Raw genomic sequence first — 72,089 nt, forward strand, 5'->3', positions numbered from 1 at the left:
GGACGAGATGGAGTCTCAGCTGAATTTTACCTGAGTCTTTAAAGAAGAACTAATGTCAATCTTCTTCAAATTATCCCATGAATCAGAAAGGGAAGGAACACTCCCAGATTCATCCTATGAAGCCAGTTTCACTCTGACACCAAAGCCAGACAAAGAAAAATGACAAAAGGAAACTACAGACCAATATTCCTGATGAACATAGATGCAAAAGTAATTTGGATGTTTAGCGTTCCATTCTGAATTTTCCAGGAAAGTTTAAGAAGGAACTCTGAGCACCAGTTGGGATAGTTTCACTGGAGCCGGCTCAGGTTGGTGGAACCACCTTATTGTGGAAGGAGATGGAATTCACCAGGCAAGAAGCTGTGTCTTTCCCCAGACGTCTTGCATAAAGATTTTTCTTGCATGCTTTGGAGCATCGAAGGCCTGGGTCATCCAGCCTCCACTTCTCAGCTCTTGTATTGGACCTGCCTTCTCACCTCCTTGAAGTGCTACTCCCTTTTCTAATTATAGAGAAAACAATACCATATAGCCAGGTTTGAAAGGCATACCCAACTTACAGAGCTTGGGACTGTGGGGGCAAGTCACATCACAGCCAAGCAGAGGGTGTGGATACTCTGCCTGCCCATCTGCCAGGACTCTGCAGGTCCCAGGTCCTAAGGCAGCTTCCACTGCTCCAGGGCAATGGCCTGAGGGAGGGGAAGGGGAGTCAAGGCCAGGACCTGCTTCCTCCCCACCTTGGCTCTCTCTTTCCTGGGCAGAGTCCTGCAGTGCTGAGCCCCAGGCCACAGTCTGCACACCTGAGGGGCCAGCTCTGTGGGGACTTAGGGTGGGTCTCATCCCTCCCTGCACCATTGAGAAATGTGTGCTCAGGGTTCCCTGTGGCACCTGCCCATTCTTCTGGCCCAGAGAGTAAGGAGCTGCTGTCCAGTGGGGTGGGGCAGCCCAGGCATCTGCTCTTCACATGCAGGTCCAGGACAAGGATTTAGGGGTGCCCAGAAGGTGTGTACAGTCTGAACTGCCATCTGCCAAGGACAGGCCACCTTCAGTAAACCGATGCTTAGTTATGGCTTAGCAGCTTCCAATTTTTCGTAAGAATCACCAGAAAAGGGTTAGACATATGCCTCAGTGATGGAGCATGTTCTTATCTTGTGCAAGGCCCAGGGTTCAATCCCTAGCACCAAAAAGTAAGTAAATAAATCACACAACTACTGAATCAGCCTGGTACACAAATCCAAGTACTTCCATGTTTCCACTAATATTCCTGAAACATAGATATCGCCTTCTGCAATCTCTGGGGCTTCTCACTCATGCTCCCTAGCAGCCTGATGCTTTCAGCCTCATCCCATTTTGCAGAAGTTGAAGCTGAGGCTCAGAAGGAGCCTTGAGGGACAGTTACTCAGGCCTTACTTGCTCACTTACCTGAACCTTCACTTTGCCCCTGGCTGATGGGCCCCCTTCCCTCTCTGCAGGCCAATGGAATGAGGAATTCCAGGCCAAGCACTTGTTGGAGGACCCCTTCCAAGTGCATGAGGAGACCCTTGAGGTCCCCATGATCTCTCGCCTGGGTGGACACATGCACTGGGACAGCAGCTTTCCAGCTGGGTGCTGGGGGAGCACTATGTGAATGACATCATCGCCTTCTTCATCCTGCTGACCCAGAGAAGAGGCAGCAGCTGGAGGAACAAGTGACCCACAAACACCCCAACAGCATCTAGAAGAGCACTGATGTAAGGAGATTCCTAGACCAGGACCCCCCCAGCAGCTGCCCAGATCTCTGAGCCAAATTAGGACCAAGGCCCCACCAAGACTGGCCAATGTCTGGTGAGGGTGGACCCTATCCCTTGGGCCAGAGCTTCTGGGCATGACCTTGCATTTCCACAGAGTGCTCACTGCTCAGTTCCTCTGGTATTGTCCAGGTCCTATGAGGTCCAGTGCTCAGCCCAGCGAGGCAGAGACCACTCCCTTGGAGACTTCCCTCTTCAGCACATTCTCTTCCATAGATAAGTGTCCAGGCAGGGACAGCCACACCAGCACTTCCTACTGCATGGCCAAGAATGAGGGCGTGGACTTTCAGGCAAAAAGTTTCATGAGAGTTCAAGAACCGGTTGTCCATGGATGAAGCCACCTCAAATAACAACCTGAGATTCTCCAAAGAAGAGTGGTAACTTGGGAATAGCACAACACTGCAGCCACAGGTGCTCGACATGTTCATCTATGGGCTTCTTCAAGGAGGTTGAGGAAAGGGCAAGTTTTCAAGGGTCAGAGCCTCGACTGACATAAGCTTCTTGGACACAGAAAATGGGGGAGGCCTGAGGCAGGTGTTGGCGGTGGATGCGTCCTTGCTGGGACAGTGTTCTGTGGAGAGCACCTTGTCTTGATTGTTATAGTCTTAGGAATGCTAAAGACCTTTGTTTCCACATGTGTGCATCCACGGGAGGCCCGCAGGCACCATGGAGAGAGGAGGAACATCCTGTGGTCTTTCTGAAGCAGGCAGGAGCCCTCCCTCTCCATCCCTTGCCAGTCCCAATTTTCTCTGGGTCTGAGAAGAATGATTTCATCTTGGTCTCATTAACTTGAACAGCGGAGCTGAGGGAGCTCTGGTGGAAAGGCCCAGAATAGGAATGGGCCAGCACTGGAAGTTCAGGGCACATTCCCGCAGGCTCCTTTTCTCTGTCACATCTCAGGCTGGTTCCCTGGGACCCAGGAGCCACACAGCTGGGACGTGTGACACAGAGCAGGGCATGCGTGCACTGTAATGAGCCCAGCCCTGGGCGCTGGTGAAGGAGGCACACTGCAGACACATGTGACACTCACTTGCAGGTTAAACTGCACCTGTGTCACCACCCCTGGCCCACCCAGCCCTCACGAGATCCCTGCACCCGGGCTGGGAACAGAGCACAAGGCAGCCTGGGACTGGTCCCCAAGCATGGGTGCAAGTATGGCCTCAGCAGAGGCCCATGGGCCTCACCCCATCCCTGGGGACATGGAGCTGAGCCTGCAGCACAGCAGGAGTCCAGGAAGCTAAAGTACAACAAGCCAAGGGACTTCCTGAACGCCATGGATGGGGACAAGGCACTAAGTGGGAGAACCAATCAGGAGAGGAAATGAAAAACCAGCCTCTATCTCAGAGCAAAGCCTGTCCAAGGAAGGGACATAACCTTAGTCCTTGGAAAGACCCACAGAACACTCCTAGGCATATTCCCACCCTGCTAAGTTGTTTATCTACAAATAACAGGAGAGATCTGCTGCGCCAGGTGTCCCTGACTTAGTCCGGCTAGGTGGGGATCCATAGCAGCCCCCTAGCAGCCACCAATCAGCATGAGACAGGGAAATACCTGGGATGCCAGTGGTTTATGGTGGTTGATAACAAGTTGGGAAACCATGTAGTTCAGCACGTACACCCCTCTTGGCTCAAACCAATCAGTTCAAACGAATACCCCTTTTGTACTGACCAATCACCCCTACCCATCTTGTTCCTGCCAGTGAATGTGCTAATCATGTTTTAGAGTTGTTATTTGATTTTCCTGCAGTGTGTGATGATTTGCTAAGGGATGCTATGATGTATGTGAAGTCCCTGCCTTCTCCAAAGAATGTATAAAACTGCTGCAAACCCTGGGCTCGGGGCCTCTCAGCATCACCAGTTGCTGTGTGTGCACGGAGGACCGAGCTAGCTCGCAATAAACACCTCTTTGCTTCTTGCATCGATCTTGGGTCTCTGGTGGTCTTTGGGGGTCCCGAATTCAAGCATAACAGAAACACTTTCACAGCACGATGGGGCCCAGCAGAAACCCTGTGAAGCGCCCTCATGTTCTACCTTCATACCAGGCCAGCCAATTTACACTTCCCCAAACTGTCCATCTCTGCAACCTTTGATCTGAAGCCTGTCCTGAGAAGTCTGGGCATCACCAAGGTCTTCAGCAATGTGGCCGACCTGTCGGGGGTCATGAAGAAGGCTCCCCTGAGACTCTCCAAGGTGACAGCACCTGAGAATGGCTTGGTCCAGGGGTCTGCAGGCCAGAGTGGTCAGGGCCTGCACAGACCTGAGGCTGAGGGAGGGGCCAAGGACACAGCAAGGGCCAGATGAGTCCTTCTGAGGATGCAGAGCTTCACTAGCAGTGACAGGGGAGGAGGACAGAGCCAGGGAGGTGGCCTCCTGTGCTAGTGACATTGGTGCCACCAGCATCAAAGCCAGGGAAACTACCTGGTTCCAGCTGGCTGGATCTGATTGCCCACCTGTATATAAAATGAAGGAAGAGTGTAAAGAGGAAAAATGAATTTAATGTAGTTTGGCCAAGATGGGAGAAATAGCTAGCCTCTCTCCACCTGTCCTGTAGAAGCTGTGACAAGGTACAGAAACAAAGGTGGAAATATGCCTATGAAGATTTAGGAAATATGCATATGTAGATTTAGCTGCAGGGTTGCTAGTAGAAGTTTCAGTTCCCTTAGGCCAAGTCCGGGGATAACCTCTCTTTCAGATCTCAGATGAGGAAACTCAGGAGCCAAATTTATAGCTTTTAATTTCAAGGGAGTTCTTAAAGTCGTTCCCTGGAGGGAATGGTGGACTGTCAGGCACTCACAGTTGACACAGAGCGGGTCCAGATCCCCTCTGTGCACTCCCAAGCATATGGAGCCCAACACGGGTGTCTGAAGGAGGTCAAGCCTGGCTGTTGACTGTGGTGGGGTTGACCAGTGACTCCAAAGTCCCCGATCTTCTATCACTGACCAATTTCCTCTAAAGATATTGCCTGCCCACAAAATGGGAGTTTCGCCCTATTCTTTGATCTGACTGTTTCCGTGTTGGAGCGAAAGTGACAGTTCATGAGTCAGTGTCAAAACACCCTGTTGCAGCCAAATTTAAGCAGCAAGAGGTTTAGAAAGAGTAGCCCTTAGGGGGAAAAAAAAATGTGGATTACCTTAGCTTTTAAAAAAAAAAAAGAGTAGCCCTTAGGCTGAGCTTAACTAGAAATTCACTGTTAAAAATCCTGACATCAATAGAGGCGAAGTATATCTAGATTACGTAGTAAATTTGAACTAATAATCACAATTTCTTTAGTGGTATCATTTTTATCTAATGTAGAAAATCAATCTACCTATAAAAGTGGCTGCGTCAGAAACTCATCAAAGATTGTCCAAAGTTAACCAAGGTTAATCATCACATTTTACAACATTTTTAGGATATTTTACGTATATTCCATAGAACTATAAAAGTGGTGAATACAACAATAAGAATCAATGCTTATTTACCAATTAAGAACATATATATACACATTATTAGATATGTGCTTCACCAACTAAGTCATAATGTAAACAGTATAACTGAGAAAACTTTTAAAAATGGTCTTATCTCTTATATTAAATCTTCACATTCACCTTGAGATGGAAAATAAACAGAGTCTGTCTCTTTCTAACTCTGGAAGTGTGGCTCAAATTATCAACCATGACTACAAAAAATATAAGGTGTTGGTACTGTATAGAGAGTTCAGAAACTCAGGTAAACAATCTATTTGCCTTTAATAAGTTAAGATAACAGTTATGATTTATAGCATGATATCAGCATTATCTGATTTTCAAGGCTTTATTAAATATTAGAATACCTGTATCAATCAAACATACCATATGGTTATTAAAATAGTTGTTCTTATAGCTAGAGTTGGACACCCAAAAGACACTTTAAAACAAAGAGAGATTGGAATCAACCCTAACTTTTGTAGGACTTGGTTTCTCTTTTAAATAATCAAAAACCCAACAAATAAGCAGAAAACAGGAAATTACAAATTTGTTGTAATCAAATTATCTTGATTACAACATAAAACATTGTTCTTTAAGTGAGTTCTTTATAAACTTTGCTAAAAGCATTTGAGTATTTTAAGACATTCTTTTTAAATATAAAGAACTAGATTCTAGTTTCATTACAGTTTAGTTTTAGAAAGCCTTATAAATAATATTTTATTTATGGTAACTTACTTATAAATCTCATCTAGAATTCTTTTCATCTAAAATATTTTTCCTTAAGTCGACTGGCCCTAACCAGAACATACTTAAATGTTTTCCATCAAAGACACACATATGAATGTCATGCTGTTTTACTAGTTCAGGATTCATCTTGCAGCAATATCAATTTCCTGCAATTATCCTAACCATAGATATAGACAAACTGCTGGATCCTACCTAGAAATGCATTTTAAACATTACTTTCTCTGAAATTTAAACATCAATCAAACAAATCAGAAAAGTGAACAATATTTTCTATATCTCAATTCATATATATTCTTTATTCTCTCAATTTTTCTGTCAGAAATTTCCAAATCAAAGATGTTCATTTGCAACCAAGTAGGCACATTCTGACCTCAGGGGCTTCCCAATGGCATACAGCAGCTCTTGTCTACTTTACCTTGCTTTGAAAAAAAAAAAAAAAGACAGAAATCACTTAAACCCAATACTAGGTCCTTGCTACAGCCTGGGAGGGGGGCGGGCAGCAGGACCTCAGAGTCCCTCTACTTCTCTCCCCTCCAGGCCCTGCGTAAGGCTGTGCTGACCTTTGCTGAGAAAGGGACAGAATCCAGTGACATCACCGATGTACACAACAGCTGGACTGCGGACCTGACTCCTGTGTGCAGCGGGTCTTTCTCAGTCGCCAGCAGAGGAGGGTGGTACATCCCACAAAAGGACAACTTCCCCTCCCCTCCTGTCCTGCCCAGGCCCCCAAACCCCAGTGACATTAGACAGGCTGATCTGCCAGTGCCTGAGTGTGACCTGCCAATCCCTCACCCTGCAGCCTCTGTGTCCTGGGGTCATGAGAGGACTCTAGGTCACAGCACCTCTCAGTGACACTGTGTCAGGTGTATGCTGGTCAATGGTGACTGGCTGAGGCCCGTCCTGTGGGCCCTGGGCACGTCCATCCTGAGATCTCCAGTCCTGTCTGGGAATCCTGAGGGGGTCTGTGGCCCAACAGCAGCCCAAGGCCCAGGGTCCACCAAGCAGCCCACTTCTGGGGAATTGTCCCCTCGGTGCCAACTGTCCCATGCTGGAGTCCCTTCTGTCCTGCAGGGCTGGCCACACCCACTCTTATCTGACCTTACCAAGTCTCAAGACCTGGCCCTCACCTCTCAGAGGGGACATCCTGAAAACAGCCTAGGGAGACGGTCCATGGGCCTCTTTCCCTGTGGGCTGCAGGAGGACACTGAGCTCCTTGTCATTCCATTGCGGCCATAAGAGACTCACACCTCTCTTAGAAGAAGCCCCCTACTCCCCATTTAGCAGGAGGGTCTGTCTCGGTCTCTGTCTCCTCCTCAAACCCACCAGAATGGGTTTTCTCCAGAAAATCTTGACCAGGATTCCCCTGCTCTGGGAGAAGGAGGACATCTCCTATGGAACCCACCCTTGGCTAAATTCTTGCTGGGGCCTCATATACCTGGCTTTTCCTCCCAGTTTCATCCCTTGGTCTTCCAGAGATAGCCCCAGGTCTGGTGTTCTTGATCTCTCCTGTGACTTGGATTCATGCTCAGGCTCTGCCATGCACCAGCTGTGTGACCTGAGTGAAGCTGTCCAACCTCTCTGAGCCTCAATATCCTCATTGTGCACAACAAAAGCTGTGGCTTTGCACCATAGTAGAGCATGTACCAACATAAGAAACAATGCTCGTTCTGGTTCTGAGCTTCTGTGAGCCAGGCATGGCGGGCAGTGGTGTGCAGACATTTCCTCACTGAGTACCAAGAGTGGCACTTTATGCACCTGGTATACAGCTAGACAGCCATCAATGCACATGAGGGGACTGAGACTCTGGTTGGGGGGTGTTTTTCTCATGGCCGCATAGCTAGCTGGCAGCTGAGCTGGTTTCATGGGCCCTACTCATTTCTCCAAAGCTCACCACCTTACCCTTCCCTTCCTCCCAAAGGGCCACTCAGAGTCAGGCAGAATACAATTCCTCCCTGAGCCATGAAGAAACTTGGTGGTCCATGATGATGTTCAGGATGTTTCCACAAGAAAAATACCCCCACCACTCGGCGGAGATGGAGGAGGTGGATCCGCCAGGCCTCCTCCTGCTCCGTATTTAAACAGGCTACACCCAGGGCACAACCACGTTTCCCAGCTTGTCATTCCGTGGGAGGAGGGGAGAGAAGCTGAGGCTGGGAACAATCCAGGGAGTCAGGGAATGGAAATGGACCCAAGGAGCGGAGGGCACCACTGTGGTTTGAAGGCCCTGCTCAAACTCCTGTTGTGAGGAATTTACAGGTGGGACGAGGTAACGAAGTGATGAGGTCATAATTCATTCACGAGGGTCTGCCTTCATGAATGAATCAATCCACTCCTGGATTAAAGTGATATCGGCCATCTCTGAGGCATCTGTCATAGGAGCCAGTGGGTTCCATCCCTTGTGTGGGCCCCTCTTGCCCTGTGATGACTTGAGTCTCTGCAGAGAGTCCCCACGAGGAAGAAGGCTCTCAACAGAAGTAGCCCCTTGACCCTGGACCTTGCAGCCTCCAGAACTATAAGCTGGACAAACCTCTATAAATTGCTAAAATCTCTAAATTAAGTTACAGAAATAGAAAGATAACAGACATATGCTTCAGAAATTGGAATTTTTCTTATAAGGTTAATGTGTAATAAAATCCGTCAGGAGTCTGGTTGGGACACACCCAATCTAAACTACCTGTAAATCCCTAGGGTAGGAGGAGGGGAAAAATGACAGATGAGAGGAAACCACCACATCGTAGCTGCTGCACAAAACAGGATCTGAAATCGGCTTCTGGAATAGAAGGAGAATTAATATAGGAATAGACCAGCATTCGGGGGGGGGGGGGGGCGTGAGATACTAAGCACAGCAGGAGACGCTCCCTCCAGCAAGCAGAAGAAAGGCTCCCAGAGGGATTAGAAAAAAAGGTGCTGCTGTCCAGCAAAGGTCGACCTGAGCAGAACACACTCAGGTACTGTGAAGTGAGCCTGCAGGGGAGACAGCTGCGGGACTGGCCAGAGGGGCTAGTGACAGAGGGGAAGCAGGAACAGTTTAGAGACTGGGCTTCCCAAGGGGAGACTAGAAATTCCTGCCATTTGCCTTTGGTCTTCATTTTTTTGCTTCAATTTTTTAAATTTTCTTGCTACACTTCCTTGTGAGCACCCCAAGACCTAGTCCCTGCTTAGGCTTTACTTCTTATTGGATCCGTGGTTTCCCAAGTCACAAGCCCATCTGCGTGCCTGAATGAAACTGGAACTTGAGACACCGTAACTTAATGAGATTTGGGGAAGCTCTGGGCAGCAGTGGGAGCCATGGCTTCTGGTCTAAAATCTGCAGAGCAGAGCAGAGAGAAGGCGGCTTTCCTGGGAAACTGGCTGTCTGAACTCACTGATAAGGATGGTGGCTGACGGAGGTGGAACTGGGACGGATTAGGGTCAGGTGGAAAGTGGGGTGACCTTTAAAAATCCTATAATAGGACTGGTGCCACTTGCCCCATGCCTAGAAGGGCTTGGAGGATAGGCTGCTGCATCCCGCACACCAAGGATCTCAGGAAGAGGGTGCAGGGCAACCCGATGGTCCATGGCTGTGGGGGTGAGAGGGCTGGTCAGCAGCCCCACCAGAGCCACGCTTCTATCCTAGTCACAATCACAAAACCATTTTTGAGGGTGATTTCTACTTTTCTTTTTTTTTCTTTTTTTTTATTGGTTGTTCACAACATTACAAAGCTCTTGACATATCATATTTCATACATTAGATTGAAGTGGGTTATGAACTCCCAATTTTTACCCCAAATGCAGATTGCAGAATCACGTCGGTTACACATCCACATTTTTACATAATGCCCTATTAGTGACTGTTGTATTCTGCTACCTTTCCTATCCTCTACTATCCCCCCTCCCCTCCCCTCCCCTCTTCTCTCTCTACCCCATCGACTGTAACTCATTGATTTCTACTTTTAAATGGATGACATTTCTCAAATAATTGCTGCCAGGAAATAAGGGGAGCTGCAGAGCTCAGGGTGTGGACTCCCTATCACATTAAGCTGGTTTGGACCAGAGCTGAGAACAAACAAACAGCATGATATTTGTATCCTGTGAACATCTTCCTAGCTGCCAGATTTTAAAATTGAAACCCCAGAAAGAAATATATTCATCTTTAAAACCTCAGAAAGAAGAACATCCAATCTTTTTATGACTGCTGTTGCATTAGCTGCTTAGTGTGAACTGACTTGTGATGTCTTCCTACGTTCTGTGTTTTCTCAGAGGGCCAGTTTTGCATATTTTACCAAGCCCTTGGTTTCTCTCCACACTTCTTCTCTTCCTTCTCATCCCATCCCTTTCCCTTTCTTTCATCCTACTTTCTCTCCTGGTGGCTCCTCTTCCGCTGTCACTGGTGGTTATTCTCTCTTCTCAAAGTGGTACTGGTTGTTAAACTTAGAACTTTGATGACACTGATCAGATGTATTTGAGCTAAGATAGACCCCAGCCCAAAGCTGCTCGCTGAAAGACCCTCACATAAAAAGGAAGAGGAATCCATCACAACAGAGGTGAAAATATAGGACCTCAAGAATCACGAGGAGAGAGGCCAACAAGATGCCACCAAAAGTTCATAACTCCCCAACAACTAAATCCACAGACACTGAAGTCGATAAAATCCCACCCAAAGAATTCAAAGAGTTGATTGTTAAAATGATAGATACATATAAACAAATACATAATCAGTGTAGCAATGAACTACAGGAGAAAATACAAGATGTAAAAGATCGTTTTAATAAAGAGATGGAGATTCTGGAAAAGAACTAAACAGAAATCTTGGAAATGAAAGATTCACTAAATCAAATAAAAAATTTTGTCAAATGTCTCTTAATAGATTAGATCGAGTAGAACACAGAATCTGGGAGGTAGAAAACAAGAATAATAATAATATTCCTTGAATAATCAGGAAGTGTTTTTTACCCAAAGAAGAAATTACGATCAGAATATACTAGAACATTTGGACAACATTAAGAGACCAAACATGAGACTTGTTGGCATCAAAGAAGGAGCAGAGACACAAGCATTTGGTGTTGATATATTCAGAGAAATAATAGCAGGAAAATTTCCCAACCTTGGGAATGAGATGGATATTCACATTCAGAAGGCATCTGTAACTTCAAATAGACAAGACTAAAAAAGAACCCATTCATGACATATTATAATTAAAATGCCAAGTCTAAAGAATAAGGATAGAATTTATTTATTTATTTATTTTAAATTTTTTTCAAGAGAGAGAGAGAATTTTAATATTTATTTTTTAGTTATTGGTGGACACAACATCTTTGTTTGTATGTGGTGCTGAGGATCGAACCTGGGCCGCACGCATGCCAGGCGAGCGCACTACAGCTTGAGCCACAACCCCAGCCCCAAGGATAGAATTTAAAAGAATCAAGATAGAAACACTAGGTCACACTTGAACGTAAATCAATCAGAATGACATCTGCTCTCTCAGAAGAAACCCTAAAATCCAGGAGGGCTTCAACAGATGTCTTTCAAACCCTGGAAGAAAATATCTTTCAACCAAGATTGCTATACCCACCAAAGCTATCCTTCAGAATAGAAGAAATGAAAATCTTCCAAGATGAGCATAACCCAGAAGGATTCATGACTACTAAGCAGAACACATTTTTTAAAAATCCTACACACAGAAGATAAAAATTAGACAACAGAGTTTAGAAAAGAATAAATCTCATTAGAAGAGTAGTTAATCAAAGGAAAGTTAAGATCAAAATAAGCATTAGAAATAAATCAAAATGTAGGAAATTATATATGCCTCTCTATAGTAACACTGAAGGTAAACGGTCTCAACTCTCTAATTAAAACATAGACTGACAGATTCCATTTAAAAACAAGACTGGACTACATGCTGCCTTAAAGAGATACACCTCACAGGCAAAGATATCCACGGGCTGAGAGAGAAATAATGGAAAACGATGTTCCATGCAAACGGATCCTAAAAGCAAGTAGGAGTTGCTACTCTCATATCCAACAAAGCAGACTCCAAGCCAAAATTAATCACAAGAAAAAAAAAAAAAAGATCACTACATACTGGTAAAGGGAATAATCCAACAGAGAAGATATAGTAATTTTAAGTATTTACACCCCCAACATTAGTGTACCTAAGTACATAAAACTAACACAACCTGACATAAAGATGGATACTAATATAATAATATTAACTAATTTCAACATACCTTACTCACTAATAGATAGGCTAACCAGATATAAAATAAGCAAATACACTTCAGACCTAAAAAGATACTATTACTCAAAGGGACTTAATAGACATTAAAATACCTTATCCAATGGCAGCTGAATATACTTTTTCTTAAGATTCTCATGGAACTTTCTCTCAAATAGATCATATTTGAGCCACAAAGCAAATCAGAGCAATTTAGATCAGATGTGTTTTAAGTTCAATGTAATCCCTTGCATCTTATTAGATCATAATGGAATGAAATTAGAAGTCAACAAGAAGAAATACTACAGAAATGAAATAAAGGCATGGAGGTTAGCAAATACTTTGAATTTTAACGGGTCATAAAAGACATTAGGGGAGAAATTTAAAAATTCTTAGAATCAAATAAGAACAGAGATACCATATAGTATAATCTCTGGGAACACTACAAAGACAGTCCTAAGAGGAAATTTTTTAGCTATGAGTCCCTAGTACAATGATATTGACTGATTTCAACACATCTTACCACTAGATAGGCTAACCAGACATAAAATAAGCAAATAAACTACACACATTAAAAATACTATTAATCAAAATTTCTAATTAAATAATTAGATCCCAAATACCAAGCTAATGATATATCTCAAACCCTAGAAAAACAAGAATAAATTTCAAAACCAATGGAAGTAAGGAAATAATTAAGATCAGAGCCAAAATTCATGAGCGATCAAAAGGATCAATATAACAAAAAGTTTGTTCTTTGAAAGATAAACATGACTGATAAACTCTTAGCCAATCTAACTCAAATTACTACTATTGGAGTTGAGAAAGGAGATATCACCACAGACATCTCTGAAATCCAGAGGATCATCAGGGGCTATTTTGAAAACCTATATTATCCAATAAATTGGAAAATGTAGTCAAAAGAAATAAAATTTCTAGACACATATAACCTACTAGAATTGAACTAAAAGGACAGAAATCCTAAAGAGATCAATCACAAGCAATGAGATTGAAGCAATAATAAAAAGCCTTCCAACAAAGAAAGATTCAGGACCATATTGATTCCCAGCTGAATTCTATCTGATCTTTGAAGAAGTAATGCCGATGCTTCTTGTGGGGAGCCACTCCAAATGCACACACCTTTAAGTCCTGATGCACCGTGGGGATCTGTAAGATCACTGTAGTCTGGCAAGGAAGTGCTGGACTCCTGACTCAGTCTTTTCCATTGCTCCATAACAAGGCTAACAAGCTGTGGCCCTAGATGTAGGCAGCACCCAGAGGAGTTGAGCTACCTGTTCCCTTGTATCCTACCCCTTGTCTCATTGGAATGGCTTCTTCCCAATAAAAGGGTTCAGCACGTGCTCCTCACCCTCTCTCTTTCCACAGACCTCTAAGGTCAGAGGAGCCATCACAGTTATTTTTCTGTCTCTCTGTGGTTATTTTGAGCAGCCCAGTTCACCTGGAGTGACCTTGAGTGTTTAGTCGTGGAACGCCAAATTTGCTGTTGGTATGGGGACTCCAGCGTGAATTTTAGATATTAAGTGGGTTTAGAATTTCTCTTCAGAAGTTAAGCATGCTTAAGATTTCAGAGTATTGTAGAACGTGAATTAGAAGAAAAATCTGTGACATTAAACTTTTTTAATATCTGAGACTATTTCATCTTTAGATAGATAAAAAATTCATTTTTGCAATTCTAGAGACCCTAAATAAATGTAAAGAATTATTAAGATGATTAATAGGATATACTGTTCAGTTCAGTCCTCTCCCATGGGACGTTTTTTGGATTGTTTTTGTGAACCTTTATATCTTGAAACACTAGGTAAAGGTTTTGGGGGGGGGTTATGTACTAGAAGTCTGCGCTTGGAGAGTGAGGAAAGGAAAGGATTTTGTGATGAGGCTTGATACAAGGATTCTTTACCTGTAGAGAGGTGGATTTTAATTTTCTATTGTTTTTGTGAATACTCAGATCACACTGAACCTCTTTGCTACATTCTTGTCCTACAGGTCAGAATGGCTGTAACTCAGCCGCTGCAGACAAGACTTGTTCCCTGTGGGGTCTGTAACTAGACCCACTGCCAGCAGTGCCTTTAACCCTTAAGCAACCTGGCCTGGATGCCAAGCGCAGACCTCCTTAAGATCTGATAGTAACATTGGCATGGGCCATTAAAACTCACTTTTAAAGTGCCACCTGCTGCAAGGGAAAATACAAAGGACAGTGCTAACACCCAGGCAGTTCTCAGAGACAAGGCAAGCCCAGGTGGGAGAATGAAGACCAATCAAGTGGAAGCAACCAAGCCTTTGCCCTGGACAATGGGCAGCCAGCTCCAGGCTGTCTCCATCACCATGGTAACCACCCAAAGCCTAGCCTACCAAGCAGGCTTCCTGGTCCCGCCTTCCGCAGTTTCATGGGCTTCCCATGGGTCCTTCCGTTGTCACTCAGACAGGACTTCTGATCCTGCCTTCCAGCCACTAACCTGCACTTCCTGTTTCAGACCTGCTACCGGGAGCCGCACAGAGCCTGCATTTTTAAGAATGCCCACCTGTAAATGCTAAAGAAAGATGTTTTCAGGCAAAATCTAATTCCACAGGTTCCTATGTTGCAGCCCTGAGCTGAGTTTGTTTTCAAAGCTAAATAACCTAATGTTTTCTTTAGAGCTGTATAATTAAGAAAAATTGCATAAGTAATGTAACAGTTATAAGAAATACATATTCTTCTTTATATTTTGCTTTTAAGTTTGAAGGTTATGAGGACACATTTGCTTGTTGCAGGAACAAAAGCCAGCAATGTTCCTGTGATAATCAAAAAATCCTTATTCTCATTCCTGACTATATAATTACAAGAAAAAAAAAGTATACACAAGGATCTTATTACATGGCATCACAAATATAAAAACAATGAAAATTGAAATGGATCTAAATATCTTAAGAACCACATGGTTACATAAAGTTTATACAACTATAAGTTATGCCCTTATTCTTAATACATATTTTTTCTAGGTATTTAGATAACCTATAATTGTTAAACCATAAAATAATTAGCATATGTCTAATTGTTTAGTTAATATATATTTATCTAATTGTTCTTCTTTAACAGAAAACACATAATTTATATATTATACATAGATTTATCTAATGTTCTGCCTTTTAGTTATAGGTATTTGAGATAAATGTATTTTACTATAAATTTACTTTCAAGAGATAATCAAGTAATCTCTAACTCTATTGTACAAACTTTATAAGATGATAAACAGATATAATTCTGTCTACAGAAATATCCAAAGACTTTAACTATATTTTCATTGAGACACTTCTTCTTATCAAGGTATAATAATTTATTTAGATTCTAAGGTTTTCAGAAATTGTTCCAAAGTATAACCAGGAAGAATTCTAAAGGAAAAGAATATACTTCCACAGAGACAACACACATTGGAGGTCCTAAGAAGAAGAAAGAAATCACCTTTGGGAAAACAAGGTCTTTATATTCTAGATTTTAATGATAAAAGTATTTTCCTAAATAGGGGGATCTTTATATCATTATCTAGACAGATGATATAGAAAGTTAAAACAATTGGAAAAGAGATTTATATGTACTGGACTGACTAAAAATTTTAACTGATTAACTCAAGGATATTTCAGGCTATTTCCCTGATTTTACTATGCTGATGTGAGCTAAGATTTTGTCCATATTTTGACATAATAAAGACCTATTAAAATGTTAAGCATTTTTCCTTTAAGAAAGGTTTTTTATTGCCTGATGATTCTTACTGTTTAAGACAAGGATTAATTTTGATGAATAATTTCACATCCTTAATTAAACATTAAATATATTAAACTGCTGACTTAGATTCCAATTTTGATATTTCCTTAGAAACTAAATTTGATTAATTCAAAGACACTGATGATTCTTACATATTACTTTTGTGTGTTGGATAATTGTGAGATTTAGGAGACATTTTATTAGGATTGATGCTCTCCGAATTAAAGTCGTACAATGGTTTTGAACAATAAAGGTTGCAAACCTTGTTGGAAATTCATTGGCATTATATAAGTTCTTCGACTGTACCTATTACCCATAAAAACATGGTAAGATTTATATACTAATACCTACACTGGGAAATAACCTTAATCATATTTTTTTTTAAAAAAGACAATTAAGAGACACCTATCCAAAGGATAATACCCTGAGATATAGAGATGTTTTGAGACCTTCTCTCAGTAAGAGATGGAGGGTTCTATTAAATTGTCCACTTACACATAATATCAAATGAATCAACTAATCTATGTACTAAGAAAATCACAATGAGTAATACGTCTCATTTTCATGTCTAGCCTCAATGACTACTACTAATAGAAGGCCTTAGAAAATTGCCTGCTAGAAACTAAGATCAAAAGGGAACTTTTCAAACTTAATATAGACCAGAAAAAATTCAGGGAGATTTTCAAGAGATACAAATTCATGTATTGTATTTTTCAAATTTTGTGCCAGATGTCTAACCTTATCTAGAGAGATATTATGCTACTGCTTAGCTAAACTTTAAAATAGAGGGCCATCTTAAAAACAGTTTTAAAGGAAATCTGTCTTGGCCACATCCCCATAACACAAATGGGAATGGGCCTAATGGTTTGTCAGGGACACAAACAATCCCCTAGGGACACATAGAATCCTACAGGTAAACAGAATGCCTAAAAACTAATTTTAGTAAGCCTTTAGAAAGATCCTACTATTTTCATAGAGAGATTCAAAAAGGCTATATAGCACCCTAAATTTATAGGGAACTACACATTTTGAAAAGATGAGTTTATCATCCAGTTAACTCTAGTCATTCCAAGAGATTTACACAGGTTAATATACTTCTAGCCAAGTTTAGATGTTACACCATAGTTAAATGGAGCCCAAAGAAAAAGGAAGTCAAGCATACAGACAGAGAAAAATTAATGCTAATCTTACCCCAAGAAAAGTAAACTACCTAGTTAAAAAATTTTACTCCTCTTCTAAGTTATAAACAGATTTTAGAGACCTCTAACATTAAAACAGGGCTTCACTTTGAGCCCCTGTCAACAGTTTATCACTAAAAAAATGATTCTAGAAATAATTATCCCCAGAATATTAGACAGCCACAAATAACCAGCTCAACAGCCGATAGCTAATTTTAATAAGAAATTTAAGATGGTAGACCTTTCCTCAACTTTAATATATGAGGTAAAGCCCTACATACAAGATGATATTTTTGAAATTAATAAAATCATAAATTATACATAGTGATTATAGCTAATTTTACTACATTAAATAAAGTATTAAGGATGCTCATATAACTATTTCATTATACATAAAGATTGTTTTGACTATAATTCCTCAAGGAATCATTACTAGTTCAGTGTCATACAAATTCTAAATTAGATCATTGTCTTAAACAATACTATTAACTTGTTTTTACCCATTAATATTTAAAAATACTAACTCCCCCTACTTGGGTCAACACTAAGTTTGATAACAATAATGACAGTTTTTCATAGATTCATAGATAAAAGACTATTCATTTCTCTATTTCATTTTTATAAATGGTAAAAAGCAAAATATCTTCTCTAGGCTTATTTAGCATATGTGCTTCCTATTTTAGATAGATGTCTATCTATTTCTCATGCCCCTAGTAAAGGACACCATTTCCACTGTCTTTTGCTTCATTCCAAATTAAAATAATTGTTTAAGTTAAGCTAATTTCAAAATATAAATTTTATATACAACTTATTGTATTCTTCATTCTTGGTAATTCTATTAAGGTCAAAATCAACTCATACATTTAGTAAAGGCTAAATTTTTATTTACCATGATCCCTTTAAATGACTTTTGTCAAGTCTCATGACCAGTTAGAGATAATAAATCTTTTATTATTATTTAAATGCTTGTACTATTATCTAAAACTTAAACTGATGATACTATGGCTGACGCCAGGCCTTTCCTCTATTTTATTAAATAAAGAAAAGTGGGGGAAACAGAACCCCATAGGCACACACTAGATCTTATAAATATTTCAAAAATTTTCTTAACTATGATACTGAGAGTCTTACTGCTACTGAACGATTCAGTAAATTAAATCAGATTTCAAAGGAGAGTTTAAACCTGTCATCATGATAATGACTGAAAAACCTGTCACAGGAAGGTAAATCTCCCAACATATAGCCATGCAGCTTCACGGGCTTGTCAGTAAGTAAAAATCACGAACATGGGCTGGAGATGTGGCTCAGCGGTAGCGCGCTCGCCTGGCATGCGTGCGGCTGGGTTCGATCCTCAGCACCACATACCAACAAAGATGTTGTGTCCGCCGAGAACTAAAAAATAAATATTAAAAAAATTCTCTCTCTCTCTCTCTCTCTCTCTCTCTCTCTCTCTCTCTCTCTCTCTCCTCTCTCACTCTCTCTTAAAAAAAATCATGAACAAAGTTCTATGGACCCATTTCTCAGGTCCATCTTTAATATGCCTTCAGTGTGGACTGGAAAGTCCACCAATGAAACTAGATTAATTGTACTGACTGTATCTTGATCCTATGGTAAATAGGCTGTCTGGGAGTATCTTTTGAGAAAAAGAGAGCATTTGAGAAACCTAAACCAGCCAATCATGCTGGTCCTTAGAGATTAAGACTATATTTACCTATCTGAACAACTGTCAGAAAGATAATTAAAATAGATTTTTCCTATATGGGCCAGTTATTTATTAAAATATCCACCAACGTATTATTGCCCTAATCATTCTACAATAGAAATGTATTATTGTCCTAAGTGGATAGATTGTGCAAATGTCTTACCAGTGCAACATAAGGTGTTTGGAAATAATGGGTATATTTTAGACTGGTCTCCCAGAATTGACAAAGATAATTACTCAAGGATACCATGACACCTGGAGGTTTATTGGTAATACCTTAACTCTTAGTGATATGGCACCCAAACGGATGTTTTGATGTTTGACTTCTACCTTCAGAATATTTACATTCCTGACAGACCTAATAGACTCCTTAAAAGTGAGAATTAAGAGACAGGATGATGAATACCTATAGCCTGTAAGAATACAAATTATCTTATTGTATCACTAGTTATTGCCAGCTAATATTTCAGAGCTATGATATGCTGAAGTTAATGTTCAGGCTTTGAAACAGGTGCATGCCAGTTAACCAGACCCAGGCAAGCTCCTGGTCTCATGATCCTTGAAGTGACTACCTTAAATATATTTCTTGCTTCTACAATTACAGCCTTTATGGCTATGTTTTAAACTTAATATTTGACTTGAATTACTTCCAAGATCCTTCATAGTCAGACAAGTGCTGATGGAAGGATTGGAAGTAAGTTAAAATGCTTTAGAAGACAACGCAATAAATAATGTGAATGATCCCTCTGCTCTATGATTTGTAGAAAGGCTTAAATGTCATGCTAAATGCATCAGCACTTAAAGGCACGTTCATACAGGGCAGCTCCCGACAAAAGACCTCCCAAGTTCATGGATAGGCAGAATTAAAGCATTCAAATGGTCATATTACCAAAAGCAATCCAAAGTTAATTCAATCCTCATTAAAATACTAATGACATTCTTCAGAGAGCTGGAAAAAAAGTCCTAAAATTTATATGGAAGAATAAAAGACTCAGAATAGCCAGAGTGATGCTAAGCCAAAAGAGCAATCCTGTTGGCACCACAGTAATCAATTCCAAATTACACCACAAAGCCATAGTAACAAAACAGTATGGTATTGTCATATATGAATACCAATGGGATAGAGAGGGCCCAGAGACAAACCCACACATCTACAGTCATCTGATCCTTCAGGTGCTCAAAACCCACAGGAGAAAGGACAACCTTTTTAATACTAGGAAAACTTACTCCATGTGTAGAAGAATGAAACCAGATCCCTATCTATCACCTGCAAAAGTCAACTGAAAATGGATCAAAAAAAATATGAGAATTAGGCAAGAAATACTGTAACTGCTAGAAGAAAATATAGGGGAAATACTCCAACATATAGGCAAGGCAACTACTTTCTGAATAGGACTCCTGAAGCTCAGGAAATAATGCCAAGAATCAATAAATGGGATGGCATCAAATTAAAAAGTTTCTGCACAGCACAAGAAGCAGTCAAGAGTGTAAAGAGAGAGCTAACAGAATAGAAGAACGTCTTTGCCATTTACTCTTCTGGCAGAGGATTAATATCCAGAATAAATAAAGAACTCTGACAACCAAATACATACACACACAAACAAAACCAATCATTAAATGGCAAAGAAGCTATTAGACATTTTTTTTCCCAAAGAAAGAATACAAGTAGCAACAAATATATGAAAAAATGTTCAGCATCTTTAGCAATTATGAAAATGAAATCAAAACTACACTGAGATTTCATCTCACTCCAGTGAGAATGGCAATCATCAAGAATACAAATGATAATAAATGCTGGAGAGGTTGTCGGGGGAAAGAGACTCATGTACTGTTGGTGGGATTGTAAATTAGTACAACCACTATGGAGGTTCCTAAAAACACTAGCCATGGAACCACCGTGTGAGCCAGCTATTTATACACTCCTCAGTATTTATTCTAAACACTTAAACTCAGAGTGCTGTAGTGTACATATGTGCCCGTGTGTATAGCAGCACAATTCATAATAGCCAAATTATGAAACCTGCCCATGTGTTCATGAGCAGGACTGGATAGAGAAAATATAGCATAAATAGAGTGGAGTTTTCTTCAGTCAGAAGAATGAAATTATATCATTTTCAGGAAAATGGGTGGAACTGAAGGTCACTGTGTTAGGGAAATAAGCCAGACTCGGAAAGCTGAGGGTCATTTTTTTTCTCATATGTGGAGACTAGAGAGAAAAAGCGAGGAAACAAAGGATCGAATGAAAATAGAAGAAAGATAAGAGAAATAGAGGAAGGGAATCAAGGCAGGGAAGCAGAGGGCAAGCGGAGCTGGTAAGGAATGAAACTGATGGAACTGTGTTTTGGCGTGTACAAATATGTCACGATGGGTGCCACAGTTACATGTAGTTACAATGCCCCTATAAAAAATCTTAAATACTAGAGGGGAGTTATTAGCTCCATGAGAACCAATAGGGACCTGTGGGAGCGGGCAGAGGGTCAGGGCAGCTTGGGTATGTGAAGTGTGACCACACCTCCCAGGACAGCAGCCACAGGCTTCAGCTTTTCTCAGTTCTAAATATTTTCAGGAGAAGAAGAAATCTGGAGGAGTCACACTTCCTGGTTTCAAAACTTAACTGCAAATCTACAGCAATCAGAACAGCGTGCTGCCAGCAGAAACAGACTCACGGGACAGCGGGAGAGGACAGAGAGCCCCGGACAAACCCTCATCTACATGGTCGGCGATCTCTGTCAAGGGCCAAGACTGTCCAACCGGAAAAGGACGACTCTCTCATCCAATTCCACTGGGAAACTGGATGTTCACAAAAAAGCAAAGAATGAAGCTGGACTCTTCCACCACCGAGAGCAAGGAGCTCAGGATGGATCGGAGGCCTGAAAATGAGAATTCGGACTGTGAAAGGTTCCTGGCATTGAATTTGGCCGTGATTTCCTGGATCTGGACACTGAAGACATAGACAACCAGCCCCCAAATAGGCAAAGGGGACTTCATGCAGAAAGTCACACACATCAGAAGTCACTGTCAACAGAGTAAAAAGACACCTCACAGAATGTGAGAAAATGTAATCAAATCAGATACTGGATCAAGGACTAACAACCAAAAAATATAGAGAATACCTAAACCTCAACAACCACACAACAAACAGAGCCATTAAGAAATGGACTCGTGACTCGAATACACATTCCCCAAAATAGAGGCACAATGTCTCTAAGAACATGAAAAGATGCTCAACAGCATTAATTATTAGGGAAATTAAAATCAAAATTAAAATGATACCACTTCACACATATTAGGATGATAACTGTAAATATATATATATCCAATAGTAGCCAGGCACAGTGGTGCACACCTATAATTTCAGTTACTCAGGAGGCTGCTGCAGAAGGATCACAAATTCAAGGCCAGTCTGGACAAGTTAGTGACCATGTCTAAAATATAATGAAATTGGGGCTGAGGTTATAGCTCAGAGGCAGAGCGCTTGCATCACACATGTGAGGCACTGGGTTTGATCCTCAGCACCACATAAAAATAAATAAAGATATTGTGTCCATATTTTTAAAAATCTTTAAAAATAAATATAATATAATATGACGAAATAAAATGAAGGCTGACGACGTAGCTCAGTGGTAGAGAATTTGCCTAGCATGTTCCAGGACCTGGGTTCAACCCCAGTAAGACAAAAGAGAAAAGTGCACGTATTGTTGGGGATGTGGAGAAACTGAAACCCATGTCCCTGTCAGTGGGAACATCAAAAGGGACAGACACTGTGAAAAACAGCATAGCTATTCCTCAGAAAATCAAAAACAGAATCATTGTAATGCAATTCCATTTCTTGAATAGACCTAAAAAATGTTTTAAAGACCTTAAGGAGAATAAGGAGATATTTGTAAACTCGCGTCCTGTGTCAATCAGCTTTGGGTCACTGTAACCAAAACACCTGACAAGAACATCTCAGAGGAGGAAAGGTGTATTGGGGGTGCATGGTTTCGGAGGTTCAGTCCATGGTCTGCCCACTCCATTGCCCTGGAACTGAGATAAAGCAGGTCACTGGGGAGAAGGGCATGGTGGAGGGACACTGCTCCTCTCTGGACACCAGGAGCGGGTGTTGTGGGTGTTGGACAAGCTGTGTGATCCCCATGGACATGCCCCATCTGCCTACAGTCACCACCCAGTTTCCTCTTCATATTATTATCCCATTACACTGATTAATCATTAGGCTACAGCTTTCATAATCTGATTATTTCACCTCTCAGCACTCCTACTTGGTCCTATGAGCACGTCATATCCAAACCTCACATTGAAAACCCCCAAATTTCCAAGTATCCACTGACGCACAAACCAATAGGCAAAAGGCTTGACATGTAGAAGGGAAAAATTTTCATCCATTAAAAACAATGGAAATTTTGATGCACACGAGAGTATAAATAAATGAACCATGAGGACATTACGCCAAGTGCAAAGATCCAGTGGTAAAAGCACAAAACCACCCGACTCACTTACATAGTGGAGCACTCAAGTGCAGACAGAGAAAGCCAGGGGACGGCCAGTGTCTGGGGAAGAGGGTGCAGGAGACGATATGGGCTAGCAAGACGGATGGCTGTGAACGCTGCACATAATGAACACACTCCATCCCCCCGACTGCTCCAGAGCAAAGATCAAGGTGATATGACGTGTTCGCTACCACAATGAAAAATGCTAAATATGTTCTCTGGGTAACCAGCTCTTCAATCACATCCTAAGGAATAAAGACGAGAAGTCCATATCTTGAGGGGAAATTGAGCCCCCCAACTCAACGGGCCTGCCCAGCTGGACCTAGAGGGCCGGGCTTCTCCAGCGTGGCCTGGCCACCCCAAGGCTCACATGACCCAGTCCACGCAGCACCTCCCCACACTGCCACCCGTGACTGCACCAAAGGCCCCGCCCTGGCACAGCTGCTGGGTTCTGGGGGCTCCAGGGCAGGTTCCCTTTGCAGGTGGGGAGCCGGCTCTGCTCCAGCACAGATCAGAGGGAGACACACAAAGCAGGTCCCCAGCTTAGCCAGGACATCAGAGCAGTGAGCTTCATGTGCCCTTGCACCTTGAAGGGGGAGAGGTGAACCTGAGTAAGGGCAAGGCAGACCCCTCCAGAGCCCTGAGACTCCATCACCAAGAGACCAGCATCCCCGCCCTGCAGGGCTGAGGACTCTTGCTGTCGTCCTGGGTCAGCATCCACAGGCCCCACAGCCAGCCAAGCACACAGCTGGACACACGGCGAGAACGGCCTCAGTGTGGACCTGAACAGCTTCCTGGAGGCCACTTGGTGGCTCCTGAGTACAGCAGTCAGAGGAAACTGCTCTCCCCATGGCCAGTTCCCTGCCCAGCAAGGTCACAAGAGGGCAGGTGACTATTGCAGTGTCACATTCGACAGGTGGAGAGGGCGCAGGCTGTGTGGCCTGGGTCAGTGTCCCCAACTCCTCTGTGTCCTATTGTCCCCTTCTGTTAAATATGGATATTAATGTCTACTCTCCAGTTCTCCGTGAGGATTCAGTAAAGGGGTTCCTTCCTCTGCAGCCTCCTGTCCTGGCCATGCCCAGCCCAGACAGCCTCCTGGTGCCTGCGCAGGAGGAGCGTGAGCTGGCTCAGTGGCCCAGAGGCAGGAGACCAGGCTCCCACAGACGTTGGCCGCACACTCCCACCATGCTTATCAGAGACAGTTCATGCATTCGTCCTTTCCCTCTAGTGGCTGTCCCCAGGCAGGGCACAGGGCTGGTCAGTGGAGCTCAAAGGTGCCCACACAGGCCCTAGATGTCTGGAGCTCCCACAGCCCTTGTTGGCTTCACAGCAGTGACAGGTGCTGTGGCATCAGGAATGCCCAGAGGACCCACTGTGAGGAGGTCCCAGGCAGGGACGGAGCAGACGAACCTCTCTCAGCCTGGTCTGCGGGTCACCAGGACAACCTAGGCCACTGTCCCACCCACAGGAGCAGGCTGAGAGAGGAGAAGTCCACCTTGGATGGGTCAAGCCTTTAGCTGTGGGCTTCTTGGTGGCTGCAGCATGTCCCTCCCATTCTGACCTCCTGACTGGTGCAGCCAGAGTTCATCATGCAATCTGTCTTCACCTCCCAAGCTGCTGGGAATGAGGCCTGGGACCTGGGAGGCACAGAGGCGGGAGGGAATGCACCCGAGGGAACCCCATTAGAGAGCCTGGACTAGATGCTCAGCACAGATGCCCAGGGCAGGGGCCAGAGAAACAGGATGCAGGAGTCACCGGGGCGGATAAGAGCAGGCAGGCCACAGGTCTCCCTGTGGCTGCCCAGGCTTGCCCAGTAAGTCCTCCCCCATCTTGCAGCCTCCTGCCTGGCCCAGCATCCGGGGTCCACCCAGGAGAAGTCAAGGCAGGCACAGCTCAGGACCACGGCAGGGCACATCTGAGCCCAGGTGCCTGGTCTTGGCCCTGCTTCTGGGAGACTCGGGGAGGGTGAGGGCCTGGCTCTGCCGCCCCAGCACATAGTGGGCCTCGGGGTGAACGCTGGGTGGGAGCTGACGTGGTGACTTCTCCTGTGCCCCCCCGACACACACACACATGCACTGGCTCTGAGACTCCTGTCCTTGCTGGTCTGTGCCCTCAGAGGGTGGAGGAGGCGACTTGGGCAACCTCTGTCCTCTTCTCCAGCTGTGCCTCTGCCCTGTCCCCTTACCCTGCTGCTTTGGGAATCCAGCCTGAGCCAGAGACCCAGACCGTGGCTCCTGCACTGCATGTCCCCAACCCCCTCATGGAGAAAGGGGGCCCTTGGAGCTCAGCCCATCAACTGGCTTCTCAGACTCCGAGGAGGTCCAGGGTCCTGTCCCCTGCACTCACTGACCCACCCTCTGGCCCCAGTGGCCTCTGCCCTTCATCTCCTGATGGAGATCCCCAGGGAGACCTGTGTTCATTAACTCCTCAGTGACCTGGCTGCCCTTTCAGCCCTCTCCTTGCTCTTTCTTATCTGGGTTCATGGCCCCATCATTCCCCCATTGGTGCCTCACCGCCCCCCTGACCTGTGTCCCTGGCTCCGCAGCTCACCTGATGTGAGAAGTCTTTACTCTCCAGTCGGAGACATGGTATGTACAGGAACCAGCAATGACAGGAAAGACAACTCGCTGGGGGGAAGCTGGGCTTCCCCATGGAGTGTTTGGAGATGTGTGGGAGGGAGATGATCAGGGCAGACACTGGAAAAGCAAGGATGAGCATAGAGGGCCAAACAACAGGCGGCCGCTCAGGAGTCAGCACCTGACGAGGACCTCCGTGTGCTCAGAGCGTCAAAGGCTGAAGATCAAGACCAATAGACACTTTTCCTGTCTCTGGGTGGACCAAACACTAAAACATAAAAACAAATATTCTAAAAGAAAGCATGAGTTGCCAGCGCAGGGTGCACGCCTGTAATCCCAGCAGCTGGGGAGGCTAAGGCACGAGGATTGCAAGTTCAAAGCCAGCCTCAGCAACTTAACAAGACACTCAGCAATTTAGCGAGACCCTCTCTCTAAATACAATATAAAAAAGAGCTGGGGATGTGGCTCAGTGGTTAAGCACACCTGGATTCAATCCTCAATATTGAAAAAAAAATAAAGCAGGTGTTAATTGATTTTGTGATTTTTCAAATGGATAAGGCCTTTCTAAATGAGATCAGAAAAGAACCCAGACATCATAAAAGGAACAATTGTTATATTTGAGATATATATATATATATATATATATATATATATATATATATATATATATATATATATATATATATATTTGACTTCTAAACAGAATAGGAAAAATGTGCCATTCAGTTCACTAAGAAGAAATAACAGTCATAAATACATGCACATGCAACATCAGAGGTCCTGAATGTAAGAAGCTAACAAACTGAATGGAATGCACAAACAATGAAGCAATGGTAGGAGGAGACCATTACTCCCACTTTCAATAATTGATAGATCAACCAGACAGAAGATCAATAAGGCTTCACCTCACTGTAGAGCAACTGGACCCCAAGATACATGCAGATCACTCCACCCAGCAACAGTGTCTCACACGGTATTCTTCAGTGCATGTGGACCCTGTGTTAGTCCATGAATCGAGTCTTCATGAGTTTAAACAGATGAAAGCATACAAAGTCTCTTCAAATCACAATGGAATAAAACTAAAACTGGGTGGCACCAAAAAACTGGAAAATCAACAAAGACTTAGAAATGAAACAATATTCTCTTAAACAGCCAAGGGTCTAAGGAAACACCACAAGGAGAATTAGAAAATGTCTTGAGACAAATAAAAATTAAAATACAACATAGCTAAATTAATTGGATGTAAGCAAAAACAGTGCTAAGAGGGAAAATTCTCTAAACACTTGTTCTCAAAGCAGCAACCTAACTTTCTACTTTTTAAAACTAGAAAAAAAAGGAGAACAGAGGAATAAAATTCAAGATCAGAGCAGAGATCTACAAAACAGATAATTTTTTTAATAAATGGAGAACATCATTAATACGAGATAACAGAAGAACAATAAAGAATAGAGAAAATTGACAAAACCAAGAGTGATTCGTTACAAAGAAAATCAACCAACTTTTGCTAAATTGAGTCAGAAGAAGAGATTTATACTAATCCTCTTCAAACTCTTCCAAAAATTTGAAGAGTTGGGAACGATAACTTATTCTGTGGAGCCATAACCACCCTGATGGCAAAGACAAAGAAAAAAGAAAATTGAAACTAATGTCACCTAGGAACAGTAACACAAAATACTATCAAATTATTGAATTCAGCAGCACCTTAAAAGGAGTCACATCATGACTGTGTTATGATTTGGATGTGAGGTGTCCCCCCAAAATTCATGTGTGAGACAATGCAAGAGAGCTTAGAGGTGACGCCACCGGGTTATGAGAGCCTTAACCTGCTCAGTGCATTAATCCCCTGGTAGGGATCAACTGGGTGGTGACTGTAGCCAGGCACGGGGTAGCTGAGGAGGTGGGTCCCTGAGGGGGTGCCTTTGGGGTACATATTTTTCCCCTGGAGAGTGGAGTTTTCTCTCTCTCCCCCACTTTCTAGTGGTGCCATGTCAACACTGAAGTCAGATATCTATGGACAGAGACCTCTGAAACCTTGAGCCCCCAAAATAAACTTTTCCTCCTCTAAATGTTCTTTTCAGGTCTTTTGGTCACAGCAGCAAAAATCTGACTAAAACACCAAGTAAGATTTATGACTAGAACATAAGCTTTGCTTAACAAGTAAAAATCAACCAAGGCAGCAGACCGCATTAACAGACTGAAGGAAAAAACCGCCAACGATGAGCCAGGTGTGGTGACACGGGCCTGGAGTCCCACTTACTCAGGAGGCTGAGGTAGGAGGATTGCAAATTCGAGGCCAGTCTGTGTAGCCTAATGAAACCCTGTATCAGAACAAAATATTAAGAGCTGGGGATGTAGCTCTGTGGTTGAATGTTTGCCTGGCATTCACAAGGCCCTGGGTTAGATCCTCGGTGTCAAAACAATAATTAAGTTATTAGTTAAAATATGTTTTTAAAAGGGCTGTAGGCCCAGTAGTAGAGTGTTTGCCCAGCATGAGGCCCTGGGTTAGATCCCTTATGCGGCAAAACCACAACAACAATAACAGCAACACACACACGATCATCTCAGTTGATGCAGAAAAAGCCTTTGACAAAATTCAACACCGTTATCACGATAAAAAACCTCAATCAAACAGGAATAGGAAACTGTCTCAAGGCCACGTGTGAAAAATCCACAACTAACAGCGTATTCAATGGTGAAGGCCTGAAAGCTCTTCCAAGACCAGGAATATAGAAAAGGAAGTTTGCTTTCATCACCCTGTTAACTGTGATGGAAACTCCAGCCAGAGATGGAGGAGAGGAGGTAAAACATTAGAAAAAAAGAAACAGCAGCATGGCTTCTACCTATAAAATGCTGAAGATCACACACACACACACACACACACACACACACAGTTAGACTCAATAGACAAATTCCTCAAATTTGCAGGATTTAAAATCAATACACAAAATCAACAATAGACAATTTTAAACAGAAATTGGAAAAAAAACTCTAGAAATTTACAACTGCCTCAAAACAGAATAAAATATTTGGAAATATTGTGAAAGTTATGTACACTGAAAATCAGAAAACATTGCTGAAAGAAATTAAAGATGGGATAAATAAATGGAAGGATATTTCATATTCATAGACTGAAAAATTTACTATGATTAAAAAATCAGTTCTATCTAATGCAATCTGTACATTAGTGTAATTCCTACCAACATCCCATTGATTTTTTTTTCTTTTTGCAGATAGAAGGATCTATTCTACAGTGCATATGGAGTATCAGGAGACCCCAAATAGCCACAACAGTCTTGATAAAGAAGAACAAAGTCTCACATTTCCTGATTTCAAAGTTATAGTAATCAAAGCAATATGGCACTGGCATAAAGACAAATATGTAGACCAAGGAGATAGACCCTCACAGGTACGGTCAGTTGATTTTCACTGAAGGTGCTAAGACCATTCACTGGGCAAAAGGATCACTTATTCAGCAAGCATTGTTATGGAGACCCATTATCCACACGCAAGAGAATGACACTGAATTCTTACTTCACACAATATACAAAATTAACTCGAAATTTTCAAAGACCTAAACATAAGCATTCAATCTATAAAACTCAGAAGAAAACTCAGGGTAAAGCTTCATGGCAATGTATTTGGCAATGCTTTTGTGGATATGACACCAAAAGCACAAGCAACAAAAGCTAAAATAGATAAATTGAACTACATCAAATTAAAACTACTGACCATCAAAAGGACACAATCAGCAAGGTGAAAAGGCAACCCACAGAATGGGAAAATAGATTTGCCAATCATACATCTGACAAGGGCCTAATTTCCAGGATATATATGTTAAAACTCCAATAACTCAACAACACCAAAATCCCAAGCAACCCAGTTAAGGAATGGACACTTGCACACACAGACATTTCCTCAATAACATATAAATGACCAGCAACCACATGAAAAGGTACTTAGCTTTGTTGATGATCAGGGAAATGCCAATCAAAACCAGGATGAGAGAGCACCTTGCATCTATGTGTGAAGTAACAGGTATTAACAGGGATGTGCAGAAACAAATCCTTTCACATGGTTGGTGGTAATGGAAAGTGGTGGGTGCAGCCACTTTGAAAAACAGTGTGGGTGATCCTCAACAAGTTGGAAAATTCTTCTCCATGGCTGAGTGAATTTCACCTCTATGCATTACCCTAAGCACCAACTTTAAAAAGCTATAAGTAAAATAGAAGATCAGTAAATTAGAGGGAAGGGAAGGGAAGGAGGGAGGAGCAGGGAGAAATAGGAAGTACTGGAGACTAAAGTGGAAGAAATTATATTCCATACGTGGATAGTCAAGTCGAAATGAACCCTAGTGCGTGTAACTATAATGCACTAATAAAAACATTTAAAAAGAAAAATTGAATGACTGTACAATCTAGCCTTTTCACTCCCAATCCATAAGAATTAAAAAAGTAATCTAAAGAGATATTTGTACACTCAGGTTTATATCAGCATTATTTATAATAAATAAAAGGTGGAAGGATGGTCATCATTATACAAAATAAATATGTAGATTTGAATTTGGTGTCAATATACCTTATATACAAACAGAGGTATGAAAAACTGTGGTATATATGTGTATTAAGAATTGTAATAATACAAAAAATAAAGAGTGCATGTATAATGGCATATACATGTTTTGGTGTGAACATACTTTATATACAGAGTTACAAAAAAATGTGTTGTAAATGGGTAATAATGAGTGTAAGGCATTCCACCATTGTCATGTATGTAAAAAAAAAAGGGTGGAAGGAATCCAATGTTTCATCAACAGATAAATGAATAAACCAAATATAGTATGGGCCTACAATGAAATATTATTTGGGCTAAAAAAGGAATCACATTCTGTCACATACTATAATATGGATGAAACTTGAGGAAGGCATACCAGTAAAATAAGCCAAATACATACAAAAAAAAAAAAACAAATACTGTAGGGTTCCACTTTCATAAGATACCCAGAGAAGTCAAATTCATAAAAACAGAAGGCAAATCAATGGTAGCCAGGTACCAGAGGTGAGGAGTGGGTGTGGGTCGAAGAGTTGCTTAATGGGTATGGAGTTTGAGATTCGAAAAATGAAAAGAGTTCTGGAGATTGATTCATCAACAATGTGCATGGCCTGAACCCAATTGACCTGTATGCTTAAAAATGGTCAAGATGATAAACTTTGAATAAATATCAAGGAGCAGGATAGCTGGTCACATGGTGATTCCAAAAACTAAAATCAGCATACCACAGTGATACAGGCACATAATGTTGATAGCAGCACAATTCAGAATTTCAAGTTATGGAAACAGCCTGGGTTTTGTTGGTTTGTTTAAAATGTATATTCAGTTGCATAGTTAAAGATGTCATACAAATCCAAAGGACAAACTGAAAAGTTTTGTAACAGATAAGACAAAGGTGATTATTTTAATTTCAAAGAATTCTTTAAAATCTATAAAGAAAAAGTAAGAATGGTAAGAATGTTTTTTTAAAAAAAAAAGAAAGAAAAAATAGTAACTAATCAAATAGAAAAATTAGCAAAGAATGCAGGCAGACTAAAAAAAAAAAAAACAGAAATGGCCAGTGGAAATTTGCAAAACTCTAAGCCTCATTCATAATTTTAAAGACACAAATGTATTTAAGAGGGTGCCATTTTCCACCCATTAGATTGGCACAAACATACAAGGTTGGTGATATACAGCTTGTGAGCATGTAAGATGATAGACAGTATCATATATTATATGAAGGAGGGTAAACTTGTGCAGTCCCATCAGAAGATAATTTGGTAACATATATTGAAGTTAAACAATATATGTTAACTCAGGAAGCCAATTACTGAAAATTTATTCCATGGGAATATTAATATTTATAAATAACATAATGTCAAAAAATATTCTTTTTTACATTTTGCAGCATTGTTTGAAGAGGGACAAAATCTATAGGAAATCAATTTTATAAATATAAATACATCCTTACAATGAAAAGTCATGCAGCTTTTAAAAAGCATAAGGCTAGCTCTCTGGGAGCTAATAGAAAATCAACAATTTTCTATTAGCTGAGATCAAACAATATGCAAAAAAGCAAAGGACAGAACATAGCATAACTTCTTCCCTGAACACACATGTACACTGTTAACAGCACACACATTGCAGGCTCGAGGATGTAAACATGAAACTCATTTGAAGAGAGACCCTAGTGGGCGCCCTGTTCACACAGGGGGGCCTAGGAAGTTGTCTCACATACTCAGCCACCCAGGCACTCGTGGGCCACTGAAGCTGATTCCAGAGGGCCAGGCAGACAGGGCATTTTCCACATGGTGCTGGTTCTACAAGAATGCAAGATTCTGGAATTAGGGGGGCATAGAGGCTTCCACTAAGATTTTAAAGGAAGTTCCTAGAGACCAGGAAAAAGACCAGTGTGATCTCGTCAGTTCCTGAGAAGCCATCAAGGCACCTTTTCTGTTGTCTATGTGAAAAGTATTTAGCATCACTTTAGCCACTATAATCTCTTCAACAATCATATTATCCGGAACACTGTGCTACCTTGAAAATTTCCCCACCAGATTTAATTAGTCCATCACCTTTAAATTAGCTTCATCCAACATCTCAAGACATGGGCAAAATGTAGACAAGTTCTTTATCAGAATATAACATGAATGAACTCTAGTCCAATTTCCATTAGAATCCTGTCTCCCCTCTGAAACCTTATGAGTACAGTTTTTCCTTTTCACATTCCTATTGGCATTCTGGTCTTCCGAGTTCCCACCATAATGTTGCATTAAATGCTTATAAGATTCTAAGGCTTCTCCAGGCTGCATCTCCAAACTTTTCCAAATTCCTTCTGCACACTAGTTCCAAAGTCTTCTGAATCACACAGTCAGGCTAGTGACCCTACTCCTGGTACCAAATTCTGTGTTAGATTTTCATGGCTATGACCAAAATTCCTGATCAGAAAAACTTACAGGAGGAAAAGTTTATTTTGAACTCATGGTTTCAAAGGTTCCGTTCATGGTCAGCCTAAGGTGAAGCAGTGCTTCATGGCCAAAGGGCATGGGGGGGGAAATGCTACTCAGCTCATGGCAGTCAGGAAGCAAGAGAGAAAGAGAGAGGGGAGGGAGGGGGAAGCCAGGGAGACAAGATGTAATCCCAAGGCACACCCGTAGTGACCCACCTTCTCCAGCCACACCAGTCTGCTTACGGACACCACCCAGTACTGTCGTCCTTTCAAATTATTAATCCATCAAATGAATTAATATACATATTAAGTTACAACTTCTATAATATGGTCATTTCACTTCTGAACATTCCTGAATTAACACAGGAGCTTTTGGGGGACACTTCATATCCAAATCATAATACATGGTTAAATGGGTTTAGAAAACCATGGTAAGTCTTTACTGAAGATATTCTTGGATCCTTTAAAATGTCACCACTAGATTAGGAGGAAAAGGATAGTGTCCCTCAAACTGATTTGCCCATGAAACTCATTTATCACAAACCAATCTACGTTCCATTGGTTACATTCTGCCAAATGCTGCTATAGGTGAAGAGGCTCTTAAGAAGAGTAGCGGTGAGGGCAGATTTGAAGTCCGTGTCTCTCTCAGGCAGTGGCAATATCAGGTGTAAGGAGATCCCAGACCTTACTATTCCATTGCCATCAGCTGCCCTTCTGGATTGACACGCCTTTGGGCTCAGAGAGTGACAGAGGCTTTCAGATGCCCCCATATTCCTGAGACCCAGAGATATCTGCTTGAAAAGATGCTGATGTGGTGGAACAGTGTTCAACATTCCTGGTTCAGAGTGGCAGTGCCACAGCAGCTGGTAGGATTGCTGCCCAGAGTCCTAGCCCACTTTCTTCCTTGTTGGGCATCCTCAAAGGCAAGTGAGGTATAGGAGATGGGGTGAATGAACAGGCCTGCCTGCTGGGAAAGAGGAGGACAGGCCCTGGGCTTGTTAATATTAACCTCCTCTCCAGCCTGGGGAAGCAGCAGCCCACCCAAAGTCACTGCCCTGACAAATGTTGTCTTTCTCATCTTGTTGGCCAGTCCTTCAAGGCTTCTTGCTTGACCTCATCAACATGCAGCTATGATCTCTTTAACCACATGTTGGAGGTTTCTTGCATGGAACAGGGAAAAAACTGGGGTGGGGGGGAGGACTGAGTGGGAGCAGAAACCCTGCAGGGAAAAAAAATTTGAATTGTCAATCCAAGTGGTTCTGGAGAGTCACCATCTTATCCATTATAATCGCTATGCCATAAAAGTACTTCTTAGGACATATTTCTTCTTGGTGGACATTCCCAGTGTTTTGTGATTGCAGGTCAATGTTTACATCACTAAGCTAATGGGTTGGATTCAGTCAGTCCATCATTTATGCATTCAATCACCTGACTTTGAGTAAATCATTCATTCACTCAACCATCTTCTACAATGCACCTACCACATGCCAATCCTGGGCTAGTCACTGTGCTGTGTGTGGATTCTATGTAAACTCAGTGAACATTTTTTTTGGGGGGGTGCTGGGGATTGAACTCAGGGGTGCTCTGTCACTAAGCTAGATCCTTAATTAGTTTTTGCTTTTTGTTTTGAGTCAGGATGTCCCTGAAGTTCTCAAGCTGGCCTCAACATTGCAATCTTCCTTCCTCAGCCAGGATTACAGACATGAACCACGATGCCCAGCTTGGGGCACCACTTTGAATTACAAACCTCTTTGTAAAAAGAAGCAAGGGCTTTGTGGATGCTCTTCTCTCTTGTTCTGTTGCTTATTCAGAAGGCTGTTCTTCAGGTCAGCGTGGACCATGGTGCAGGTTGTGCTTTGTATGGATGCCTGGCAGGGGAAGTACAAGGCTGGAAGTCCATCCCACGTCCTTCTGACTAAGTGGTACCCCTGCTGTACGGCAACATCGGTCTGGTAAAAATCAAGCGGCGGTTTCTTTGTGCAAGCTAGCATGTGATAAAAGAGGAGTAAAATGTGCATGGTAAAATCCAGGTGGGAGATTTAGGGTGTCCCCTGTAAAGTCTTATCTTTATTTTGAAAATATGCATAATAAAATATAGTCGTGTTATACATGGGCTAAGAGAGGCTGCTATGGGTTGAATTATGTCTCCCCCAAATTCATGTGTTGAATCTCTAGTCTCCGATATCTCAGAATGTGACTGTAATTCAGAGATAGTTTTTCTGGAGGTAGTCAAGTTAAAATGAGATTACTAGGGTAATCCTTCATCCAGTATGACTGGTGTCCCTATGTAAAGGGGGGATTGAACAGGAGATATGCAAACAGAGGGGACATTACAAAGGCACAGAGAGGACACCATGTGAACATAAGTTAGCCATCTGGAAGCCAAGGGAGAGGCCGGGAGCAGATCCTTCCCTCAGAACTTACTTCACTTCTCCTTAGAACGCCCTGCCCCAAGAACCATGGAACATTAGGTTTCAGTTGTTTAAGTCAGCAAACTCACAGAGACACTTCTTTCTGATGTTCACAACAGAAGGTATCTGGGAACTGGCAGCTGCCTGTTCACATCCTTGAACCTGAACTTGAATAATAATGAAAGCAGGACTTTGGGCAGCATTTTAGTAAAGAGAGTTCCTACCGTGGCATGTGAGGACTTGGGAACTGAGCACGGGCTAATGTTTGCCTTGGGAAGACGTGAGTCATAATGAAGAAGGGTCGTTGTCCACTGGGGTCTGAAGGCCAACTGATGCCCAGTAATGGGGCTATATGTAATGGAGGTTTTGCCCTGGTTGACTTTTGACACCCAATGCTGTTCTACAAATAAAGACATCAGATAAGGTTGTTTCAAAACCCACAGGAACCCAAGAAGTCTTGGTATAGCATGGGAGGGGTTGGAGCTGGGATTCCACTCCTGGGACTAACCATGAAAAGGCCACACCCCCTTGGGCAAGCCACTTGACCCCACGCTCTCATTCACAAAGATGTGGGTAATAGTAGCTTCCTTCTAAGGTCACTGGAAGGATTGGATAGGGTGTTAACATGTAAGGCTCCAGGTACACAGTAGGTGCTCAAGAAGTGGGTGCAAATATCCTGAAATAGGATTGAGATAAGCCTCATGAGGATTCGTAAACAGGCTCAAAGGCTTGTTTGTTCAATAAACAAGAGGCTACTGGTGAAGGTCAGCAGGACCGTGGAGGTCAAAATCAATACTCAGCTGATATCAGGTGTTTATCACCGTCGGACGCCGCGAGAATCAGCCAAAATTTCTTACCAGTCCTAAGTTAATGTACGGTAGGATAGAACGAATGCTTGCTTATGGGGAACAGAAGACAGGATTGGAATTCTCACTTGTTCTCAGCGTGTAGCTCTTGGTGAGTCCCTGTCACTTCTCCCAACCTCTTCTTCTTCATCTACAAGAATTTTGTGCTCTACCAAAAATGACAAGCATGTGGCCAGGGTGCCATTCCTTCTGCTCTCACACCCATGACAGATGTCCATAATCATTGGTGGCTCATTTCCATCTTTACTGAGAGATGTCGCTTCCATAAGACTCCAGGAACATTGGAAAGAAATCCAAAATGGCAGTCTCCGTGGAAACCATTCACCATCCTGTCCTATATGACCTCTAAAATGTCTTCCGGTGGCTAGGTTTTCTCATTCTGAACTTTTCCTTGGCTAGAGACTGACGTCATTTTGCATCTTTCAAGGTTTACATGGAGTGACTATTTGGGATATCTTACTGTATGAGGTCCCCTCCTGTTCCACGTTCTCCTTTCCCAGACCAGTTATCTATCGTCCTCACTAGGACCCCAGGGTCTTAGATTTTGGTCCTGGATTTAGGTAACCTAGTTCCTAGGAACTTCTCTCTCCATTCTTTTTGGAACTCCTAGATGTCAGGTGTGGTTTGAATATGGTTCCCCGCCACATACACATTTACACATATGTTAATAGTATTAATAGAAAACGAAATCCAACTATGGGGTTTCCAAGTGGAGCCTTTGGAAAGTGATTAGGTTTAAATAAAGTCATTAAGGTAGAGCCTGATGACTGAGTTCTTCTTGTTTTTGGATTGAACCCAGGGCTTCATGCATGCCAGGCAAGCACATCTCCAGCCCCCACCCCATGATTGAATACTGATGGCTTCATAAAAAAGAGGGAATGTAAGCAGACACACAGGCATGGACACGTGTGCTCTCTGTATCTTGCCATGTGATATCATGGGTCACCTCAGGACTTTGCCAGCACAAAGGCCATCACCAGAATTGAGCCAAGCCAGCGCCATGCCCGTGAATCTCCAAAACTGTAAGCTAAATAAATAAATCTCTTCTTTATTAAGTCGCCTCAGGTTTCACATTGCCATTCTTAAAAGATGACTAGGACAATATCCCAGCTCAGGGTTAATTCATTTTACATATGAGTCATCTTACCACTTCCTCTCCCCATTCCCAGGATGGAGGAAGATGCTCCCCCACGAAGAGACAGCATCCCAAATGCTTCCCCAATCCGCACTCTCAGGCAGCCCCGGCAATTGCTGGACATCGATGTATCAGATAAAAACTATTAACCATTTCCTCCCACGACAGTGTGCCCAAAGAAACTGGGGAGAAAATTATGAACTAGAAAAACCCAAGTTGTGTGTTTGCATGTGTGTTCATAAATCACAGGCCCTTTGAGAATGACTTTTAGTATTCAAGAGCCTCACCAAGTCACCTCTGCAGCAACTGCAGAATGTGACTTCCAAAGAAGTCACCTGGGTTGAGTGGAAGGTGGACCTGGGTATCACAGAACTCTGCATGCTAAATGTGCTTCAATTTGGGGTTTTTTTTCTTCATATGCATATTTTTTAAATTGTCAATAGACTTTTATTTTATTTATTTATATTCGGTGCTGAGAAAAGAACCCAGGGTCTCACATGTGCTAGGCAAGCACTCTACCCCTGAGCCTCAGCCCCAGCCTTCAGTCTTGTTTTTGAGCAATTGACTCCACCTTTTCTGAGCTTGTCTGCAAAACATGACTAATGTTTCCTTATGGGGTCATTTTAGCAAATTCTGTATCCCCTCTCTGCCAGAGGACCTTCGGCAGGTAAACAAGAGCAGCTGCTGTCCCTGCACATGTTATTACTATCGCTGTGGTACTCTCCCATATTTACCTTGGGCTTTTCCATAGAGAAGTAAATTACTGCTCATGCCCAGAGACAGTAAAAGGGAGGAGTGCGGAGGTGCTAGGCTCCGAGTCTCCCGCCTTCCTGACTGTGAGCATCCTGTTCCTTCTCCAGAACCAGCTCCGGGCCATATGCCCACAGGAGCCTCTCTGAGTTCCCTGGTGGAGGCTTCATATTAGTGAATTCTAGTTGAATTCTGCTTGTTCCACAGAAACTTTGTCAACTCAGGGATTTTCAATCAATTCAGGATCAGAGTTTCTCCTACACCCTCACCCACTACCCCAAAGGTATTTGAGGATAGACACAAGAGGCATTGAGGGCCTCAAGCAAGAAATGGCTCTGATGGCCCTGACTAGATGTCCTCTTCCCTTTTCCCCCTTCAATGCCCACCCATGGTCAGACATATAGCAGGTGCTTCAGAAGTGGGTGGGTGGGGATGGATGGATGCATGCATGGATGCATGGATGGACAGGTGGATGGATGGATGCATGGATGGATACATGGATGGATGATGGATGGATGGATGGATAGATAGATGGATGGATAACAGGTGGATGGATGGATGAACAAGAGAGAGGGACAATGAGAAAGCAGTTCCCTGGTAGAGGATATGTCTGTCCTTCCTCCTGAGTACAGGTGAACCTCCTCCTTCCACTGCTAGTGAAGCTCAGGAGTCTCTGTCCCTCGAGTTCCCCATGCCCCATTAAGCACCACCCAGTGTAGCTGGAACATTTGCCTGAGGAAGGTACAAGCTGAGCTTCCCATATGACTGTCACCACCAGGATCGGCAAGTGATATTTGCTACCCACTCAGCCCAGGACAGCTGCCCAGATAGGCCAGATCCAAGGGCACTGTGGATGCATCAGACTCCCAGTACACAATCTGTAAGTAAAAGTTGCTTTCACTCTGACCCCTGGGGCTCCCGGTTTGCCCCTGGGGAGAGAACTCCCTGCATGGCTGGGGTAGTAGCTGGGGTGCAGTCTTACAGAGCTGTGGGTGCAACAGGACCTGGAGGGTTCATGAGCTTGCAAATCTTATTGCAGATGAACCCCTGACCTTTAAATAGGGGGCCAGTAAAGAACAAAAGAAGCCCCACCCTCTGGAGGCAGTAGACCTGGGCTGGAATCCCAGCTCGCTCCTCGGCCCATGTCAACCTTGCATAGGCCCCTTGACCTCCCTGGGGTCACTTTTTTGCAGGGGTTGCGTGTGAGGATGGAATGGAACCACCCCGTGGTTCGGGGTACATGCCTTTAATGAAGAGAAGGTTAAAGGAAAGGGAGGCACCAGAGGTGGGTGAAGGCGGGGGCTGCTCTGAGCTGGAGGAGCTCAGAGGAAACAGAGAGGGCTGGAGCCACAGGGGAGGGAGGCAAGGGCCGCTGGCTGCCTGCAGCTGAGGCAGCAAGGGAGCTGGATGGACACCAGGTCCCCTGCTCTTGCCAGGCCTCCCACACCATGGGCAGGAGAGCCCAGCCCTCTCCAGACACAAAGGGCTGAGAAGGGCCCAGGAAGGAATGGGTTTGGCCAACAGAGTTTGGAGGGTGATGCGATTTGGCTGTATGTCACACACACTGAGGACATATTATGCACAGGGCACGCTACTCCAACTAGAATCCAAAGAAGTCTGCAAGCCCAGCAAGGGCTCCTTGTCCCTAGCACCTATATTTCCCCGAACACCTGCTGTTCACACCTCAAGCCTCGCACAGGTCCACTTGGCAGGTGCACAGGAGACCTCTGGTCTCCACGAGGGAGGGACAGGAAGTTGTCTGTGATGACACTGCAGAGAAAGCCAAAGTTGGGCTTCAAGAACCAGTCTGTCCACAAAGCCCAAACTGCACCCGAGGACTCCCTGTTCCCCGGGAGTCACCACTGAGGTTGATCCTATGGGCCCTGGAGGGAAGGGCAGAGCAGCAGGGGCCTTTTTGGACGACATGCCCTGATGGACTGTGTGGCCTAGCTGGGTGATGACAGTGCTGTGTCTTTTTGTCTAGGATGGCATACCCTATTCTGTCTCTCTGGCTGCTGGTGACCAGGCTGGGTCCTCATGCCTATGGCCAAAGTGCACCTGCCCAGGAAAATCATACAACCCCAGTGGACGGGCCAACCTCCTCCCCCTTCCTGGACAATTCCCACTTTGCCTTCAGCCTGTACCAACAGTTGGTGGCCCCAGACCCAGACAGGAATGTGCTCTTCTCCCCACTGAGCCTTTCCGTTCCCCTGACGCTGCTAGCCCTCCAGGCCAAGCCAAAAGCCCGCCCCCAGATTCTGCAAGACCTGGGGTTTCATCTCGCTGAGGTCCCAGAGAGCAGGTTGCATGAACACCCCAGTCAGCTCCTGGAAGCCCTCCTGTCACCCCCGGGGGCGTGCCGGATGGATACCGGCAGCATGCTCTTTCTGGGTCAGGGTCGAAACCCAAGGCGGAAGTTTGCCCAAAGAGCTCGGAGTCTGTACCGCACGGAGATCCTCGCCACGTCCTTCAAGAACCACCGGGTGGCCAGGCATCAGATGGACCTGGCCATGGAGAAGAAGACCGGGGGCAAAATCAAGACCTTTTTTGAGGGGATGAAGATGCACTCGGTTTTGATTCTGGCAAATTATATATTCTTTAAAGGTAAGTGGCCTTTACTGACCTCCCTGCAGGTGATGGCAAAGTTAAGCCCTGTCCTGTCCAAGGAGGAAATGTCCCCTGCCCCTGCCTGGAGCTGCCGTTCCTCTGACTTTGGCCTCCCTCCTCCGGGGTCTTTTCTGCATAGCTACGGCCCCCTCTTCTGTCCCTGTCCTAAGCAGAGCTTTAGAAAGGGACACCTTCCCTGGGACCAACTGCATCATCTGTAGGGCTGAGTGACAAATGAATATGAGGGACCCTTTGTTCCAAAGGCATCTGTCAAGATGGTGACCGCTACGTGGTGAACTGCCTGTAGGGGTCTGTGGACAGACTTGAGACGACAACCCGCCCTGTCAAATCCTTTGATCAAACTGCCTCTCGCCAACCACCAAAGAAACCACTCGTCGAGCCAGGGAACCTCGTCCCCCACCCCGCACCTTGCTGGCTGCATGGGCTGTTTTACGGCCCTCCACTCCCACCCCCGGGGGAGCTGAGTGGCTCTCCTGGCCCTCCCTTGCCCTCTGGCTCAGTGCACCTGCCGGTCACGTGCAGCCCTGTGCATTGCTGGCTCTGCTGAGAGTCCCCTCAGCCACCCCCTCCTCTGGGTCAGCAGTCTCCTCAGGTGAGCTGAGCCAAAGCTGCAGCCACTGACCCTCCCACACACTGAAGACCCCCAGCTCTCTACACCCAGACCCCCATCCCCACCAGCCACCTGGTCACCACCTTCTGAGAGCAGCACCCCAAGCGAGGCATGCTCCAAACAGAAAGCACGTCTTGCCATCACCTCCTCCGCCCTCTAAGTCCCCCTCTTCCTACTCCTTTCCTCCAAATCTCAGTAAATGGCCCCAACTCCTGCCCCAAGCCAGGACCCTGAGGTCTCCTCACAGGGTCTCTCTTCTCTCCTGCACGACGTACCTGAGCCGCCACCGTACACTGTGGACTTTCCCTCTCCGTGGCTCTTTGACTGGACCGTGGCCCCCTCCATGGCCGCTGTTCTCGCTCAGGTTACTGTGCCGTCCACTCAAATCATTGCAACGGCTTCCTAACGGGTCCTCTGTGTCCTTGGCTTTCCTGCCCATGGACTCCCTGATCCAGTGTCCACCCTGGAACGGTCATCCTTCTAGAAGCCAAATCTGACCTTGAGCTTCACTGCCTCATCTTTTCAGTGCCCAGCCCAGTTGGGACCCTCAGGATGATGCTTCATGCCTGCAGGAGGGACAGTCCCCAGTGACCTTCCTACCCCAGGCTAGGGAGAATGGCAACCCCCCACCCCCAGAGAGCACCATCTCTCTTGCTTGAGGGTCTTTTTGTGGCCACCTGTTACTGCCGCCTCCCTGCCTCTTCCTGCCAGTAAGCACACCCTTCAGGTCTCAGCCTGGGAGCCACTGCCCTGGGGAAGGCTCCTGGACAGCTTTAGGGACTGATGCCAGCTTTGGGAACAAACCAGCCGCGCAGGAGAGGGGCTCTCACTTAACAATGCTCACTTCCTGAAATTCCCTTTTGACTGGGCATCCCATATGTGATCTGGTGACCCTTCCCATCACTGCCAAAGTGGGGAGTGTTATTTGTGCTTTGAGCATGAAGACTTTGGGGTCTGAGCAGCTGCTGTGTGCCAGGAGTCACACTCAGGACTTTGCTTTCACAAGTGTCCTTTAAGGAAGCTACACCACCCCCAGTTCCTCCAGTTGTCACAGGAGGAAATTGACAGACCCGTCTCTCCCTGGCCTCACCTCCCACACCCTCTCTCACTCCTTCTGCTCCATGACAGGATCACTCCTGCCACTGGGCCTTTGCATAGGTAATTTCCTTTCTTGGGGGTTCTTGCCCAGGTATTCCATGGCTCAGTCCCTCAGCCTCTTAAGTCTTCACTCCATGCCACACTCTCAGGAAAGCTTTTTGTGTGATTGTAACTGTCCTTCCCTGACATCTCGTGTTTCCCCTGACTTTATTTCTCTCCTTAGCACACATCACCATCGGGCACACTTATTTTCTTATTTGTCTTGTTCCTTATGAGCCCTGGGGTGTAAGATCCATGTGGACAGGGACCTCTCCTGTGTGCCTGTATCTTCTGCCACAAGGACAGTGCCTGTCTCATAGCAGCTCCTCCCAAAGTATCTCCAAATGAATGGCATCGTGCCCGTGGACACTGCCGGTCCCCTCTGACACCCACATGGTCTCTCATCAGGGAAATGGAAGTTCCGCTTTGACCCGAAGGACACTAGGATCATGCCCTTCTCGGTGAGCAAGGAGCTCAGCGTCCCGGTGCCCATGATGCAGAGGCTGGGCTGGTTCCAGCTGCAGTACTTCCGCCACCTCCACAGCCACGCCCTCCAGGTGCCCTGCGTCTGCAACACCACTGCTCTCTTCATTCTTCCTGAGAAGGGGACGGTCGCCCAGGTGGAGGAGGCGCTGATGAAGGACAATTTGGACAAGTGGACTGAACCCTTCCCACTGAAGTAAGTCCCCAGATGTGTTCGCCCCCCGGTAGCACAAGGCTCTCCTGATCGGGGAGTGAGGCCCTGCTGCTCTTGGGGCCAGGACATGAGGGTTTGGAACTAGGTCACACCCTGATTGTCACGCAGGACTCAGCCCTCCACTTCTCTGAGAGAAGGGAACAGGGCTTCAAAATCATCACCATCGCATGTCACCACCTAACGCCTCCCTTCAGATTACAGATCACCTTGGCATTTGGAAGCCACGAGAACCTGTAAAGAGATGAGGGATGTTTAACTTAGCGCTTCCCGGATAGGATCTGCACGTGACGTGCAGCTCCTCATGGGACCCATAGACAGCCACAGTCCTGTGGAGCCCACAGCCTGTGGCTGCCAAGGGTCTTCCCTCCTGGCTCAGCTGCTTCATCTACTGGGTATCAGTGTCACACCCCACTCCCAGTTAGGACAGCCAAATACGTCCCCATTCATTGCAGACTGGCATCATCTGGGAGTCCAAGTGGCTCTTGTTCTAGACCATAAATCATGCGGGTCAGTGGGTTCTGGAAGGTGGGGCCTGGGCACCGCTGCAGTCCCAAGTCTTCGTTCACCTCCAGATACCCCACAGGTGCCAGCGTGAGCCCCACTGAGCTCCTCCTGGCAGGGCCTTCTCATCTCCCCCAGGTCCTTCCCCTGGAGATAGCAGGGAGCCTCCAACACAGCTCCCTATTGCATGGTCCCCAAGGACACCCCTGGGTTGTCAGGAGGCTCCAGCTAGCCGAGGCTGCCTGAGAGTCACAGTGGGGGGAGGAGACACACTTTCTTGCGGCTGAAGCAGAGACACTAAAGCTGGGAAGACACATTCTCAGCGCATAGTCATCCCCCAGCCTATGCGCACAGAGCCGCTCTCTGACCGCCATGCAGGGACAGTCCCCACAGGGACTAGTCTTTGTTTTCTGATTTTTGTGATTTTCTTCCCCCCTCCCAACCTTATTGCTGTCATTGAAAAACAACAATTGTCTATAGTTTCGAGGCCACCAATGTCTCAAGGTACACGGACATGGTGAACTGTTTAGGACAATCCAGCTCGTTAGCATATCCATCACCTCACACGATGTCTGGTGAGAACACGTAAGAGCTGCTCTCGGCCAAGTTCAAGCATGCAGCCCAGTATGAACCCCTCCCCTCCCCAGGCTGCACAAGAGAAATCCAGAACCATTCATTCTGCGTGACTGGCACTTGTCCAACCTCTCCCCTCCTGCTCCCAGCCCAGGCGACCACCCCTCCGCTCTCGGCTTCTGGGAGAGTGACTTCTCCATCATCTCCCCTCCTGTGGTTTTGACGTGCAGACGTGGAAAGGTGAACCTGGGAGGTGGCAGGAAGGGGGGGCTCAGCCCTGCCCCAGCACGCAGGGCCCCCGAGGTTGGGCCTTCACAGGAAGGAAGTGGGATGAAGCAACCTGTTGAGCCAAAGATAGACAGATGCATGAACAGGAGAATCTCTCGTTCCACTGGACCCCAGGGGGCCACAGCCAGCAGGCTCCAGAAATACCTGTGCTTTGGGGTCAATGCCAGCTTTTTAGAAACCGTGTGACTCTGGGCAAACTCCAAACCTCTTCAACCACCCCCATTTTCTCATTTGTGAAGTGGATACTCTGGGCACCTAGACCCAGGAGCACCATGAGGATAAAATGGAACGTTCTGGAGGCTGCCTGGCCTGGACCCGGTGGTTTCAGGCTCACGGTAAACGTGGCTGAAACGAGTCTTTCTCTACTATTCTGAAGTGAGGCTGCGGGCGGGGGACAGTGTATTAAGGATGTTATTTAAGTTTGGTTTTCTTTTCTCATTCTCCCGAGTAGCAGGAGGAAGTTGTATTTTCCCAAATTATCCCTGACTGGGAATTATGACCTGGACAAGCTGGTGCTCTCACCCAGCGGCCTGAATATGTTTGGTTACGGCATAGGCCTCTCGGGAATCTCTGTGCAAACCATCCCCATAAAGGTCTCTAAGGTAAGTGAGAGCCTGGAGTCCAGGGTTTTTACACCAGTGCGCACGTTTGCCCGCTTCCTCGTTCACTGAGCAGCACCCGTGGGGCTCACAGGGCTGTTCTGGCTCCTGGTGAGGTTGGAGGCAGAAATGGAGAACTGCAGCACCCAGTGGTGGTGAGGATGGCTGTTCCTCGGAAAGGGCTGAACCTGGGGAGGAGGGTGCTCCCGAGCTCACCACCTGCTCTGTTGGGTGAAGGAGCTCTGGGGGCTTCAAAGCCGGATGTGCGTTTGCAATGCTGACACCTCCTAGGGACAGGGTTGCCCTGGTGGTTATGTAAACATGGGGAGAGGGAGTTACGCAAGGAGGGTCCGGCTGCAGAAGGAGGTTACATACGGATGTGCGGTGGGGATGGACATCGTTCCCCAGGGAAGGGGCAGCAGAGTGAGATCCCCAGAGTCGGGTCCTGAGGATACAACACCACTGTGGGACGCTCCAAGGAACAGGAAGAGGAAATGCCCAGAAATACTGGCTAACCTTGGGAAAAGGAAGTTGGGGAGAAGAGGGATGAGCCCATGGGGCATGGGAAGGGCTGTGGGTGCAGCTCCTAGAACCAGTTACTAAAGGATCCTGATCACCAGACAACGATGGTCTGAGGTCACTCAGTGAGGGGGGGAGGGGTCCACAGGGGCTTGAGCAGGAAGTGGCTGGCTGGATCTGCGCTTTAGGGAGCCCTGGCCCATGCAAGTGGACGGCTGCAGAGCCTCCTGGAGGCCTGGAGATGGTAGACAGGACAGACCAGGTCATGCCTCTAGTTTTCTGGGCCCAGCTCAGAGTGAGGGTCAGGGTGGTACCTCCTGGGGGAAGGGGCTATTCCTGCTCAGGTTGACACTGTGAACCTTGGTCCCCAAAGGCAGTGCACAGGGTGGAGCTGATCATGGATGAGGAAGGGACAGATGAGGAAAACGTCGCCAGCTTCAGGTACTTTCCCAAGCACCAGATCCCGGCCATTCACTTCAACAAGCCCTTCCTGCTGCTCATCTATAAGGAAGGCAGCCACAACCTTCTCTTCATGGGGAAAGTGATAAATCCCAACGCATCCTAGAGTCAGGTGACAGGAGGGCCTGCCTGCTCCTCCTCCCACCCAGCCCCCGTCTTCCCAGCGGCTCCAAGAGAAAATGGAAAACCAGGACCGGCGTTCATTGGCACAAACGCACGACTATGGTTCCATCTTCTGGGTCTTTGCACAAATCCCCCTGAGTGATTGTCCTCATTTCATAGACTAGCAAATCAAGGTCCAGGGCACAACTTTGCACACTCCAAGGCCAAATTCCCACCTTCCTGTGAGGATCCTAGACCCGGTCCCTCTCCTGACCTCTCCCGAGCTTCATGTCCTCTGCTGATTACTAGACTTTTCCCACTCTTCCGATTTCCTCCAACCCTCACCACCTGGAGTACAGCGAAGCTGTGTTTCTCTGTTGAATTGGTTAAATAAACTGGCAAATGACAACGTTGCAGGTGGTGTTCTGGTGTTACTGGGAAGGCTGTCTCCCTGGAAGGACCTGGAGGTTGCTGGGAGTGGTCTGGGAACACGTTTGTGAGACCCAGAGAGGCAGGACCATCCTTGTCATTGCTGCCTGTGGCATCTGACAGCTCCAGGAATCCGCTGAGCCCCTCTCCTTCAAAAGTGACTGAGTAGGAGAGCATGCCTGGGACTTCCCGGGGTCTCTTGAAGAGAGCTGCGCAACGCTGTGTCACATTCAAAGGCCATCTGCCTGTCTCAGCTTGGTTCCTGCAAGGGACGACCCAGCACAAACACTCCCTGAGCCCATCCAACCCACTCTCCCCAAGAGGAACCTTCTTTCCTGAGAGGACAGTGCAGGGCAGGCAGTCTGTCCACCAGAGTCTTCATCTGACCTTCCGTCCTCCATAAATCACTGGAGTCAGTGGCCATCGGGCACCAACTGCATGCAAGGTTGAAGGAGACCAAGACCGTCATCTCCGAGATGCAGGTGTGAGTGACACCCTGCCAACCCGCGGCCACCCTGGGTACAGGGGCAAATGTTCACAGCGTGATATATTCTCTTGCTCTACACATAGGAACCCTGTTCTTATGGGCAGGTGTGTCCCATGGAGCTTTAAGCAGAGTGGGCGAGCAGCCCGACACTGGCCGAGTCGGCCTCACTGGGGGAGGGGAGGAAGGATGCCGGTTAAATGATGCCAAGGGGCAGGTGCGGCCAGTCGATGGGAACCCGTCGAGCCTGGACTGCCATGGCGGTCTCTCCACAGACACCGTCCTGTAAGCCACCTCTCCACTCTCAGCTGTTCCACTGTGACCTCAGCCTCCTCTCTTTCCAGCACATTCCTCTCATAACCAACTCCAAGGATCCTTCAATCCCACTGGGATGCATGACCCAGGGACTCGTCTGGTTGTCCCTTTGCTTTCTTCCCTCGGGCCCTCACTTGCTCCAGGATCAATCCCATCCTGAGATCCTCTGTTCTTCTCTGGTTTTCTCAAAGTCACTCCGCAAAGCCTCCCGATCTCTCCCTGTTCCAAGCTCCAGCCATTGGATGTGGCGAGTGAATGGCACACACTAACTGCTCCATCTCACCTCAAGATCCCTAATCTCAAAGACAGCTGGGGTCCCGGAGGGCAGCGACTCTGCAGCCCTCTCATGCCCCACTGTCCTGTGCCTCTGCCTCCCAGTCCTGTGGTCCCAAATCCCTCTCAGCTGTTGACCTCACTGCCTCTGCACGGGCAAAATACAGGGGTTCCCCTGCCGGCCCACCCACCACTCAGGGCCCTGCTGACCCTCCCGTTGCACAGGTGGCCTGCCCTGTCCTCACTGAGGCCAGCCCATGCAGGACTGTGTTCATCTCGCTCACTCAGACACTGCCCAGCTCTCCCCTCCTCTCCTCTCCCCCCACGCACATCTTCCCCGTCTCTGGGCTTTTTCTATCAGGATATGAAAGCACTATTGTGGCTTTCTTATTAAAACAGAGATCGACGGACTGGTGGATTCATAGATGACAGATGGACAGATACATAGATGGATAGACAGATAATCATTTTCCCTTCCAGCTAACACACCACTGCTTGAGAAAGTTATAGATTCTTCTTTATCTAAATTAGAGTACCTGGCCACCCCAGTCTTCCTGAGACTGCAAGGGTCCCAAGACATAGGAGTTTGAGTTTTATAACTGGAAGTCACAAGATGCAGACTTCCCTGCTAGAATTAAGGACGTTTCCAGATCACAGGTTGTTCAACCCACAAAATCTTCTTTTGGGGCAGGGGTGCAGCTCAGTGGTAGAACACTTATCTAACAGGCACAAGGGCCTGAGTTCAAGCCCCAGCACTGCAAAAAGAGAAGAAAAGAAAAGAAAAATCTCTTTTCATTGTTTTGAACATACTCCTCTGTAGGGTTCCCTCCCTGTCCCCAAAATGATAAACTGGACTTCACTAAACTAAAATGTTTATGTCAGGGCCAGGCTTATGGACAATGAGCAAACAGACTCCATTTTACCCTGAGACTCCACGTCATGTAAGCACTGCTTCTCCCGTGGGAAAGCCCCACCTCTGCACCCACTAAGAGTCACCTAGCGTGACATACTTGGCAACTCAAAATAGCAATTCTTACTCAATTTAAAATTGTTCTCTTTGGCTTCCATTTTCCTTGGGCAATGTACCTTGTCGGAAATTGATTGTCTGGATGTTAGTAGCCATTCTCTAACTTGTGCTCAACTAGGGTCATTTTGACCCACTTCCCTTCTGCTGGTTTGCTGCTATTCCAACCTGGAAAGTCCCATGGGAAACACCAATGCCACCCATTGCATTATCTCGCTAACTGCCCGATTCTGATTCTGTACCTGCTTGCTTGCAGCTATGTCAACCCAGATGTGGTTTTTGCCTTTAAATATCCTAAAATGCTCATTCTCGGGGCTGTTTCTTGCAGAGACAGTTATGGGTCCTGCGGGGGGCAGTCCCTGGCCGACCAGCTAAATAAAGACTCTTCCATTTGGACAAACTGGGACTTGGTGTGTTTTCTGAGCTACCTGCCCCACAACAATTACACTTCAAAGATACTATTGGGAAGATGAAGGGACAAGCCACAGTTTCTTACAGAGTGAAACAGTCTTTTAGCCATTAATAATCATCCTAGATTTACTCAGCCCACTTGAAAACGTCACCCACGCAAAAGCCCATACCCCAATTTTTGCACCAGTTTTATTCACAATCACTAAAAACTGGGAGCAACCAAGATTTCCTTCAACAGGTGAATGGTTAAACAAATTGTGGTACATGCAAACAAAGAAATGTCATTCAGCAATCAAGGTAAAGTGATGAGAAAGGATCTGTGAGATCAGAGAGACACCCAGGGGCCTTAAATACAAGGTGCTAAATGAAAGAAGCTAGTCTTAAAATTAGCATATTACAGTAACTCGGCCACATCCATGTTTGTAGCAGCTGAATTCGCAATAGCTAAGCTATGGAGCCAGCCTTGGTGCCCTTCCAACAGATGAATGGATAAAGAAAATGTGATATAATGAAGTATTAGTCAGCCATGAAGAAGAATGACCTTATGGCATCTGACAGTAAATGGATGGATCTGGAGACCATCGTGCTAAGTGAAATAAGCCAATCCCAAAAAGCCAAAAGTCAAATGTTTCCCCTGATACATGAAAGCTAACACACAAGGGGGCAAGGGAAGAATAGAAGTTCAATAGATTAGATAATGGGGAAAGGAGAGGAGGGGATAGGAAGAGAAAGACAATGGACTGAAACTGACATAACTTCCCCACGTCCTTAGATGAAATCGACACAGTGAATCTCACCATCACGAATGTCCACAAGAATGGGATCTTAACTAGAAAAAGACCTTCTCCGTGCTTGTATAATTCTATCAAAATGGATTCTGCTGTCCTGGGTAACTAAAAAGAACCAATACATTTTTAAAAATTAAAAAATAAAAAAGAAGCTCATCTGAAAGGTCACGTGCTGTGCGATTCCAGGTATGGGGCCTTCTGGAAAAGACGAAACCACTGTGACAGCAAAAAGACCAGCCCTTGTCAGGAGTGCCCAGGGCCGAGGGAAGGGCCAGATAGGGGAACGCAGGGGCTTGACGTATTCTGCACCATGAGGTAAGGTGGTTTGTGACGCTAGCCTTAGTCAAAACCTGTAAGACTTTACAGCACAAAATATGAATCTGAAAATACAAGCAAAAACAAAATCATTTAGGAGCTGGGGGTTCTCAGGATGGAAAATAAAGTGTGGCAAAACAACCCCATCGTATTACAAAGTATGAAGCGACTTCACTGAGGGGTGGGGTTGCTGACCTAGAACCCCTGGGAGAGAGCGAGTGTGCAAGGCCAGAGGTAAGCAGGTGGCCACTGAGCAGTGCCTTCTAGTCACTACAGCTGTTCCCCACATCGGGACAGGCTGACCATGCAGATTCCACTGCACCTGTGTCCAGGAACTCAACATAGCCAAAGTACATGGAGTGGGGAGGGTGATTCTAGACAAGAAAGAGGAAATCAAGATGACCTGTGGCGTAGACTGGAGATTCCAGTGTGAACTTCAGCATTAATGTAGATAGAGATGATGGCCCAGGTAAATGCTTGTAGATATGTGTAGGGAAGCAAGTGTGTGTTCACACATGTACACAGATGAAGAGGGTCTATGGGCAAGGGTGCCTCAGTAGCAGTGAGCACACACAGCACCAAGATCTTGCTCTCCAAGACCATTCGTCAACAAAAGCAACCAGGACTCCTTGGAGAAATCGCCGATCCTAGGACCTGGGTGGGAAGTACCTAAGATGGCCCTGGAGCACCCTACATTGCTAGAAAATAATGAGCACTTTGCACCAGGGATTGAACACAGGGGCACTTCAGCGCTGAGCTGCATCCCCAGCCCTTTTTTATATGTTATTTAGGAGACAGGGTCTCACTGAGTTGATCAGGGCCTTGCTAAGTTGCTGAGGCTGGCTTTGAACTCTCTCGATCCTCCTGCCCCAGCCTGCCAAGCCTTTGGGATTACAGGTGTGCACCACTACATGGGCAACAAGGAAGTAGTTTAAAAACCCTGTCCATGCTGGGATATGTCAGTGGAACAGACAGTCAACAGAAGGCAATCCTGGTATCCAAAGTTGGATATATTTGAACAAAAAATAAAGTAGTACTATAAATTAAAGTGGTGTGTACACACAGACACACACTAGATTATAATTCAAATGATTAAATAAATATCCACAAGTCCATACAGACATAAATCGATTATTGAATAAATAAAAAGGGGAAGAATGAAGAAACCCTTCTTACAGAAGAATTTCAAATAATTTATGTAAATACTCAGCCTTTAGGAGGTATAGCTTATTTCCCCATCCTTAAGCGTGGGCTACACAAACTGACATCATTCCAAAGGCACAGAATGGAAAAGGGGGAGGAAATAATAAATTTACAGTGAAGCAACTTGATAAACATCACCTTTGCCAAGGGATCAAGGTCAGCGTCAACAGTGATGAGTCAGGCTAACACTACCTGCCTTCTACATGATGTGGTCAGAACAGACTTGACCTCTGTGGTCACTCTCTGAAGAACCCACAACCTCAGCTGAATCAGGAGAAAAACACATAAATTCCAGAAGCCAGATGTCCTACAAAATATTTGACCACCTGGTAATAAAAACAAGGACAGTCAGAGAAACTGTCCCTCCCAAGAGAACCTAGAAGTGACATAACTTGGAAATGAGTGTAACTTGGAAATGGATGGGCTGCCAGGGCAGAAAAAAGAACATTAGGTAAAAAGACTCATGTGGAAATGTAAGTACATTCTTTAATTAATAATACTGTATTGATATTGGTTCAGTGATTGTAACAAATGTGTCATACAAAGTCAAGTAAGGTGTTAAGAATGTGGTCAACTGAGCCAAGGATGTATGGGAACTTTCCGTAATATTTTTGCAATTTTCCTGTGCATCTACACGCATGTGTGTGTGCACACATGCTATAAATAAGAAAAATATTTGTAAATCATATATCTGGTAAAGAATTTGAATCCAGAATACATAAGGAATTCTTACAACTTAATACTTAAACAAAGGAGTTACCCCATTTTCACAATGACAAAAGGGTTGAATGAGCATTCACCAAAGAAGACAGGGAGATGGCTAAAAAGCACGTGAAAAGTTGCTTCATTTAGTTATTAGACGAGTGCAAATTAAAACCAACCCTGGAATGGCTCTAATCAAAGAAGCAGACAATATCAAGTGCTGACAAAGACAGAGAACATGGGACTCTCACACCTTGAGGGAGGCAGTACACCACTGTGTTGCCACTGTGTAAAGCAATTTGGCAGTCTCATTGAAAGTTGAGCATAAACTTATCACATGGCCCAGCAATTCTAGTCCTAGGAATCTACCAGAAAGAAACAAAAACTATGTCCACACAAAGCCAGACCTGCACACGAATGCAAGTTCATAAAAATAATACAAATTCACAAACTAAAATATGTGAACATAGGAATATAATGACATATAAATAATATAAATTCTTACAGAAATAATAAGCCCCAAACTGGAAATAATGCAAATGTCCATCAACAGGTGAGCAGATCAATGAAATCCTATTCAATGGAAGAGGAATGATCTGCTGGAAAATGCTGATGCAACATGGATGCACCTTGGAAATTTACTCCAAGTGGAAGAAAGCCAGACCCAGAGCACACAGAAGAATTATCCGGAGAAGGCAAGTCTGTGGGGCCAGAAATCAGATCAGTGGTGGCCTGCGGGTAGAGCTAGGAGTGACAGTTGAGTACAAAAGATTGAGAAATGACCTAAACTGGATTATGGAGGGCACAACTCCACAACTAAAAATCACGGAATCATACACTGACCATTGTGTTTAGGTTACATCTCAGTTTTATTAACTGTTAAAAATCTTAGAGACACATCTAGTACTATGTTTGGGGGAAAAATTTGCTGTTTCTAATGCATATATTAGCATCTAAAAGTTTCAAAATCTTTGAGGTATCATAATTACAATGTTAGAAAAAGAAGTGCAAGTCGGGTGGCACGTGCCTGTGATCTCAGCTACTCAGGAGGCTGAGGCAGGAGGATCACTAGCCTGGAAAATTTAGTGAGACTCAGTCTCAAAATAAATTTTTTAAAGGAATGAGGGGTGGCTCAGTGGAAGAGCTCTTGCCTAGCATGTGTGAGGCCCTGGGTTCAATTTGCAGTACATGAAGAACAAGGAGGAGAACGAGGGGGAGGAGGGGGAGGAGGAGAAGGAAGAACCAACCAGAACAATATAGTAGAAAGGAAACAGTAAACATAACAGAAATTAATGAAATAGAAAGCACACATAAAACAAGACAGATCAAGAAATCCAAAAGTCAGTCCTTTGAATATATATTTAATGACTCCTTAATTGAATGTAACTTTGATGGCTCAGTGAGATTCATCAAGAAAAAAATGAAGAAAAACTCAAATAACGGGTCAAGAAGAATAAGGGGCCATTACTATGAATCCAGAACATGGTAAAGAGATAAATAACAGGATATAAAAACTTTGTATAAATAAACTTAAAAAAATCTTTTTTAAAAAAAAATACTATTTAAAGACACAGAAGAAGCTCAAGAGGCTGTGGCAAGAGAATCATGAGTTCAAAGAAGCCTCAGCAACCTTGCAAGGCCCTAAGCAACTCAGTGAGACCCAGTATCTATAATATATATATATATATATATATATATATATATATAGAGAGAGAGAGAGAGAGAGAGAGAGAGAGAGAGAGAGAGAGAGGCTGGGCTGGGCCGGGCTGGAGTCGTGGCTCAGTGGTGGAGAGCTTGCCTGGCATGGATGAGGCCCTGGGTTCCATCCTCAGCACCACATATAAATACATAAAAGATCATTGACAACTAAAAAATATTTTTTAAAAACTTTTTTAAAAAAGGCTGGGCTAATGTTTTCTGTGATATGTGGATACTAATTCACAATAAGGGGGAGGAAGACCAGAAGTATTTTGGACTGGAGAGAGGGAAGTGAAGGGAAGGGAGGAAGCATGGGGTAGGAATGATAGTAGAATAAATCAGACATTATTCCCCTATGTGCATATAGGATTACAGGACCTGTGTAACTCTACATCATGTACAACCAGATGAATGAGAAGTTGTACTCCATTTGTGTATGATGCATCAAATGCATTCTTCTGCCATATATAACTAATTAGAACACATAAAACAAATATTTAAAAACAAAAGGGCTGGGGAAGTGGCTCAGTGGTTAAGCACACTGGGTTCAATCTCCAGTATCAAGGAAGGAAGGAAGGAAGGAGGAAAGAACAATCAGAATAGTTATCTATGAAAGAGATCAAATCTAAAAGAAAAAAAGAAATCAAATCCATAAACAAACAAAAAATTCTCCTAAAGAAAATTCTAAGCCCAAATGATTTCTCTGACAAATTAACAACACATTTAAGGAAACACTATGTCAAGCTTATTAACAGAGACCCCCCTACACACTGCAACCTGTTAAATGTGCATGAGAGCATGACATTGACCCCAAAACTGGCAAGAGCAATAGTGAAAAGAAAAACTACTGAGATGGGTGTTGAAACCATTGCTTAGTTCTCTCTCATCACCACAGACACTCTTGGGGGGTCCCATTCTCTGCTTCATTTCATGTATCAAAAACCTGAGGTGAGAATGCAGGTCTGACTGATCATCAAGGTCTCACAGTTTTCTCTTTAGTTTCCTGATTCTAACTCCCCGCATCCTCTGTCCTCTGTGAAGATAGGGTGCTGAGAAGCTGAGTCTCAAGTAGAAAGGAAGAAGTTAAGCTGTCTCTGCTGATGACATGATCTTATACAGAGAAAGTCCTAAAGATTCCACCTGCCAAAAATCACTAGAACAATAAAATCAGTAAGTTGTAGGATATAAAATAAACATGCAAAAATGAGTAGAATTCCTGTATCCTAACAACAAACTGAGAACCTATAAAAAGAATCTATGAAAAAATCCCTATAAAAAATAAAGATACTTAGAAATAAATTTAACCAAGAAGGCGAAAGACCTATACACTGCAAACTATGAATTGATGAGAAACAATTTAAATGTCACAAATAAATGGAAAGATACCTCATGTGTATGGATTGAGTCACTATTGTTACATATAATACTCAAAACAATGTACAGATTAAATGCAATCCTTATCAAAATCTGAAAGGCATTTTTCATAGAAATAGAAAAAAATCCAAAATTCATGAAACCACAAAATACCTGGACTAGCCAAAGCAATTGTGAACACGAATAATAAAATTAGAGACATCAGATTACCAGATTTCAAACTGTATTACAAATCTATCATATTCGAAGCAGCATGGTACAGTCACACAGATCAATGGAACAGAATAAAGCCCTGAAATAAACCCACGTTTTTACAGTTGACTAATTTTCGAGAAAGGTGCCAAGAATACCAAAGGGAAAAGGACAGTCTGATCAATAAATGGTGACGGAAAACTGGAGAGCCACATACAGAAGGATCCAACCCTTACCTCACACCATATACAAAGTCATCTCAAAGTGGCTTGAACACTGAAGTGGAAGATCCCGCGGTAAGATTACTAGAAGGAAACATAAAGGAAAACTACATGATATTGGTCTGGGCAATGATTTTTTATTTTTCAGATTTGATCTTAGAATCTCCCAAAGAAATGATAATTTTTTTCTCTTGTAAAAATTAAGCCAATAAATATTTTAATGAAAAAAAGAAGCACAGGCAATTAATTTATAAACAATAAATGGGATTGCATCAAGCTAAAAAGTTCTGGACCACAAAGGAAATGACAGGATGAAGAAAAAAACCTATGGATTTGGAGAGAATATCTACAAACTGTACATCCAATAAGGGATTAATAACCAAAATACATAAAGAACTCAAACGACAAAAAATCAAGGAAGCAAATAAGCTGATTTAAAAATAGACAAAAGATTAGGAAGGGAGGTGGAGAAGTTCATAGAATTAGACAAAGGGTAATGAAGGGAAGGGAGAGGGGATGGGAATAGGAAAGACAGTGGAGTGAATCAGACAGAACTTTCTATGCTCATATATGATACATGACTTGTGTAACTCCACATCATGCTCAACTGCAAGAATGGGATCAAAATCGTAATGGGTTGTAGCCCATGTGTGTATAATATGTCAAAATACACCCTACTGTCATGTGTATCTAAAAACAACAAACAAACAAAAAAAAAGGACAAAAGATCTGAACAGACATTTCTCAAAAGCATTAAAAATGGTCAACAGATATATGGAAAAATGCTCCGCATCACTCATTGTTAGTGAAATGAAATTTAGAATCACGATGATATAACACCTCACATCTGCCAGTTGTGTATCAAAAAGATGGAAGATAACACTGCTGGTGAGAATGTAAATTGGTAAAACCATTACGAAAAACTATGGCGATTCCTCCAAAACTCAAAATAGCACTACCAAGTGACTTATTCTGCAATCCCACTTCTGGGTCTCTATCCAAAGAAACTGCTATCAGTATGTTGAAGAGATATCTGCACTCCTACTATGTTCATTGCAGCATTACCAACAATAGCCAAGATATGGAATCTACTTTAGTGTCCATCAACCAATGAACAGATAAAGAAAATGTGGTACATTTGTCACAATTGATGAACAAATATTGATAAAATCAGCTAAAATGCATACTTATTCATATTAGTGTTAGCTAATGTCCTTTTTCTGTTCCAAAATTCTATCCAGGAGGCTGCATAACATTTGATTGTCTTATTTCCTTAGGTTCCTCTTGGTTTTGACAGTTTCTCAGACTTTTCCTTGTTCTTGATAATCAGGTATATTGTAGGATGCTTCTCAATTTGGATCTGTACCAATTAAGGAATGCTGGGGGGTTAGATCAGTGGCACAGTATGTGTTTAGCATGCACTAGGCTCTAGTTTCAATCCCCAACACCAAGTAAAATTAATAATAGTAATGATAACCAAGGAAACTGTGTGTGGGGGGATATATTAGAATGCTCTGTACTAACTTTGTAATTTTTCTGTAAATACACTTCTCTACAAAATAAAGTCTATTAAAAACAAGTCTCAGAGGTAGGAGAGGTCTCAGATGTAGTTTATTTCGGGACTCAACACCCAGATCCTCTCCTTGACTCTACCTTTCAGATTGGCTCCTACGTAGACTCCATTTGTTCCCAACCTCTACGTGGTTTTTCAGCAACTTCAGACTCAAATTATCACTGCCCTTTAGCAGTGGGAGCAATTTTTTTTGGCATACTTCTCATCTTTGAGTCCAGTTGGGCCTGCTTGGCATGACAAGGGTCCTATGCCCATTAGAAGTCCTTCTGTCCAGGGAGATGAAGTGTAATTGGCTTAGTCTGGGTCATGTGCTCCATCTGTTGCAACACAACCCAAGAGTTGAAATAACCTTCTTTTAAGCAGACTCTTTGTGGGAAATGGGTGGTTTTTCCAAAGTTGAGAATATTACAAGAGCAAAGTAGATGATATAGGTAATGATCAACATAAATCACAAATACCTACCATAAATATACATTTTATTATCTTTCTGTAATATTATAAAATATTCTTATATTTTGGAAAATAAAGAAGATGAAACTTGGTGGTTACCAGCAGCTGGGAAGGAGGGAGGATGGGAAGTTGTTGGTCAAAGGGTACAAAGTTTGTTACCAGGAGATCTATTGTGTAACACAATGATTACAGTTAATAATGAGGTTCCCATATATTTCAAAATTGCTGAGAGACTAAATTTCAAAAGTTTTCACTATAAAAAAAATAAGTGAAATAATGGATAGTTCAATTAGCTTGATTTATTTACTCCACATTTTGCACGTATACCACAACTTCACATTGTATCACAATATATATAATTATAATTTATCAATTAATAATTAAAAGTAAGCCAGACATGGTAGCATACTAATATTCCAACTACTGGAGAGGCTGAGGCAGGATGATAGCAAGTTCCAGGACAGCCTTAGCAACTTAGCAAGACCCTGTCTCAAAATTTTTTTAAAATGTCCAGGAATGTAACTCAGTGACAGAGAGCTTGCCTTGCATGTGCAAGGCCCTTGATTTGATACCTAAAATTGAAAAACAAGAAAAAGTAAAAAAATTAAAATTAGAAATAATTTTTACAAAGAATCTGAGTGTTGTGGTTTGGGTGTGATTGGTCCCCCCAAGATCTCAATGTGTGGGCGCTTGGCCCTCAGTGTGATGCTGTTGGGGCAACGGGACATCAAGAGGTGAGGTCCAGTGGAAGTTTCTTCAGCAGTTGGGGTGTGCCCTCAGACAGTTTAATGTAGCTCTTGTGGGACGCCATTTAGTCTCTAGTCACTCCGGGCTTCTTGTCTTGCCATGCCATCTCTCCCTTCCGTGTGCTCTCACCATTGTGACACCTCCACCATGAGGTTCTCACCAGAGCCAAGCTGATGCCAGTGATGTGCCCTTCAGCCTCCAACACTGTGAGCAAAATAACCCTCTTTTTTTATGAAGTCACCCAGTCTCAGGTATTTCAGGCTACCATCAACTTGTGTAGCCACGGACTACCCTCGGATCAGTGGGGAGCATTCCCATCCCCACTGCACACTCCAGCCAACCCCCTGATCTAGACCCTGGGGCCGGAATCTACCCTGCAGAGTTCCTGGGGATTAAGCTTGGGATCCCATAACCTCTGCCTCAAGGTGGCATTAGGCAGAGAAGGCTGGACAACGATGGAGGAAGTAGAACTCTGAGCATGGACTTTAGCTAGGGCCCCTGGGGTCAAATCCTGACTCGTGTACTTAGCTGTGTGACTTAAGCAAGTCTTCTAACTTTTGTGAGCCACAGAATCCTGATCTGCTAAATGGAAGGAACAATAATCATCAACTTCCTTTGTTAAATACGCTTAAAATACACCAGAGCCTGTCCTGTGTTCTTCCCACATACTTCCTGTGTAATCTTTACAGCAATCCAAAGAGACCGTAGGTGCTACAGTGACCCTGGAACTCCAGGCCACACAGTAAAGTGCGAGACCTGGATTCAAACCCAGAGCTCTTGCTTTTGACTCTTATGCTGTCCCCACGGGATTCTTACAGGAGCAAATAGGTCAATACACACTCAATAGCAAGCAGGTACCTGGTAAGGACTTCAGCTCTCTCAAAGAGGTGGCAGGCGCTGTGCTCAGTGCTTTATATTCTGCTGGGAGACCAGAGTAGAGCAGGAACTGAAGGTGGGAAGGAAGAAAGCAGGTAAAAGAGGCGACCCAGCTAATGAAGACGCCTTATCAGGAAAGCCCTGGGAAATAACACCAAATTAATGGCATCTCCAGGCTGTTTTTCTGCCTGTCCAAAAGGATGAAGGTGAGAGGGGATGGTAGTCCTACTTGGTTCAGGAACTGCCCCAAGCCTGTGCCTGAGGATAGGACAGGTGGATCCAGAGGTGAAGACAGGTAGGAGAAGGATCCAGGAAGTTCTCTTGACACTCAAGAATGAAAAGGCAGGCCCTAGTATCAGTAACAAACAACCAGGTTCAGCCTCAGAGGCCCAAGCTTTGAGAGAGATCTTGGAAGCCCTCTGGAACACACCCAGCCTGCCTATCCCACCCCCAGCTTGGCTACCAGTTGGCACCCTTCTTTGCCAACATAGGTCATGATTCCCTGAATAAACAGCCAGCCAGGGCTCTGGAAGGCCAGCCAAGACCCTTCCCTGGAAAATCTCATCACTGTTCTCTGGCTTGGCATGACCTGACCCATCCAGGCAAGGCTTGGGCCATGTTTTCCTGGAGATGAGATTCCAAAGAGCACTGATTAATTACATACCTGGTGTTTTCAGAAACCCTGAACAACCCTCTGGTTCCAGGTTTTGTGGTCAGCAGAGTTGGGACAGTGAAACTCAGAGTAGCACATCAATATTTGTGTCATCTCAGAGGAGACATGGTCATTCATGGAAGGCTCCAGCCACAAGTTCCTGCCAGGATTTGGGGTGACCCTCTGAAAGACCAGCAAATAATTCTCCAGTGGGACCCAGATGCAATCGTGTCTGGCTCAGTCCATGAAAAGGACATTTGGGGCAGATATAGCTCTGCCTGAGTGGCCAGCTGGTAAACTGGAAGCAGGTCTCACTCACTGAAGGTCCCCAGCCAGCACCTGGTGGGCATAGACCAGTGACTCAAGGAACACGTGGTGGATGACCAAAGGTGTTTGTGAAGAATGTTCTTATATTTTAAAAGAAAATATTTTTCTATTTTAAGAAACTAAGAAGTTATAATCAAAGAAAGTTCTTGTCTGGCACAGTTCCTGCAGGATCCAGTATTAAAATAATAATTTTAGCAAAGTTCTCTTGATTGATGCCTTAAGATGTGTCAGCTCCTATGCTGGGCCCTCAGTATCATCCAGCTCTCCTGCTCACTCCACGAGGCAGGGACTCTCATAGTTCTGAGGGAGGTGCATGAATGCTCTCAGAAAAGAAAAGTAACAAGGCCAAAAACTCACACTGGCAGAGAAAGAGCCAGAATCCAACCCCATTTTTTAAGCTTCATGTTTGGAAATAATTCCTAACTTACAGAAAAGTTGCAAGAACAAAAATAGTACAAACACCCATATGCCCCTCCTCTTGTCCCATAAACACTCCCCTCCCAACACACACACATATGTGCATATATATTTGCATCTTTTCATAATATGTTGAATAAATTTACATCATACTCCTTTACCCTTAAATACCTCCCAAACTTTTAAGATATCATTTTTTCAATAAAGCTACCAACTTCAGGAAATTTGTCATGAATACAATATTTTTTTCTAATATACTATCCATATTCCAATTTTGTCAATTGTCTCAATAAGGTCTCCATAGCACAGCTCATGCTTCCTCTGTAAAGGGCTTAGGTTCTGCATTTCATAAGTCATCAAGGGTGATTTGCTGGACTTTCAGTGGATCTCCCCAATCCCTGGGAGGAGCTTCTTGACAAAGCCCTTTAAAAGGACCACCTCCTCCTTCTCAGAAATCACAGCATCACAAATGTCGTGTCTCTTTAGTCTCCTCTTATAGAGTAACATATTATTTTCTTTTATGATACTAACATTCTTTGTAGAGGAAGGAAAATTTTATTTTGAACTCATGCTTTCAGAGATTTAGTCCATGGTCAGCTGACTCCATTGATCTGGGCCAAAGGTGGGCAGAACATTATGGCAGAAGGGCATGGTAGAGGATCTCTGCTCAGTTCATGGACGCCAGGAAGAGAGAGAGAGAGAGAGAGAGAGAGAGAGAGAGAGAGAGAGAGAGAGAGAAGCCATATTCAAGATATAATCCCCCAGGGCATGCTCCCAGTGACCCACTTCTTCCAGGTATGCCTACAGTTACCACCCAGAAGTCCATTCAAATAATAAATCCATAAAATGGATTAATCCACTGATGAGGTTACACTTCTCATAATCTAATCATTTATCTTCTGAAAATTTTTTCATTATCTAACACATGAGCTTTTGGGGGAACACCTCACATCCAAACCATAGCATTCCACCCTGGTCCCCAAAAACACATGCCCATCTTACAACACAAAAGGCATTCCATCTCCAAGAATCACCATAGTCTTAACAATCCCACTATTGCTCAAGTCTAAGTCCAAAGTATCATTTGAGACTCAAGACAAACCCTTGGCTGTGAACCCCTGTAAAAATTAAAAGCCAGTTACATACATCCAATATACAATGGCAAAGAGTAAACATTCCCGTTTCAAAAGGGTGGAATATGGACAGAGATAGAAGGGGTAGGACTAAAACAAGACTAAAACCCAGGTGGGCAAACAAATGCAGTAGAATCACACCAAGCATCTGCAAAACATGGTGAAATGCAGTCCCCAAAGGGGATACGCAGCCCTGGTCTGATGGCCTTTCCAGCTGCATCCCACATGGCCTCTCTGGGCCTGGCTCTACTCCCCTGCTGCAGCTTTCTTCAGCAGATGTCCCACCTTCCTGGCATCTCTTAAGATCTGTGGTCTCCATTCCAGCTTTGGCTTCATTCTCAGCTTCATGCATTGCTCCCTCAGGGGCCGCATGCACACTACCTGACCTTCTAGGCCTTCCTTTGGAATATTGGAGAGAGCTTCCATAACCCCATAACTCCAGCATCCTGCATTCCTGCAGAACCAGTGTCCTGTGAACAATGTCAAGGTCAGCCACCAAACTGAACACTAGACATACTACCTTGGACCATAGCTGCAACAGCCTCTGAGTGCCCAGGAAGCTAAGCATCATGAGACAAATATTGGAAAACAACCTCCTGGGCACCTCTGCACAAGCAGGGTATCCCCATTGTCTCTCCTCAAATGAATTTTCACATTTACACCCTTGAGCCTGCAATGGTATGATCTTACTTAGTCTAGAGATTCCTTCAAGGCAAATTTCCTATTGTCTCTGGGCAAAATGCTTAGCTTCTCTTTAATGGTGGTAATCTCTTTAGCAACAACATCCCTAGCCCCAGTTTTACATGCATTTTTCTGATCAAACTTTGAGTTTTTAAAATCTTTCTTTTCTGCTTTCTGCTCCCAATTGCCACAGTAAATCTGTCTAAAAGCTGATAGCTACATCCATGCCATTGCCTGAGTGCTATTCTGCCTTGAATTTGTCTTTACCAGATTAATCCATTACCTTTAAACTTGGCCTCAACAAAGTCGTCTCAGAACATGGACAAAATGTAGACAAGTTCTTTGCCAGAATGTATCACAAATGACCACTTGTTCAATTTCCAACAAAGTCCCCATTCCCCAGTCTTTACTGTCCACATTCAAATCAGCATTCTGGTCTTCTGAGCTTACACCAGAATCTCCCATTAAGCTCTGCATGTAGCACTAAGGCTTCTCTAACCTGCATCTCCAAATTGTTCTAAACTCTTCCTGCAAACCTGTACTAAAGTCTTTTGAACCACATGGTCAGGTATTGTCATAGCTACAAACCCGTGTTTTAGAACCAATTTCTGTGTTGGTCAGTTTTTCATTGATGTGCCCAAAATATCTATCAAGAACAACTTAGGGGAGAAAAAGTTTACTTTGGGCTCATAGTTTCAGAGGTTCAGTCCATGGTCAACCAACTCCATTGTTCTGGGCCCAAGGCGAGGCAGAACATGGTGGAAAGGCATGAGAAATAAAGCTGCTCAGCTCACGGAAGCCAGGAATCAGATAGTGACGTGGTGTGTGTGTGTGTGTGTGTATGTGTGTGTGTGTGTGTGTGGTGCTGGGGATTGAACCCAGGGCCTCGTGCATGCAAGGGAAGCATTATCAACTGAGCTACATCCACAGTCCGATAGTGACATTTTCAAAAAACACAATTTCTATTTTCATTAAATGGTGCCAACATACATTTGGAGAGAGATATATTTTAACTCTACTTCACACCATATTTAAAAATCAAGTCTAGGTAAGTTGAAATTTAAATCTATAATGTCTTTAAAAGAAAATATAAGAGAATCCTTCTCAATATTAAAGTAGGCAAATATTTCTTAAATAGGACAAAAGTAGCATTAATTATAAAAGAAAAATGGATGAATTAGACTTCACTGAAGCGATGAACTATTTTTATCAAAATATTCCAGTGAGAGAGTGAAAAGATAAGCCACAAACTTAGAGAAGGTATTTTGCTTTCCACATACATTCTCACGTACACAATAATATTCATAACACCATTTTGGTCAATGGTAGATCATATATACAATAGTGGTCCCATGAGATTGTATTGCCTAGGACATCACAGCTACCTACATTTGCATTAGTCATACTCTTATGTTCACAAAACAATGAAGTCACTAACAACATATTTCGCAGAATGTTCCCCTTTCATGAGTGATGCCTATACCTCTATCTGGAAAAGCGTTGTTAAAGAACACCTCCAATGGACAAGGGAAATCAGTAAAAGGTAACCAATCTCATTCGTCATCAAATAAACACAATCTGAAACTTTCATGTGATACTACTACACACCAAAATGGCTAAATTGAAAATATGGCAGCATTAATCATTAGCAAGACTGTGAAGCAATTATATCTCTCACACTCTTTTGTTAGATGCATAAATCTGTTTAATTATTTTGAAGAACTCGCAAACTATACAACCTAAAAATTTTATTTTGGTTATCTGTTGCTATGTAACAATGATTCCAAACTTCAGTGGCTTCAAGAACAATTTTGCTATTACTCATAATTTTTAGGTCAGGAATTTGGTACTGAGTGATTCTTCTAGACCACATGATATCAACTGGGACCACTCAAAAGTACTCAGTGGGGCTGTGGGGTCTGACTTCTCCAAGATGACTTCACTCCTCTGTGGCACGCTGGCAGGAACCTGGAAGGTAAGACTCAGCTGCTCTCCTCTCCCTCTTCATGTTGTCTCATGGTGTCCCCACATAGTCCTTCTAACAGAACCATTACATGGGTCACCTGGGATCAAAAGAAAGAGTTTCAAGAGACCAAATCAGAAGCTTCAAGATTCTTATTAATTATCCTTGCAAATCCCAAAACATCACTCCTTCCACATTTTGGGGTGGAGGGAGTACTGGGATTTGAACCCAGGGGTGCTTTACCACTGAGTCACATCCCCAGCTCTTTTCATTTTTTATTTTGAGCCAGGGTCTCACTAAGTTCCTTAGGACCTTGCTAAGTAGCTGAGGCTGGCCTCAGACTTGTGATCTTTCTGCCTCAGCCTCCCAAGTCAATGGGATTATAGGCCACTGTGTCTAGTATCCCACATTTTATTGATCAAAAAAGTTGCTAGGACATGCCAAGATTTGTAAAGAGAGAAGAACAGACTCCATCTCTTGAGGAGGGTGTGACATACGGACAGATAGAGAAGGAATAGGGGGCAGATATGTTGGGGAACAGGGACTATGGCACGGGACTCTGGCTGGACACTCACAATACTCCATCCTTCTGGACCTCATGATTAGTCCCAGGATGGGAAATCATGCCCGGAGTACTCTGTGGGACTTACATGAGCTAAGAAAATGAGAATTTCTCTCCTTCTGCAAACAAACAACCAGTTAGAACCAAATAATCCAGAGACACTGTGGCCACCTTTGTTCCTACTGTAGACAATAAAGTAGGAAAGTAGAAGACAGCCCAACTAAGAATCTAAAACAAGAAAGGAAGAGAGCCCAGTATGGTAGTGCACAGCTGCAATCCCATCGACTTGGGAGGCTGAGACAAAGATCACAAGTTGGAGGCCAGCCTCAGCAACTTAGGCTCTAAACAACTTAGTGACACCCTGTCTCTGAATAAAAAATATATATATAAACAAACAAATAGATAAATAAATGGCAGAGGATACAGCTCAGTGGTAAAGTGAGTTAAATCCCCAGTTCCAAAAACAGACAAAGAAAAGAAAGGGAGACCTCTAATGAGGAATTTGGGACCCCTGGATCCAGCCATGCCTGAAGTTCTTTCCACTTGGGGGACTCTTATTCATAAAACCCAATCAACATTCTCTCTTTCTTTCAAATAATTTGAGTTTGATGTCTGTCCCCTGCAATCAAACTAATGGATACAAGTGTGGGTCAGGGAGACAGAGCTAGACTTGTGGGTTGAATGGGGGTGTTAGATTTGAATCTGCTGGCAGATCACCTCACCTCCATGCACCTCATTTTCCCCATCTGAAGAAGGATGACAACAGCACTTCATTCACAGGAGCTCTGTGAATATCAAGAGAGGTCACCCGCGGGGGCCCTTGGAGATGTCACACGTCTGTCTCTCCCACCAAACTGAGGCCCCCTGGAGGACAGGGCTCCCCTGCTTTATCCCCAGCTGCAGCTGCATGTCGGGTTTTCCAGGTATCCGTGGCTTGGATCTTTATTAAGGGCACTGTGACTTCTCTGCCAGCTGCCACAGGGTGACCACAAACACTGTCGAAACCCCAGACACATTTTGATATTAAAAAATAAAACTTCAGAAGAAAGTTGATTTGTACATTGCTGTGTTTACTTAAATTTCTTGAACAGCCTCCCATTGGCTAACGACTGGGGGGTGGGGACCACCGAATGGTAAAGGCCACTGTCCCCCCTCTAACCATTAACCAGCAGGGAAACTGGCAAACAAGATTTAGAGGACCGAGCGGGCAGCTTCCCATCAGCTTACTGTACACGTGCTGGGGTCCCCAGCGGCAGGCGCGAGCGAGCAAGCACAGGCCGAGCCCAGAGCCAACTGTGAGTGACTGCCCAGAACGCCCCATCCTCCTGCCCCGGCCCTCCTCTAGCACTAAGCAATGTTTGCAGTTTGCTTGCTTGTTTTGATTTTTTTTTCAACAGGGCATTGAACACTAGGGCAGCCAGCAATGGTAAGAGGCAGCCCCGCGGAGAACTTCCCAGCTCCCAGGTCTGTGGGTTGCCCACGGGGCTCTTAACATCCCTGGGCACTTGCCTTGCAGGGGGCTGTCGCTGAAGCTGTGCTAAGCTGCATCCCCACCCATCCCAGCTGAGGCTCCCACACCTGGCTGCAGAAGAGATGGGGGTCTGGGGATGGGGATGGCTAAGTGCCAGGCAGAGCCCTGGTGGGAGATGCCAGCCTGGGAGGGAGCCAGGGAGGGGTGCGTGGCCGGCACAGTCAGGGGCATTCTACAGAGTCCCACACCCCCTCCCCAGTCCTCCCTCAGTGACCCGGGAACATCTGCGTTAACTCTGCATTAACCCACCCGTGAGGAGACCCACCTAGACCTGTGCCTGACCCAGGAGCCCGTTTGTGAAAGCAGGGAACACAGTGGCTCTTTACACTGGCAATGAAGACCAGGAGGACATTCCTAAGATGCAGGCATGGCTAATGTCGGTCCTCTGCCCTTTTATATGGCTGGGTACTCTGGGGAGCTGTTTTGTTGTCCTCTGGCTCTCTGTAGAGAATGTCAGGCACCTGGGCTTAGACCCCAGGCCTGCACGGGTCGCTCTGCCTCCTTGGCCTGTTTCCCAGCTGTAAATGGGTCCAGGACAAACCATGAAGTGAGGTCACCTAGGCCAAGCACTGCTGGGGGCTGTGACTGGTTCTCTCACCCATCTGGAGAGATGGGGAGAATTTTGATCCCCACCTTGGAGAATTCTTACAGGAGGGGTCAGGCCCACAGTCTCCCCAGAGACAGGGAAAACCAGTGCCGCCCAGGATCCTCTCCCAAGGGGGTCGCAGACGGGAGAGCAGTGACCGGTGCCGAAGCAAAGGCTCCCCTCTATGTGACACAGAGGCGAGGACAGAGAGCACGGGGGGCGGGGAGGGCTTCCTGGAGGCAGCAGCCCAGCACCACCGAGTCTCTAAGACTGAGAAGGAGAGAGACAGACAGCAGGGAGGCTGGGACCTGGAGTGGGGCCACATGGGGCAGGGCTGGGACAGGTCCATGTTCATCTCCAGTTCTCCTTCCAGAGCAGGGTTCAGCAAGCACTGGGGCACTGAGATGACCTGCCCTGCCCTGCCCTGCCTTCCCCAGTCCTGCAGCCGGACAGAAGCCTGGTGGGTATCAGGAGAAGCCCCTGATACCCACCTAAGACATTAAGGGCACATATCTAGGGCTAGGGACAGTCCCAGGGAGCCCCTGGGCCACGTCAGTGAGACCAGCCTCATCTGTGGGCAACAGGGAGTTACTGAAAGCTTTAGCAAGAGGCATTTGACTGAAGAGGGGAGAAGGGGTTGGAAGGGGCTGATCAGGAGGCAGATCGGGGAGATTAGAGAGGGAGAGAAGCTGAGCGGCCACCTTGGGCCACTCACTGGGACTGGAGAAGAGAAGACAAAAGCATAAACTCAGGCAAGGCTGAAGGGAGAGTTGCCATCGACTCTGTTTCATGCTGAGAAAACAGGCAGAGCCTAACTAGCCCACCCCACATCACCTAGCTCAGAAACAGCAGCCCTGGGACCCTAATCCAGCTTGATCTGTCACGTGACCCAAGGAAATCAAGAACTCTGCTGCCATTTAGGTCAGAAACCAAATCTGGGGAAACATGAAACCCTCAATTTTGTGGTTCTCTTTCAAGATCATTTTGTCTATGCAGGGCCCCTTGAGATTCCATATGAATTAAAGGATGGATTTTTCTATCCCTGCAAACCGTATCATTGGGATTGAGGGGGACTGCATTGAATTCAGGGGTTGCTTTGGAGAGTAGTGTCACTTAACGGTGTTGCCTTCCAGTCCATCAACATAAGAGATGTTCCATCTTTATGTCTTCTTTCTTTCCTCACTTTCTGATGTGTGGGGTGGAGGGGAGGATACGATGAGAGCTGGCTCATGTGATTGTGGAGACCGAGAGTCCCACATTCTGCATGCCATAGACCTTGGAAAGTGTGTGGTATAATTCAGTTTTGAATCTGATGTTCTGACAATCAAGGGAGCCAATTCTGTAACTCCCAGCATTAAGTTGAAGGCTCAAGAATGGACAGGGGGCTGCTGGTATAACTCCCAGAGTCCAAAGATCTAAGAACCAGGAGCTCCCATGCCTAAGGGCAAGAGAAAATGGATGATTCAGCTCAAGGACAGAGAGAATTTCCCTCCATCACCCTTTCATTTTGGCTTCTCAACTGAATGATACATACCCACATTGATGAAGTTGGATTTTCTCACTCAATCTACTGACTCAAACTCCTGGAAGTACTTTCACAGACACACCCAGAAATGTTCTATCAGCTGCTATGGCCTGAGTATTTGTGCCTGACCAAATTCCTGTGTTGAAAGCTAATTTCAACTGCAGCAGTGCAATAAGGTGAGGTCTTTGGAAGATGATCAGGTCATGAGGAGTTCATCCTCATGAATGGTACTAATGCCCTTAGAAAAAAAAAAAAGCTGAGGGGACTCGTCACTCTTTCCACCATGTGAGGAAGCAGAAATACAGCACCTCCTATGAAGCAAAGAGCTAGTCCTCCCAGACTGTGGATCTGCAGGCACCTTGACCCTGGGCTCTCCAGCCTCCAGACCTGGGAGCAGCCTGAACGGACAAAGACCCAGTCAACCTGACACATAAAATTAACCATTATATCCATCCTTTCAATCTCTGTCTTTTGACTGTAGATTTTGATCCATTTACACTTAATCTTAATTACTGAAGTAATACTGAAAAGGAAGAATTTACTTCTGACATTTTGCTATTTGTTTTCTATATGCCTTATAGCTTTTTTTGGTTTGCTTCTTGTCTTCTATGTTACTGTCTTCTTTTGGGCTTAGTTGATTTTTGAAGTGAAACATTTTAATTCTTTTCCCCTTTCTGTTCATATTCTTTAGATGTTTTCTTTGTTACCATGGGAATTTCCATTAATGTCCAAAATTATAACACTCTAATTTGAATCTATAACAGCTTAACTTAAATAATATACAAAACTTGCCTTCTTCATACTTTTGACCCCTCTCTCTGATATTAATGCCACAAATTATCTTTATGCATTGTGTACTCAAAAACAGACTAATTGTTGTTTTTATGCATAAGCCTAGTATTATGATAATACTAACGAATAATTGCCCTGCTATTTACTTTTACCAGAGATCTTTATTTCCCCATCCAGTTTCAAGTTACATTCGAGTAACTTTTCTACATTTCTTGCAAGGCAGGTATGTGGTAATGAGCTTTCTCAGCTTTCTCAAGGAATGCTTTAATTTTGTCCTAATTTATTTTTTTAAATATATTTTTAGTAGTAGTTGAACATAATACCTTTATTTTATTTATTTTTATGTGGTGCTGAGGATTGAACCCAGGGTCTCGCACATGCTAGGCGAGCACTCTACCACTGAGCCACAACCCCAGCATCAATTTTGTCCTAATTTCTAAAGGATAGTTCTGCAGATACAGAATTCTTTGTTGACAGTTTTTGTTTTGTTTTTCTTTCAGCACTTTGAATATATCAGCTAGATGGATATTTAACCTTTCTGAGCATCTGCTTCCAGCTGCCTAAAATCAGGTTAATAATGTTTACTTCATGAGTGTTTGGGTGAAGGTCAGATGGGAGAATATAAGCAAAATACCTAAATCAGTGGTGGGAACCTACTAGCCCTTGATCAATCACAGTGAATATAACTCATGTCTTCAAATAAGAAAACTGAAGCCCAAGTGAGTGTGGTGGTACACACCTGTAATTCCAGTGACTCAGGAGTCTAAGAAGGAGGATCACAAGTTTGAGGCCAGCCTCAACTACTTAGCAAGATCTCTCAAAATTTAAAAAAAAAATTAAAGCCTTGGGGATGTAACTCAGTGGTCAAGTGCCTCTTTAGTCTGCCTCCTATGGCACCATGGTCTGCTGACCCAGAGGCCATCATGACATCTAACAAGCATTCTTGATTTGGCAGATCCTGGCCATACTGAACAATGTCACTTGCCCTGTATACCTGCCTTCTCTGGCTGTCCACCAGTGGCCTCTGGACCATCCAGGCTGAGGACTCCAATGCTGCTATAAGCACGAAAAGCCCTCACCGGGACCTGGCTCCAATCAATGCTGATTTTGCCTTTAGCCTGTATAAGCACCTGGTGGCCTCGGCTCCTGACAGGAACACCTTCATCTCCCCAGTGAGCGTCTCCATAGCCCTAGCTATGCTGTCCCTGGGTGCTGGTGGCCACACACGGGCCCAGCTTCTGCAGGGCCTGGGCTTCAACCTCACAGAGACATCTGAAGGTGAAATACACCAGAGCTTCCGGCACCTCCAGCACCTCCTCCGGGAGTCAGACACCGGCTTGGAAATCACTATGGGCAGCACCTTGTTCCTTGACCACAGCCTGGAGCTGCTCAACTCGTTCTTGGAAGATATCAAACACTACTATGGGTCAGAGGCCTTGTCTGTGGATTTCCAGAAGTGGGCTGGGACCAACAGACAGATCAACGAGTACATCAAGAATAAGACCCCGGGGAAAACGGCAGACGTGTTCTTAGACCCGGACAGCCCGGCCATCCCCACCCTGGTCAGCTACATCTTCTCCAAAGGTACCACCTCCTCATCCCCTCTGACAAACCCTATATCCAGGGCCAAGAACAGCAGCAGCCATCAAAATCCACTTTGGGGCAGAGCCTTTGAATTCCCAAGTTCACACCTGGGTCTCCATCTTCACCGCAGGTGGCTGGGAAGATGGGATTATATCATTTGGCAAAAATCAAAGTGACAGAAAAGCGGAGTGATTTGCCCAGATTCCAGGAGGCTGGTTCAAGCCCAGACTGTAACTGGGGACAGAGTGGCTACCCCAATGTCTGGGCAGAGCCCTGGTAGTGAGGCACCCCCTGGGCTGGAAACCCCTGAGCCTTGCAGACACAGGCTTCCCTCAGGTCCCCTGATGCTCCCAGAGCCATCCTGCCCACACAGAGCTCTCAGCCAGCTCTGACAAGGCCCACCTGGGCCACACCTCCGTCCCCACCAGTTCAGAGCTGGGTCTTCCAACCTGCTATTCATAAAAATCTCCAGGGAGACTTGTTAAGATCAGACTCCAGAGCCCTCGCCAGGCCTGCTGAAGTAACAGACTTCCACAGGGAAACCCTAGAGTTCGTGGCTTTAGTAATGTGTCCCCTCCAGCATGCCCAGCTGATTTCTGTGATTAGAGCATTCGGACACATTATGACTGAGAATAAAATCAACTTCTTGCCCTTGCGATCTCTCCTCTCGAGAACAGCTGATGAGCAGCTCTAATTCCATCTGCAACCTTATTCTGTTGGACGTGAGACCTAGCATATTCGTAGGCTCTAGGGATTAGGATGTGGGCTTATAGGGGGGAGTCATATTCTATCTGCACCAAAACCCATGGCTCTTGTGGGCCCTTCCTCAATTTATCTGACAGCCTAACACATCTTCCCACCCTTCAGGTCTTAGCTAAAAAAGTCACCTCTTCTGGGAAGCCTCCCCTTCCTTCAAAAACCCTTAGCCTCTTGTAACCAGTTTGTCCGGGACTTGTTTTAGCAATCGTCTTTTTATAACATGTAACTGGGACCCCCATGGCCCAGTTTCACTGAAGCAGTCGTAGTCAAAGAAACGCAGGTGAAACATGTGAGAGGAACAAATGGAACCGGTAAGTTCAGTATTCAACTCGCTTTCCAGATCCAAGGCCCTCGGGCTTCCTTTGGAGGCTGGTTTGAG

The 72,089-nt window shown here is 44.5% G+C and overlaps 2 protein-coding genes across 2 annotated transcripts in view; both read left to right on the top strand.

Annotated features, from left to right (window-relative positions):
* Nucleotides 1–39,995: 39,995 nt before the first annotated feature.
* On the top strand, nt 39,996–46,127 carry LOC113186730 (alpha-1-antitrypsin-like). Its single transcript, XM_077799750.1, has 4 exons — nt 39,996–40,614; nt 42,794–43,064; nt 44,896–45,046; nt 45,936–46,127. Exons 1-4 carry the CDS (start codon nt 39,996–39,998, stop codon nt 46,125–46,127), a joined length of 1,233 nt encoding a protein of 410 aa, XP_077655876.1.
* Nucleotides 46,128–66,168: 20,041 nt separating this feature from the next.
* Nucleotides 66,169–72,089, top strand: part of Serpina6 (serpin family A member 6) — a 10,834-nt gene continuing 4,913 nt past the window's right edge. Inside the window, exons 1-3 of the mRNA XM_026394275.2 lie at nt 66,169–66,228; nt 69,868–69,937; nt 70,323–70,951. Coding sequence (XP_026250060.2) covers nt 70,342–70,951 — 610 coding nt within the window. The 5' untranslated portion in view covers nt 66,169–66,228; nt 69,868–69,937; nt 70,323–70,341. The remainder of the gene's footprint in view (nt 66,229–69,867; nt 69,938–70,322; nt 70,952–72,089) is intronic.

This window comes from Urocitellus parryii, chromosome 6 (assembly GCF_045843805.1).
Source record: "Urocitellus parryii isolate mUroPar1 chromosome 6, mUroPar1.hap1, whole genome shotgun sequence".
NCBI classification, from domain to species: domain Eukaryota; kingdom Metazoa; phylum Chordata; class Mammalia; order Rodentia; family Sciuridae; genus Urocitellus; species Urocitellus parryii.

Bases quoted from the DNA above. Each gene is read 5' to 3' on its own strand.
- LOC113186730 (XM_077799750.1), top strand. From the start codon at position 39,996: ATGGCATACCCTATTCTGTCTCTCTGGCTGCTGGTGACCAGGCTGGGT. The intron at 40,615-42,793 runs GTAAGTGGCCTT...GTCTCTCATCAG, and splicing joins AAATTATATATTCTTTAAAG to GGAAATGGAAGTTCCGCTTT. The intron at 43,065-44,895 runs GTAAGTCCCCAG...TCTCCCGAGTAG, and splicing joins ACTGAACCCTTCCCACTGAA to CAGGAGGAAGTTGTATTTTC.